Source organism: Dermacentor silvarum, chromosome 5 (assembly GCF_013339745.2).
Source record: "Dermacentor silvarum isolate Dsil-2018 chromosome 5, BIME_Dsil_1.4, whole genome shotgun sequence".
NCBI lineage: Eukaryota > Metazoa > Arthropoda > Arachnida > Ixodida > Ixodidae > Dermacentor > Dermacentor silvarum.
This window is the reverse complement of record NC_051158.1, coordinates 49,105,908-49,177,996: the sequence shown is the minus strand read 5'-3', so window position 1 is coordinate 49,177,996 and position 72,089 is coordinate 49,105,908. Positions and strand designations below refer to the sequence as shown.

At 45.5% G+C, this 72,089-nt stretch overlaps 1 protein-coding gene across 1 annotated transcript; it reads right to left on the bottom strand.

The window, feature by feature from the left end:
* Window positions 1–26,881: 26,881 nt before the first annotated feature.
* LOC119452395 (alpha-L-fucosidase) lies at window positions 26,882–63,806 on the bottom strand. The gene is made up of 9 exons (XM_037714579.2): window positions 63,772–63,806; window positions 61,004–61,199; window positions 59,166–59,383; window positions 56,675–56,781; window positions 54,406–54,536; window positions 50,879–51,012; window positions 47,936–48,033; window positions 35,342–35,645; window positions 26,882–27,309 (listed from the first exon to the last, which is right to left on the bottom strand). Exons 2-9 carry the CDS (start codon window positions 61,139–61,141, stop codon window positions 26,928–26,930), a joined length of 1,512 nt encoding a protein of 503 aa, XP_037570507.1. The 5' UTR covers window positions 61,142–61,199; window positions 63,772–63,806; the 3' UTR covers window positions 26,882–26,927.
* Between the last annotated feature and the right edge of the window lie 8,283 nt (window positions 63,807–72,089).

Genomic DNA, 72,089 nt, shown 5'->3' with positions numbered 1-72,089 from the left:
AGAAGAAAAAGTTCCACAAACATGGAAAATTTGGAAATCGAACCCACGACCTCTCGGTCCGCGACGATTGATCGCCGAGCGTTTAACCCATTGCGCCACAAACGCATTTGCAGAGAGCTACACAGACGCGCCTTATATATCTAACACTCCTCCGTGTACCCGCGCTCTTGCTCGGGGCGCTGCCGCCGCCTACGAGCAGAAAAGAGAAGTACTGCATTATGACACTAACGCGCACCGACAGTGAACGCTTCGGTCGTCTCAGCACTACTATAGTGCCTAGAATATACTTACTAGTGTGCCGACCGCGGGCTTTCCGGTGGCACGGAGAATGATGCCTTCCGCTGGCGGCCACCAGACGGCGATAGCCGTACGGACCGTGCTATGCCGAGTGGCGTCTCTAGCCAACGCGCGCGTGTGCGACAGACGCCAATGGGCTGTCCCAGCCCGTTTCGCTCTGCGGAACGTTGGTTGATGTGCAAAGTGTAATCGAAAGAATATGATTTCGTTGCACTTACAAACGATCGTACGCACAGTTATCATTATAACGCTACACGATACCGGGTGTTTCTGCGAAAAGTACCAATAAATAAATACGTGGTTTCCGAAGAAGTGTAACTTTTTTCCACAGTAAACTATATATGCGACACATGTCCACAAATGCTAAATTCACACCAAGTTGTATCTAATTACCATAAATTAAATTAATTACCATAAATGACGGTAATTAAGCCGGGCACATTTTCATGTGCGAAACAGCGTCGACTAATTTTGAACGAGCGCTCAATGTAGCAATTATTAAAGTGTTTCTCACAAGCGACAGCCACCAGAGCTATAGCCTTCGATCTGCCCTCTTATATTCTCCCACTCGGCAAAACGTTCTGGGTAAGCAGGCGCGCTGAATAATGAGACTTGCTCGTTGTTTGAGCGGTATCCAGTTGTACAATATGGGACAAAACAGGTGCTGTCTTTACGCCTCGTTTTCTGCGACGACATCTCGGTTCCGTCCGTGAACAGACACAAGTGCGAACCACGCGCACAGAAAAGAAGCCCATCAATGACATGCGGAGGCACCACATGCTACTTGCTCGAAAGCTACAACGCGCCGCAACCGGTTGACTGCGCTTACGAACGCGCATCCGAAGTGCATCCGAAGCGCAAGCAACGCGTGATGCGCCGCTCGGTTAGCACGGTCCCAAACAGTGTCGCCGTCTGGTGGCCTCCGGCGGAAGGCATCACCAGTGGTGCCAGCGTCTCCCATTGGAAACGCCCGGCGGTCGGCACACTAGTAAGTATATTCTAGGCACTATAGCACTACGACGCCTCGATGCCAGCATTCGAAGGGACGCTGGCATCAAGAAGCACTACCAACGCCACCTAGGTGGCGTTCACCGTACTCAGCACAGCGGAGCGTGGCCTCCGCAATTAGCTCTGAAAATGTTTCTGAAGTTGATCGCGGAGGCTGCAATTACGACGCGCTGTACGCGCTGATTTGACTCGGTGACGATTCAGTTACGTGCTTTGTCTTGCGCGTTGTATTAGTGTGTCAGTTACGTGCTTCGTCTTTCGCGTTGTGCTAGCGTGTGCAGCGTAGTGCAGCTTCCATATGCACGACGGTTGCTCATGGTCATCGACGTTGGTAGTCGTGATGGAGGAGACGTGCCACCAGGCGTCAGCGTGGGTGCATCAACGCCTAAGGGCGCTTTAGCCACAAAACACCAATAGACATTATATATCAATGTGCAATAAACATTACACTACTTCTGTGAAGACACGTTTCACTTTCGTGTTCTATACCGATTCCTATATAAGAGGGATCAACCACATTTTTTTTTTTCTTTTCGCTCAGGAGCTATCATAAGAGCGACTGTTGGCCATGAAACCATTGCGCTTCTGTTTTTTTTTTTTTTTTTGGAGCTTACCCTCAATAAGGGCACATTGCAAATATAGAGAGTTTTAGTATTGCGTTAGCGTGTTACGCACGTTAAGTCGTTGCGGAACGCTGTTCGATAGATTTTTTAGTATAGCGTAAGACAACGATGCGCCGCTAAGCGCAGAACTTTGCCGCGCCATCTAGCTACAAGTAGTCAAAACAGAAAACTGAGCAGCTCGACAACCAAACAAGCCGTGTGCATCCACTCCAAGCCTTGAAAAGAGCCTGCATGTCAAGCGCTCGGGCCGAGGCTGCCGCCATGTTTGCAACGCTAAAAACTTAGCGTGCGTTTAGCGTCTCCGCTATATTCGAAAAATCGCGGACGCACGCTACGCGCAAAACTGATATAGCGTTCTGAGCATGCGTAGTCTGACCCCGCCATTTTTTTGCGTTTAGCGTGGTGCCATTTCCGCAATACTAAAACTGTCTAATATCGCAAACGTACACTTGTTTTGCCAGTCAGAGGTGATCACAACTTGCCAACGTGATAAGCGGCATTTGACTGGAGTGAAAGAGTCAATAATGTTTTCTTGATAGACTTCGCAGTTTCTATGGCAGATAAAGGGGGTCCTTTTTTGCCGGCATTCTCGCAATAAAAACACTTACAACATGGATTCCACGCCTTCCTGAGAAATGTCGTAATTGTCCATCTCCTAGGTATTCCCCATCGACGCATTCTTCTTTCTGGGGTTCTACGTGCAAAAACCAGTTCCGATTATGAGGCACGCCGTAGTGGAGGGCTCCGGATTAATTTTGACCACCTGGGGTTCTTTAACGTGCACTACAACTGCAAGCGCAAGGCGTTTTTGCATTTCGCCTCCATCGAAATGCGGCCGCCGCGGCCGAGATTCGACCCTGCGATCTCGTGCTCAGCAGCGCAACGCCGCAGGACTCACAGAAACTATACCATGATTTCCCCCTGGTGTCAACTTAAACAGTGCGTTCTGTGACTACGCACACAATTCACGGCTTATTTAACATATGGTGATCTTTTCTTTTGTCATGTCTTCTAGCTCTTTCTTGTGCTTTTGGTCAGCGTGTGGGATATAGCGCGACAACGTGAATGGAATTTGAATATTCAGCGCAAGAAAACTTTAAATCTCACTCTTAGTACTAAGCCATTACAGTCACCCATGGTCCCATCTATGCTTTTGCGAAAGCTTATCGCTTGTTTTGTGCTTTATTAATGCTCGTCACAGCAAGAATTTAAGCTTACCTCAATTTTAGGTGCCTAGCCGAGTGTAATTGTCGTGCAAATCGATAACAAACGCTAGATATGCTCAGTAGTAGTAAAGAACTTTATTTCGGAAAACCGTCAGTTTCTCTACGAGGAAATGGCTGTCAGGCCTTGCCTGGCCGCCACCTCCTCACCACGTTTGATGGCCCGGAGCTGGGCGTCCAGGTTGTAGTCGTTAGGGCTCTATCCCAGGGTTCACTCAACGGTGGCTCTTCTAGGAGGTCTGGTGGGGGAGGGTCCTTGCTGCATCCTCAGATGATGTGGTCCCGCGTGGTGGTCTGTGTCCTGCAGAGGGTGCATGTTGATGTGAATAGGGCTGGGTAGATGTGTCTATAGATGTGCGGAGAAGGAAAATAGTGGGTTTGAAGTCTTCGCCAAGGTATTTGTTGTGTGTTGTTTAGGTTCGGCTGCGGGGGTTGTTTGCTTTGCCTTGTTAGTTTGTAGTGCTGCGTGATGTCGTGAAAGGTGAGGAGCGGCTCAGTATTCTACGTGGGGTATGTTCGGAGCATGTGGTGAAAATTCTGACGCGCCTGTTGATGCAGTGGTTACATTCGTCAAAGTAACTTGAAAATTGCGTAGGGCCGGCGCAGCTCAACGTTTTACGCCTTCTCAGGTGAATGCATGTTTGGAATGAGATAGACGGCTGCTGCATTCCTGATAGCATCTAGCCATCGCTGCGCAAGTTATTTTGATTGGCTTGTTTATTTTCCTACCCTGCTGGCGTGGTACTATTAATAAATTATGGCTTCGGAAATTTAACGTTATACAAGCTCGCATTCCGCGGTGTTTTCGCACGTAGTCTCAGACTTGCTGTTGTGGCGATTTGTTTCTCTTCAATTTTGAGTTCTCTTCACGTGGGGCCAACTCTACTTTATTAACTTTGACCTCCGCAACAACTTCTGTAACCCTTGTCGAGAGACAGTCTTTCGAGCCAAAGTGGCGGCCGTCAAAATTAATAATCCTGCAGAGTCGGGAAACTATTTTTCATACACAGACGTGCGTCTATATATATATATATAACGTGTGCGAGTAGAATAGGGTTCATAACACCCAGTTCTGAATCAGCAAAAGTACTTGCAGCAGTTTCTTGGGCCGTTGTTGCAGACAGCCATTAAAACAATCTTGACCCTAAATATGAATTGAGTCCCCCCCCCGTGAATGCAGTGTACTCAGAGAGGTACATCTTCCTTATTTCTTTACTGTAGGCTAGCTTGTAGGCTTTACTGTAGGCTGAGTATTGCTTTACTCAGGCTAGCCTTTAGCACTCTGAGACTTTGATACTTTCTCACTCTCAGTAACGCTGCGCCTTCATAACAGTGAGGCATGTTTAAGTACTACAAACAAAGACCCCGAATTGAAGGCGACGTAGCCATGAGCCCATGGCCGGCCACTCCTGGATTCCGCATTTCCTGTGGGTGGAAGTAAGTTCCCTACTTAAAAATGTCTGCAAAGCACACATCACTTTCTATATGATTGGTAGGCATTTTCATTCTTACCACCAATATTAACGAAGCCAAATGCGCCACTATGTCATCTTCACCCCATAGAAAGCATAGGTCCAGTGAATATTATCAATGACCTTAGATCTCGTCGCATGCAATTGTCACTTTGTGCCTCCGTGTCATGCCATATTAAAAGCTAAACAGCACGTCAAAATGCTCTGAAGAAGTGCTCCACATGTACTTTACATACTTTGATTGGTACCTTATTGGGAGCTCGCTAATTGGAGGTATTGAGAGTAGGCTACACGGCATATAGCTTTCCAATTAAATGTCATCAAACTTTAACCTGGATCTGACGCATTTTTCATGTAGCCGAGTGAATAAAATCTGATTACTTCTAAGCTCTGCAATCTTTCCTCTAGCAATCGGGTACCATTGTCACGCGGGAGAAATCTACTTGGCGGTAACTCCTAATTGCTGCTTAACGTGCATACAATTAGACTGAAATATACCTTGTAAAGCGCATCGTCATATTTTGCAGACTACTTTACTAAGCTATTTCATCAGGTGGAGCAGCCTTATCAGGTTCATTCAATTATTTTTTCACGTCAAAGAGAAAAATACAAATGTGAACAGACCACTTGCACTTTCATTAAAATAAACACGTGCGCTCGCATACACAATGAGTTCAGCGGGTTCTTTCTATATACTCCTCATTTTAATTTTGTAGACGTTCTCGTTGCATCTAAAATAAGTCCGCTGTGAGAGCGCACTTGCTTTTAATTTCCCTGCGAGATTCCGTGCTGAGTCAGTCATCAGGAATATTCCCCATAAGCAATCAACTTACTGGGACCATAGGTTGGATTTTCTTGCAGTGAAGACGTTAAAAAAATGAATACAGTGTGGAAAATACTGCAAGCCTATTAAGGAGCTAGTTGATTCCCACAAACACTTCTAATAACCGATATGGAGCTACAAAAAAGATCAACGTTTAACTTGGATTTGTCGTTTAACAACGAAGACAATCTGTAACATGACGAGTGCTTGCTGTAATTTGCTCTAGGAGTAGAAATAGCCCATCGTTCGTAGTTTCTTCTGTAAATATTGCATGTACTTTTCCGGAGACCAGCGCAGTAAGTTATATTACCATGATATTTTAATACCATCATATACAAAGTCGGAAACTAGTATTTCTTGCATTCAGTTACGGAAGAATCATTTGTGTAAATTTTACAGCTTAAAATTAGCGAGTTCAAGCTACGACTTTCTCAATTGCGGTAAAAGGCGCATGGTATATTGTGATCAAGACACAGTGGAGAGTAATTGCTTCATCGGTCATGACCGGAACCATAGTACAGTAGGTGTTCTCTCGTTTCTTCAACTTCACACTGCATCTATATCGTTGAAATTCGTTTTCTTGCGTGTCCCTGTGTCACATGTCGTTAGAAAATTATCCAAACCCCTTTGAGAAGATGCTAATGCTACTTGGCTTGTCCATTGTTCTTATACCAGCGAGAGGGTTTGTACGGTTGCCACCTCACACAGCGCAGCACTTCGCTGCACATCTGCTGATGCGCTGGTGGACCGCTTGCTTAGTGCAATGCTTAGTGCGGTCCACCCTGCACCATTTCCTCGTTCATCACAAAAGAAGTTTGTTTGTGTATATGCGTCCAGGTCATTAGGTAATAGAGCGCATCCACTTGCATATTGCGCGTTCTTTTCAACACAGGAACGTTCACTGTGCCCTTTTATCTCCACAGTCGCGTTGCTTACGCGGTCAGTCACCTTTAACAAATATCTCGTCTGCAGTTTTGCCTCTTTTGCAACCTACAAGAATGTCCCGTCAAAGTGTCCGAATCCTCGATGCGCCACCTATGTGACAAGAAATGGAGAATAAAGAACGTGCGTAACGTTTTTATTATTCGTCCACAAAGTCATCCCACTTTGCGAACTCGATCAAAGCGTCTTTTATTGCGTCATTCCTAACCGTCAGCTGGCTATGAAGTCGCGCAAAGGGTATTCCATGACGCTGAGCATCAGCCATCTTATCTTTATTCTAGCTCCCTGTTCTTGCTTTTTGTTCGACATGCTCGCGTAAGCCGATATTGACGTCACGTTCAGGTGACGTGCGTCTGGTCAATGAAGGAAACTATAACTGAATACAAACAAGGCGAATCTTTCGCTAAAGAGCACTCGAGCGCCGCTCGTTGACCCGATCAATGACACACGCCGAGTGTGTCGACCGGTGAGCGCTTCAGGTTGCGAGCCGGGTGACGGTGTCACAACGCTACAGATCCAGGTATTCGTTCTCGTAAAGAATGATCTGCTGTTCACGCATCGCGAACACATCCAGACGGTGCAGATTTCACGAGCTGTGCGGATATACTGACCATGCCCATTCTCCGGCAGAAGAAAATTTCATGAGCCATTCCACTCTGTGAAGGTGGATGACCAGCGAAGCTGTTTACTGCACGACACAGAGGTGACACAGAATTTTGAACAACGCTACGAACATATTTATTGTCCTTATTGGTGGTCATCAGTGACGATAGGTACGCACACACATTTGCGTATCACCTTTGTTATTGAATCTGTCCGTCGCGTAAGACAATGAATGGTTCATACCACCTTAAGCAATGGCTCATACCCCCGTAAACGCGGCATCCTCATTGCGACGACAGAAGAAAAGTTAAATTCTACGCGGGAATGTTGAGGGTTACGGAGCCAGCTGTGGAAGAAGACGACGACGGCGAACGCGTGGGCAGTGGAACGAGCAGATTCGCGCGGTTGCGCCGAGAGGCGCACACTACGTCACGCACCTCGTCATACATTCACAGAGACACATCGTTTTAGACGTAGGTGGCCGTTAAACCGAGCTCCGACGCGAGTGGTGATATACGTTTTTGGCTCTTTCGCTCTCACTTTTTAGGGGAGAGTTTTACGCGCGAAAGCCTTAAAATCCCAGATCCTTGACATAGACAGCTTCGCTATAAAACCAGAAGTAAAGGTCGTTATCCACACTGTTGGCCCGAATGACATTTGCCGAAGTGCCGTTCGCAGGGCACGGTGATGACGTTTGAATAATATTGAAAACATTATCTAGCTTAGTCATAAGGATACCTTTACACCTCATTACCGTACTATATTCCTCATGGCGCGCGAGATGGCATGAGTGTGTAAATGGGATTGCAGCATAAAATTATTTTCTCGAAAAATTAACTACGAGATATAGAGATAATTGGGTGTCGTGTTTAAAAGCTTAGTTGTACAGATTAGAAAAGAAAATACAGTCGAGCCCGTTATATGGAATCTGAAGGGGATCACAAAAATAGTTCGATATATAGGCAATTCTATTTATTTAATATATTGGGCCCGGAGGCAAACGGCGGCTTGCCGATTGGCACGTCCGAGGGCCGCTAAGTTATGGCACGCAACTCGGGAAAAAAAGCAAGCACACTTTATTTACCTGCCAGAAAATTGCTGCACCACTTTCAGGCTTCATTGCAAAGTCGAAGTTGATTCTTTTCTTTACACTTGCAGCGGCCATCGCTAACGAAAATGAACTCACGAATAGGCAGTCAGCCCACACGACGATGCCACGCTACCTTGCGCGTGAATCAAAAATCAAATGTCTTGGTGTTGCTTTTCAAGAGAATATCTTGTGATGAGAACACATCCATTATTTATCCAGTAAAGTAGCTCGCTGCTATAGGCTTATAAAATAAATTCGATATGGGAAAGGCAACAGTAGGAAAAGGCGACAGCAATCGCAACAACATGCTCTTAAAAGGCCCTTTCTGCATTTTGCAGCTGCTGATTTCTGCAATCAACACCTATGGAAACGTCACCATCCGCATCAACGCATCCACGAAAATGCAGCCAGAACAAGATAACTACCGACAAACTTCTCCCGACTGCCAGCCTGGGGACCATGGCTGGATGACAGAATACCATCAGCTAGAATATCTACACCACGCTCACTCGGGAACGTCAGCTGACATCCTGAAGGAGCTTCATAAAAGCAACCCGACCAGCGTCTGATCTTCAGTAGGAAGGGCAATCGACGACAACATGCGCTTAAACAGTCCTTTCTGCATTTTGCAGGTAAGAGCAGACATTCCCTGCTATCGTAGTGATGATCAGTTTCTATTGCTGCTGTCTTTCCCACAAAGAGTGCGTAATTTGTTGATATCTGTGCAAAGTGTTTCTTGCTAGACGATTGTTACTAGCTATGGCGACATTGAAGAAAATCCTGGGCTACGAATGAACTGACTACATTTTACTGAAACTGCCGGATGGCCAAAGTACTATTCTTAGTAAACTGGATGACATAGAAAAAAGGAAAACAAAGATGGAAACTCTAATGAGTGATATTGGGACTAGGCTTGAATCCTTATTATTTAGGGTGGAAAGCTTGAACATGCGGATCAACATGCTGCACAGTTTCAAAACCAAGTTCAAGTGCAGTCCGCAAACGTAGAAGCATTGGCCAAAAAAATAGACCAACTGGAGAACCACAGCAGAAGGATGAATTTGTCTTTTATAGCCTTGAGGATAGTAACCCGCGTGAAAGCTGGGAAGCATCAGAAAATGCGATCAGGAATTTTTGCCGGGACAAACTGCAAGTCACCACAGGACCAATTCCAGAGAGAACAAATGATAGGGAGTCATTCCTTAAACCGCAACCGTCCCATTATCGCCAATTTCTTATCATATAAACACACCGAGAAAGTTTTAAGCAATGGCAAGAAACTGAAAAAGACTAACTACGGCATATCCCGAGACTTTTCGCCACGTGTGAGGGAAATGCGACGCAACCTGTGGTCCTTTGCAAAACCAAGGAAGAATAATGGACAGGATGAAGTTTCACTTGTGCATGATAAGCTGATCATAAATGGTGAAGCCTATACTTGGGGTAACGAAGCCCAGACTGTAGCTAAAATAAACAAAAAGTGACCACAGGCTAAGAATCCAAAAAACAGAGTGACAGAGTGCTCAGTTCTTTTACTAAACTGTCAAAGCATAAAAAATAAAATTGATGGCTTTAACGGGTTACTGGGAGCACTAGATCCCGATATTGTTTTTGCGCCCGAGTCATTGCTAGATGCGTCAATTAAGAATGGCGAAATCTTCCCTTCAAACTATGAAGTTTATAGAAACGACAAGAGTCGTCGTGGCGGATGAGTGTTTTTAATAGTTAAGGAATCCTTGCACAGTACGTAAATTGACATTGCCGCCGATGAAACAGAATCGGTATGGTTTGGGTACGGGTACGGTATGGTTTGGGCAAGGGTACCTCCATCTGAATTTCCACTTCAGATGGAGGTACCCTTGCTCTGGGTTCATTCTATCGTCCACCTGGAGCCAGTGGTGAAATAGTCAGCTCGTTAGACTCAATTGTGGCCACTCTTCCCGATGGCCGCATCATCCTTGCAGGAGACTTTAACCTATCAAATATACAATGGGATGAACAGATACCACGAGTATAGGAGCTTCCTCGTTAGTTTATGATGTAACCGTCAAATACGGCCTCGAGCAATACGTTTCTTTGCCTACAAGCGGAAACGACATCCTAGATTTGATATTTACTAATGACCCCAGCATTCTGCAAAAAGTGTGTTTCCTTCCTGGCATTAGCGACCACAACTTGGTCACTGCTACCTTCAAGCTTCCGCATATAATTCCTACAAGCGAAGACATCAGAAAATTATATATGTATAATAGAGCGAATTATAATGAAATTAAACATGGGCTAGAGGAAGCTCTGATGAATGTATTGTTAAATCTCAGGACGACGAAGTCGGTACCCTCTGGACCATTCTAAAAAACTTGCTATCCGCACTGGCTGAAAGATACATTCCCTCTAAGTAGGCGCAAGACAAGCGCAAAGTCGATAAGCTCTGGGTAAGCAGTGCTGTAAAAAAGCTAAAAAAAAGCGCTCTCGCTTATACCAGAAATATAAAAGAAAATCCTACTGTTTCAGCCGTACATCCATACGTCCAGGAACGGGACGTGCGGTATAAAGGGCTATTGCAATGGCGAAGGAGGATTACTTCTCTGGACTAGCAGAGGATATAACAAAAAGTCCAAAATCCTTCTGGAGCTACCTTAAAAGAACGCGTAAAGAAAAAAAAACCGGTACCCCCAGTATCTTGCATGAAGGAGTAGTATTAATAGACAATACGGGAAAAGCTAGCTGCTTCAGTGACAACTTTTAATCAGTTTTCTTGAAACCAAAGTGCCATTTTACATTACCTACTCTTAAAGACAACATGCAATGTTTAATGCCTCCTGTAACAAACACAATTGAGGGTATCAGAGCATGTTTACGTTCATTAGATGATTCCGAACCAGCTGGCCCAGATCAGATATCCCCGAAAGTACTAAAGGTATGCTCTGTCTCTATACCTCTACATAATATATCGAAAATCGCTTGAAACTGCAATTGCTCCCGAAGAATGGAAGACGAGTTTGGTTGTACCCATTCGCAAAAATGGCCCGAAGTCTATGGTAGATAATTATAAGCCGATTTCCTTATGCTGTATAGCTTGCAAGATACTTGAACATATTGTGTACAGTAATATGATAAAACATTTAGAAACTAATATTTTTTCTTCCAGAATCAACACAGGGTTTCGTGCTGGTGTTTCATGTAACGCCCAATTAATTGAGCTATTTCTTGACCTTGCCATGGCGGATGGCAATAGATTGCGGACTGATGCAATAGTCTTAGACTTTAGAAAAGCATTCGATTCTCTTTCGCAATAACTATTAAAGCACAAACTGTCTGCTCTCAGCATTGCTCAAAATATTTTAAATGGATTGGAGATTACCTCAACAACAGAAAACAATGCGTCATCCTGGGGGGAAAACAATCTAGATTTGTGGAAGTGACTTCGGGTGTGCCTTTCAAGGCTCGGTATTGGGGCCATCATTATTCTTAATTTTCGTCAATGTCATCGCGTCTAATATTTCTTCCAGTGTCAGATTACACGCGGATGACTGCGTAATATGCAGGGCAGTCCGTACAGATAGTGACATGCAATCACGTCAACAAGATCTTTATTACGTCACCTTATGGTGTATCACATGGGAACTAGATCTAAACGCAGATAAAAGCTGCCACGTAATATTTAGCAAAGGGAAGCGCATACTGAACACAAGGTACATAGTTGATAATAAGGTACTTTGAAACGTAACCGAGGTCAAATATCTAGGGGTGCTTCTTTCGGAAGCTCTTTGATTTCATCAGCATATCAGTAACACTAATAACACCGTAAAAAAAAGCACCCAGCATGCTCAGCCTTGTTATTCGGAATCTCCGTGGTGCTCTTCAAATACTGAAAATGGCGGCGTACCAATCACTAGTAAGACCACTCTTACAATACGCGTCCAGCTTGTGGGACGCCCTTCAAAAATGCCTCACTGATAAAATTGAAGGTATACAGAATCGTGCGGTGAGGTTTATATTAAAACAATATTCCCGGGGAGCTAGTGTCCCACAGATGAACGCCAGCATTGGAATCAAACCTCTTGACAGAAGCCGGAAGGAAAACCGGCTGAAACGAATGCATGCAATTTATAATAACTCAACTCGTATGGACAAATTTAAATATATAAAACCTCCCTACTACATCTCAAGCAGGAGGGATCACAGCTGTAAAATTAGAGAAATTAAATTTCGTGCAAATCACAAGAGACACTATTTCTACGCAAAGACAATATCTGAATGGAACACTTTACCAGAGGAGGTGGTCACAGCTGACGGTGTCCACTTCGCTCAGCTGGTCAATAACTTGTAATTAATAGAGCTATTCTTGCACTGTGCTGCTTTATGGTTTGTATAACAGTTTCTGAAATTACGAATGCCTCGTTTTATAATCCTCATATCTTCAACTGTTTGTCTGTTTTGATTATTTGTTTGTTTTTATTATCTGTACCCACTCTCCTGCTGTAATGCTTCTGCAGGATATGTTGTAAATAAATAATAGAAATTATGAAAAACCCGTCGGAGTAAAGCTGATATTCTATTGCTCGCTTGCTTACTCTTATTTTTATTGTTGGATACAAATATTGGGAATGACTGCAGAAACTGTCTTAATGAAACCTTCCATGCTCCAAAAAAAAAGAACCGTACGTGCCATTAAAGATATGTCACTTCGAGAAAGCACGAAAAGTTAGTTCTTAAACATATCCTGCTGAACATTCCGCAAACATACTGTAAAGAAAACATACCTATAAATAATACGCATATAAATAAACTGCTCAAAAATGATAAACAAATTTTTAGCAAGAGTACCTAAATATCAGCACATCCTCTGATTTTCGGCATAAACACTAAGAGTTTGATACGACACGAATAAATCATGGCTTTCAAAACGTTTCGGTTATTTTACCTCGTACCTTAAACGCTCATCCAGAAATCAATTTTCTAGTCGATTTTCTAACGGTAACCTTCCTTTAAATAGTTTAAACATTTTGCTATTAAGCGAGATGAAAACCACTGTCGTAACCTTTGTCTTGTTTACTTCTTCAGTGACCTTGTTATGATTTTTATCTAGAATGAATGCTTCGCTACTACCAATGACAAATTTCTTAAAATATTGTTTTGCAAGGTACACAACTATTTGCATTGCTGGAATGTTTTTGCCTTCGTACATGTTATTTTTTATTCGATGCTACTTAGGGAGTATGTAAACATTACATGTAACATTTTGTAAATCTTATGCTGCAACCTCATGTGCTTGAAATACCGAGGGGAGGCTGTGCCTTTGTGACCTGTTGCAAAACACATTTAGCGCAATATTCCCCGGTATGTGTGTACACCGTAAACCTAAATAAAAAAACATTTGTTGCTGTTGGATGTAAATGTCAGTTGTATTATGACAATTCCATTAAAAATGAAAGCACACATTTAGAGCCGAACGTGTTTCACAATTTTATCGTTTATGAGTTTCTTAGTAACTGCTTTCATAAATGCGAATCAAGGTGTGCTCACTAGTCCATTCAACCAAGCACGACCGAGCGTGATCCTTCCAATTCATTGATTCAGCTACAAAAACAAAATTACAGAGGAAAGCTGCCGGAATTTCGCTTTTTGCTAAAGTTTAGTGATGTCGTGCTTTTGGCCTCATCTGTGTTCGTGTAAGCGAGCTATCGGGGCACATCAGGCTGACGCATTTTCCTCATCTAGTAGTCCTCTTGTGAACACACAGGAAAATTGCGAAATATTTATTTATTGCGAAACAAAACTGCGAGTTCTTTGTTGTCCATTCTGCAGCGACGCCGGTTAAGTAACCTGCATCTAGCAGTTGTAGCGTCGGCCACTGCTTCGTTGCAACCATAGGCCAAGTGCTTCAGTGATGAAAATGTGCCCAAAAGAAACGAGATTGGAAAGGCGTTGAACTTACAAGTGAGATCTACAATAAATGTGGCAGGGGCGGTATAGAAAAGATGGCAGAATGTCACGGCTGTCACCCATTCGACGGGGTATACAAGCCGGTTGGTCGTTCCGTACTCGAGCGAACACAGTGAAAGAGTCAGAGCCGGGAGTAAAAAGAAAATTTTATCGACTGACAACATTACACAAATTAATAAAATAAAATAATAAAAAACATAACAAAACAAAACACCTCAACTTAATACGAGCTCATTAATGACAACAACGAAATATGACGAGCAATTAACAGTGGACATAAAAAAGGAACAGGGTGCGGATCAAATATACGAGAGTACACTTAGTAGTAGTTCACTAAAAGAAAGTTCAGAAGAAAACAAAGTTCAAATAAAAACAATCGATCACAAACGCGTGGCCGGGCAGCATCAGCAAGTCCATAACCCGTGAAGTCGGAGCGCAAAGCCTTCCCGAAGAATGCCGGCGAGCCATTGTTGTTGAGGTGGATGCAATTGCTGGCCTGGGTTTCCCAAGAGTCTAGATCTGACGACTTCCCTCAAGCAGCTTGGGCTAGCTTGAGGCGAAATACCGTGAGCTTCGTTGCAGACGTTGGTTTGTCGTCTCGTACGTCAGCGAGTAACTCGGCGTTCCGACGTAGCTAAGCGGCCCAGGCGATACTGGACGGCAGTAACCCCCCGACTGCTTCACAGCAGATTACAGGTTCAGCTTCTAGAGTGATTCGCAGGGCCCAAAACCTGCGAATAAAGAGCCTCTCCTTTCCCTCGTTCCTTAGATCGGGGAATGGCAGGTATGGGTGACAGTTCTCCTAATTATCTCATCATCATCATCATCATCAGCCTATATTTATGTCCACTGCAGGACGAAGGCTTCTCCCTGGGATCTCCCCATTACCGCTGTCTTGCGCTAGCTGATTCCAACTCGCGCCTACGAATTTCCTAACTTCATCCCTCCAGCTAGTTTTCTGCCGTCCTCGACGGCGCTTCCCTTCTCTTGGTATGCATTCTGTATCTCTAATGGTCCACCAGTTGTCCATCCTACGCATTACATGACCTGCCCAGCTCCACCTTTTCCGCTTAATGTCAACTAGAATATCGGCTATCCCTGTTTCTTCTCTGATCCACACCGCTCTCTTCGTGTCTCTGAACGTTAGTCCTAAGATTTTTCGTTCCATCGCTCTTTGTGCGGTCCTTATTTTGTTCTCGAGCTTCTTTGTAACCTCCAAGTTTTTGCCCCATATGTTAGCACCGGGAGAATGCAATGATTGTACACTTTTCTTCTTATCGGCAGTGGTAATCTCCCAGTCAGGATTTGGTAATGTCTACCATATGCACTCCAGCCCAATTTTATTCTTCTATAAACTTCTTTCTCATGACCAGGGTCCCCTGTGAGTAATTGACCTAGATAAACGTACTCCTTTACAGACACTAGAGGCTGACTGGCGATCGTGAATTTTTGTTCCCTTGCCAGGCTATTGAGCATTATCTTTGTGCTCTGCATATTTATCTTCAGCCCCACTCTTACACTTTCTCGGTTAAGGTCCTCAATAATTTGCTGTAATTTGTCCCCATTGTTGCTGCATAGGACAATGTTATCTGCAAACCGAAGGTTTCTGAGATATTCGCCATTGATTCTCACTCCTAAGCCTTCCTATAGTCTAAGAATACTACAGCCCAAGTTACCCACATGATCCGGCGAATAACAACCAAGACAAAAGGCATGGGGGAGGCGGACACGCTTCGGCTTGTCCAAGCCTTCGTCGTGTTTCAAATAACTTACGCTATTCCATACGCACTACTGAACGCAACGGAATTCACAAAAATCAACACAATGATCAGAAAGGCATATAAGCAGGCGATGGGCCTGCCTGTCAGTACGTCCACAGAACGCCTACTACAACTAGGCGTGCACAACACGGCCGAGGAGCTGATCGAGGCACATTTATCCAGCCAGCGAACAAGGTTGGCTGTTACGGAAGCGGGGAGGTCCATCCTCTTACGCCTGGGGCTATCTGCTCCTCTCAGCCATCCGCCGCCTCAGACTGTTAGCTTACCCCATGCCATCCGGAGCAACATCACCGTACCTCCTCTACCTCGCAACATGCACCCAGTGCACCACGCACAGCGAAGGGAGGCCCGGGCTCGGGTCATACACAAGCGATACGGGACTTCGCCCTCTACAGCCTACACGGATGCGGGGTCTTACCCCAGACGCGCAGCCACAACAGCCACCGTAATCGTCAACAATAAACATCGGAGCAGCATTTCGCTCACCCGATACAATCCCCTCCAAGCCGAGGAAGCAGCCATAGCCCTCGCGCTCTCCCAAACACAGGTTGATGTCATAGTTACCGACTCCCAACAGGCGTGCTGCAACTTCGCTAGCGGCAGAATTCATGCCACTACGCTCAAGATAATAAATCAAAAGCCGCCAACCAGATCAGTCATAATCATCTGGGCGCCAGCTCATCACGGCATTCCTGGCAACGAGGTCGCCAACCACGTGGCTCGAGATTTGATCCACCGAGCCGACGCCGAGGAATCTGAACCCGAGCGTACGCACCATCTAGTCTCATACCAAGACATCACACAACACTGCAAGCTAACCCGCAGAACATATGCACCCCCACACAAGTCACTACCTAGAGAGCAGGAGCGATTCCTCCGAGCTCTACAGGTTAACACATTCCCCACCCAACCAGAAACCACCTCATAGCCCCTACACAATTCTCTCCGGAATGCCGCTTCTGCGCAGAGCCCGGGTCCCTCAGGCACATATTAGGGGGCTGCAGAGAGGCACCACTCAATTCTCCGAACCCTTACCACACCAACGAGCTTTGCGAGAGAGCCTTGGCCAGCTCCGACCTCGAAGGTCAGCAATGGCTGATTGCGAGGGCCCAGGACGCGGCCCGAGCTCAAGGCATTCTGGAATGAGGACGCCTCTCCAAAGCTACATTTAGACATTAAAGATGTTTATTCTCTCTCTCTCTCTCTCTCTCTCTCTCTCTCTCCTAGTCTAAGAGCTTTAATACTTCTTCTAAGCATGCAGTGAATAGCATTGCGGAGATTGTGTCTCCTTGCCTCACCCCTTTCTTGATAGGTATTTTTCTACTTTTCTTGTAGAGAACCAAGGTTGCTGTGCAATCCTTGTAGATATTCGCCAATATATTCATGTATGCATCCTGTACTTCTTGGTTACGTAATGCCTGTATGACTGCTGGTATCTCTACTGAATCACATGCTTTTTCATAATCTATGAAAGCCATATAGAGAGGTTGATTGTACTCCGCAGATTTCTCTATTACCTGGTTGATGACAAGGATATGATCCATCCTAGAATGTCCCTTCCTGAAGCCAGTTTGTTCTCTTGGTTGGCTGAAGTGAAGTGTTGCCCTGATTCTATTTGAAATTACCTTGGTGAATATTTTCTACAATACTCAGAGCAAGCTAATGGGTTTTTAATTCTTCAATTCTTTAACCGTCTCCCTTCTTATGGATGAGTATAATGTAGACGTTCTTCCAGCTTTCTGGTACACTTGAAGTCGTGAGGAATTGCGTATAAAGAGCCGCAAGCTTTTGAAGTATATCTCCTCCATCCTTGATTAAATCGACTGGTATTTCATTTTCTCCAGCAGCTTTTCCCCTGGTCATGTCATTCAAGGCCCTTCTTACTTTATCGCTAGTTATAAAAGGGGCCTATGAATCCTGTTCATCACTACTCCGTATGAAAGCTGCTTGGCTGCTCTGCCCACTATACAGGTCAGTATAGAATTCTTCCGCTGCTTTTACTATGTCATCGAAATTGCTCATGATATTACCCTGCTTATCTTTCGGTGTATACATTTTAGCTTGTCCTATGCCTAGTTTTCTTCTCACTGATTTCATGCTGCGTCCATATTATACTGCTTCCTCAATCTTTTCCACGTTATAATTTCGGATATCCCTTACTTTCTTCTTGTTCATCAGTTTCGACAGTTCAGCGAATTCTATCTGAGCTCTCGAGTTTGACACTTTCATGTTTTGCTGTTTCTTCATCAGGTCCTTTGTTCCTTGAGAGAGCTTACCTACTGGTTGCCTTAGTGCCTTACCTCCCACTGCAATTTCTGCTCCTGAGATCAGCCTAGCTTACGGTTTCATTCATTACCTTTATGCTGTCTTCATCTTCGTGTTCTAAAGCTGCATATTTGTTTGCGAGCACCAGCCTGAAATGGTCTGCTTTTAACCTTACTGCGTCTAGGTTAGCCTGTTTCTTCACGACTAGCTTTATTCTTTCTCTCTTCAAATCGAGTAGAAATTCTAGACCTCACTAACCTATGGTCACTGCACTTTACCCTACCTAACACTTCTACATCCTGCACTATGCTTGCATCGGCAGAGAGTATGAAATCTATTTCATTCCTTGTTTCTCCATTAGGGCTTTTCCAGGTCCACTTCCTGTTGCTGCGCTTCCTGAAGGCGCTTCCCGAAGAAGCCTATTCCTTTCCGCGAATTCTACTAACAGCTCTCCTCTTGCATTCCTAGAATCAATACCATAGTTTCCAATTGCTTGCTCGCGAGCATGCGTTTTCCCCACTTTTGTATTGAAGTCGCCTATGACTACAGTATACGGAGTTTGCACCTTTCTCATTGCTACTTCAACATCTTCATAAAACTGTTCTATTTCTTCATCATCGTGACTGGAGGTTGGGGCGTAGGCTTGAACAACTTTCATTCTATACCTCCTATTCAGCTTTATTACGACGACTGCTATACTCTCATTAATGCCTACAATTCATCAATGTTGCCCGCTTTGTCGTTATGGTCTAGAAATCCTACTTCGAATTCTCTCCTATCTGGACGACCTCTGTAGCAGAGAATGTGGCCGTTAGTCAGCACTGTATAAGCCTCAGCAGTTCTCACCTCATTAAGGTCAATAATTACAAAATCAATTATGGGGTTTTACGTGTCAAAACCACGATCTGATGATGATGCACGCCGTAGTGGGGGACTCCGGAAATTTGGACCACCTGGGGTTCTTTAATGTGCACCTAAATTAAGTACACGGGAGTTTTCGCATTTCGCCCATATAATATCCCAGGCAATACCTGATAATTCTTCAAGTAGTCCGGCTAAGCTAGCCGACACGACAGAGGGTGCGCGTGTTTAAAGTTGCCAGGTTCAGTTTCCAAGGGCACCTGTCCGGACCCAGAGATTCTTAGCACCCTCTGCCGCGTAGCAGGTCTGACCGCCGCCTTGGTCAGGTGCTCCGCAGCCACTGGGGACTGAAGGCCATGGGTAAATTGTTGGAGTCATTATGGAGGTAGTAGGCGAATACTGCACCAGGGAGGCCAATTCCTGTTCTGGTGAGGGAGTGACTTTGTTGAAGCTTAGTGGGCCTTCCTAATTTGGTTGCACCTTGACTAGCATAGCCCCACTAGCTCTCCGCGATTTTTTTATGCCGGTGTCAGGCGCCAATCCATGCCTGAAAATGAAGTGGACTGGAGGAGGATTCGGACTTACTACCTTCAGCGTACTATACTAAAAAACAAACAAAAAAAACGAACATAACATTACACGTCTAGGTATACAACACCATCATCCTCCAACTTAACTGCAGGAGGACCCTAAATAAATGGTCATTGCAATATCATATGCGGCACAAACGCCATTAAACTGCCTGTTCGTATTCTACATCCGTTATTAACGAACAAATTAATGCGCAAATTACGCGTTCAAGACTACAAGAAGATTCGCGCTTATTTGTAGGTACTTCCACGCACTAAATGAAACTCAAGTGCTGCCATCTTCTGAATACACGTGCCAGACACGCACTGCCTTAGACATTCCCCTACATATACGTCGAAGAAAAAATAAATCTGTAGAGTATACCATTACTAAACGCGAACCGCGCAGCCCGTTTCTAAGTAGCGGTACTCTCTACATGTGTGCGGGAAGGACCATCCGGCAATTTCTAAAATCAGCTGAAGTAGACTGCAGCAAAACCAGTATCTAACCTGATACAGCGTTATTTTCAGAATCTTTGGTCTTTGGTTCATCACCGAAGTACACAGTGATGCCGGCTTCTGACTCTGATACGGGTGGCCGGAATCACCCACCCTTGGCAGTAGCTGAGGAATAATGTGCAGACGGGTAGGAGTACTGTGGCAAAGCAAACCCGTAACACGAGGCACACTGTAGTAGTTCTTTGTACACAGTAGCGGAACTGATTGCGGAAGCGATATAAATAAATGTCGGTGCGAAAGACTCGAACACCCCAGCTTACGCGCATTGGCAAGATGCAGTATAGGAAGTTTCGATATTGAAGCTGCACTATTAAGGCGAAAGCCTTAGGTGTCTATGTTGGCAGTGTCCTTACCGTGCCATTGGCGAAACTGCGCCGGGACGAAAAATGGCCGATGCCGCAAAGAGTGGAATCACGTCAATAAATGCTCGGATTTACGTCACATTTCTCAGGGAGATTGCTGTAAAGAAAGTAAATTAGAGGATTTCAAAAATTACACCATCTTCCCGTAGGGGAACCCTGAGTAGTATGCGAAGCAGGCATGGGGTCGACTCAAGGTAGTTTTATCAGCTGTATAAACTTGGACATGCAGCAGCACCAGCAACGCGCAGAACTGTTGTCGACGCCGTTGGCGTTTTGCCCGCGTTCGCACCGAACGCGCGCGGCGTTGGTGACTGTGGCCGGTGCCTCTGGGGCGCCTACCGTCGCGACTCTAACCTAAGCTGCTTCGCATTATCGCCCACGGAGCCGCAGGTGTTGCCATTGGTTGCGGAATCCGGAAAGGAGAGGAGCGTCGGAGAGGAGAGGAGATGAGACAAGGAGAGGAGAGGAGGCGGAAGAGAATGCGCATGCGCAGTAGGGGTGTGGACGCCGCACGGCGGATGGATGGATGGATGGATGGATGGATGGATGGATGGATGGATGGATGGATGGATGGATGGATGGATGGATGGATGGATGGATGGATGGATGGATGGATGGATGGATGGATGGATGGATGAAGGGAGGGAGGGAGTGACATAGCCCCGATCATAAGATGCTTCGAATCTAATAGCAAATGTTTTTTTTTTTTTTTACATTTCGGTCTGGGTGGGAATCGAGCATAGGCCTCCGGGGGGCGAGACGAGCCCGCAGCCCTGAAGCCTTGGCTGCTCTACGGTTCTGGCTTATTTAGGGTGTGCCTAGTGCCTAGAGCGTGGCAGATCGCACACGCCACGTAGTCACAGAGACGCACTCGTGCCAGTGCGCGCGCTTTCGTCGTCGTCTTCTGCGACAGCTGGCTCCGACACCGCTAATCATGCCAGCGTTCCCATATTGCCCTACGCGCTCGTGGCACTGCTCGCGCGTTCGTCGTCTTCTTCCACCGTGGGCTCTGATGCCGCTCATCATGCCAGCGTTCCCGTACTGCCACTCCCACTGCGAAGGCGTGGACGCCACTGACCCACTACTAGGTGCGGCGATTTCGGCGAGTTCTGTCGTGCGCTCCGATGGACATTTGCCACAATTCTTCCTAAACGCATCTTATTGTGACAAAAAGTCTGCAATCAGGCTTTCGCCTTAAAATTATACGAAGGTGTAACACTTACTCTTGTCACACTGTTCTCGAATGAAATCTGAGCACACCTAAGCACTTCTTGCGAGTTTTGCATTTATGTCCGATTGAACGCCGCTGAGCGGTCCTTCGAATTTCGCGCGGCGAGTAATGCTCCATAGCGGTACGTGCTGCCCGAGCCAGTAAAGCAGCAGCAGCGTACGGTGCCAACGCCACATGCACCGACGTCATGCACGACGAGAGACCGAGGAAGCAGCAGCGGCCACCGAGGCCGGCAGGCGCGCCCAACAGCTAAGCCTAGCGGGGGTAAGAGTAAGGTAGCGGGCGTACGGGCCACGTGCCGGCATTCGAGAGCGAGAGAGCGACACCCGCACGCGACCGCCTCGCCGACAACACGTCTGGCGCTGTGGCGTCGTCGTCACCGTATCTGCTCCGTCGAGGCGCGCTCATGACGCCGCTTTGCAGCCAATCGGAATTTAGGTGCCGCTTCGCTGCTACAGAAGCCGGCTTTCTCGCTCAATGGCCATTTGATGCATTCGAAGAACAACACGTGAATCCACAGATTTCTCTATTACCTGGTTGATGACAAGGATATCATCCATCGTAGAATGTCCCATCCTGAAGCCAGCCTGTTCTCTTGGTTGACTGAAGTGAAGTTCGGTCAAAAATAGATCTTCAGTGATCTCTGCGTTGCAGGTGTGTGTGAGTTTTAAAGAGTAAGGTACGAATAAATTGACGCCGAGGTCGACGCGAGAGAGTTCATCGCTTTGCGCATGCAGCAGAACTTAGGTAACAGACAACGTAACAAGAAAATGCTAGGAAGAAATTAATTGCTCGTTTTCTTGGAATGTAGAAACAATAAAAATGAGAAAGGAAAGTGTGCAAGAAGGCAACTTGCCGTAGGTGGCAACGGTACCTGTAATTTCGCGTTGGCTTCATGTGCTTTTAGCAAACGAATAACCGAGGCCGCCTGTTTAGGAGAGAGGCCATTATTTCGGAAAATTAAGGGCAAACACAGCAAATGTAAGTAAATGACGTTAGATCCATAACACAAAGGAAAAAATTGACACCTGCGGGGAGAACAATTTGTAGTTGTAGGGCATATTCAGTAATTCACAGGTATATTACTCTCGTGTTCTAGTGAAGCATATATAGGAACGCCGAAATTTGAACACGCCGTACGCATTCACCCACCGTTGGCTGAGAAAACCCTGTATCAGTCACCTCGTCAAGAAAAAAAAAGCACCCAGCCCATTGCTCAAACTTCACGTCACCCGAAACCGCCTTAATTTATCACCGCTGCGCCTTACTTGAAGCTCAATGAACCCATCGTGTACTGAGAACTAATCAACGGAAGCGATGGAATGAAGACACCTGTCGTAAGCGCGTGCGTCACCGCTTGATGTCTAAGGCGATGTGTTCTAATTATTGCAACGAACTTTAATTTTATGTAGAAGAGAACAGAGTTACGTTGGCTAATATACAGGTGAACATCATTTCACGTCAACAAGTAAATACGCATGGAAAACCTGATAGAGTTTGATTGGACCCTAACCCACTGACGGCTTTGCGAAGCGAAGCTCGTGTCAAAGCACGACCTCGGTATACAAGGCGCAAGACCTACTCTGAAAGAGCGCGCTTTGATTGCGAGCTACAGAGGTTATTAGAATAAGGCTGCCCAGTGCGAAGCTCAGGTTCTCCGTGGAGATAAGAAACCGAAATAAAAACGAGAACAAACACATTGAGACTTTTGCCTATAGCAGGTAGTGTTACCGCTACGTGCAGTCGGGTACGCGACGGAACCCATTCTCCTGTGACGTCACATGGCAACAGACTGCTCTACAGAAATTTCATCTGGGAGATCGTTGCACGGTCCTAAATACTACGAAGTTCTCTGTTTTTACTATGAAAAGTGTTGCATTATCAGCAGGGTAAGGATAAATTTTATTGAGCCATCACCAGTGTTACGACGCCTCGAAAAATAAAGAAAATCAAACGATCTTCTGTCTCGTTTGCGAAGATAAAACAAAAAGCAATTATTTTGTGTAAATGCAACGCACGTCGGAAATTGGAAACTAGTTTTACGAAATCATGTCGATAATCCTGTGCTTTTCTGCAACCAGCGTTTAGATTTAACTTTCTTTGTCCCTGTCTCAAATTAGCAAGTGCGATGAACTTTCAAAAAGACACTTAAGAACCTGTCCGAAAAAAATATAATAATAAAACCGGTAATGTCTCGATCTTGAGCGCATCTTCAGGTTATTGTCTTTAGCTGAACATGACTTGCGTAATAGCGTTCGGTTCTCGAGTGGCCAGAGGCCAGTTCAAGTAACTGTGGTGATTTCTTTCTTCATCGCTTGAGCTTGTTTCAATTTCCGCTTTGATTCTTTTGTTTTGGTGCCCCGATTGATTTTGTGTTAAAAGCAGGTATCGCGAGTTGCGCGTAGACTATGCTTTAAAAGAAACACTCAATAGTAATAATAAGCTGACTCATGACCTCCGTCCTTCCTTTCTCTTGACCGGGCAGAACTGCGTCTTCAGTTCGATGACCACTGTGCCGCTATCCCCACGAACGCTTAATGAAGCAAGTGGACGAAAAGGGTAATGAACTGTTGATGAAAACGTCGGTTTAACCGGTGAGGTGACAAGGTGCAAACGCCGAGGTCAATGTAAGACAGGTCATTGCTTCTCTGAATGAACTTAAGTAACCGCGTAACTCTGTGCGCCTTGAATTCAGTTCGGTCAAAAATAGATCTTTAGTGATCTCTGCCTTGCAGGTGTGTGTGAATTTTAAAGAGTAAGGTACGAATAAATTGACGCCGAGGTCGACGCGAGAGAGTTCATCGCTTTGCGTATGCAGCAGAACTTAGGTAACAGTGTAGTTTTAGGTGTCTTGCAAATCCACCCAACTTTGGTGGAAAATAAATCATAGATAATTTGCGTGTTCGAGGTGCCTGCGAGGTGGAGAATAAAATACGAATGTTAAGCCTTTCCAGCAGGAAACGAATAAGCACGTTAGCCTTCAAGCCACGGTATTACAGCATTCTTAATGTTTTTTCAATTTTTATTCCTTGGTCAAATTTGTTTATTGGTGATTGTGTATTTGTGAAATCTCATAAACTGTCATCTTTCTTGCGTAAAGGTGACTGGACAGGTTTGGCTAGTTCAGGCTATATACATATTACTCTTCCAGAACAATTTGGCATTGCTCTAGCAGAATAATGGTAATTAATATTGTAAAAATGTAGACGGAGGTTATCACTAATTTTGTTCCTTTTTATTAGTGTTGCACCTCAAACAGGATGCCCATGTCATCGGGTGCCGGTACATATGTTTCTATATTCTGTGTATCTCGGGCGTTCTTATAGAACAACTATCCCAGGCTCGAAGGATTTCACGCTTCCTAAATTTCGAAAGCAGCATCCTTCTGATTTTCATAAGCTAAATAACTATAGCCCCTACCAGACACAACTGCGATCCTGGACGTCTTCGGTAGCTGTAACGGCCTACTTTACGTGCTGTCGATTTTCATCCTCGCGATATTAGGCCTTCGTAACTGTGGGACTCGGACACGCCTAATGATCCACAATATTGCAAGATTTATGTACCAATCTACCTGAGCCCTATGTTTCCATTAGGTGTCTTCGTATTAGCAAAAACAACAATGACCGATGTCCGCCATTATAAGCTTGAGAAATAAGCATAGCGCTCTGCCCTTCATTCAGCAAATTTTCGTTCTCTCTTCAACTCTTCCATACCATGACTTGCGTGAATGACGGAAATATATTAGAGCAAGCTTTAGCTCGGAGTCTTCTAAATACTTGGAAACGGAGAAATTGTTTACCTGGCCAAGCACTGCAACAATATTGGCTACGTTTGTTGCATTTAAAAGATGTTATGCTTACTAGAATCACCACTTTTTAACTTTCTGTCTCATATACAACAAACTACATTCCGATCAGTCCCGCGGGGTCTCATAAAAGCAATTCAACCTTTTAAATATATTTCAAAAGGCGAACTTAAAACTTCCCCAGCGTTAAAGCTTCCTCCTAAGGCAAAGACATGGTTGTAGACATGATCTCTTTGCAATACCTATATTCTGTAAAGCATAACAGAGTGAACAGTGTCTCGGCATATTTTTAGCGAATATATGGTGGGTTTTTCTGTATTGAGATAAGGTAGATATGGTCAGGCTATTTGTTGACAGATCAGGTTGCCTAGTAAACTCAGAGCTATATTTAGTTTGCGAAATATAATGACCACTCGTAGTTGCCAAAGGTACCGCGGGAATAATTGTGCATAGATATTTCTTGCATACTCCACTGAAATATAAGTATTTATTTTGACCCAGTGTACGTTCACTAAGTCTGTGGGCTTAAACACGTTAAGGGAAACGCCAACACAGTGGGAAAGGCTGCAACGAGACTCCATCGAGGCGCGTGATGCAAGCGTTTGTATAGTATAAAACCCCAGAGTGAAAGGATAACTACATTTGGCATTTAATAAGTTCAATAGATAATACCATTTACGCGTAAGTTTTCTTATTGCCATGGACAGCTCGTGAGCTCAGGCAGCAAAAACAGGCCGAAAAAAGGGCATGAATACGTATCATGCGATCTCCTTTAGATATCTGATTGGTGGAATCTTGTCAACATCTGCCAAATTCCAGCTCTAACGTTTTTTTAGCCTGTTGCAATTTCACGGTATCCCAAATCTGAGCTCATAAATTCCAACAGCGCACGTAAACAAGAAAGATCACAATTATGACCGCATGTTAAGTAATTTAACAAAAATATGTAAGCGTGCCACCATATCTTACTTAGGAAACAGCGCCATGCACATGGCAATTCCAACGATGGTGAACACAATAAGAAAGTCGTGCGAATGCATGCATTCAGGTGGCCATATTGCAATCGCCACCGCATTACGACAGTTTTGCAGGCAGCAATAACATTCGACATGGTTCGTTGACCGAGTAAGATTTTGTATACTGCGATAACTTACGAATATCGAGGCACACTTTTATGCAAAATACCCAATCCAGCTTTTCCTCACATGCCCCTAAAGTTCACTCAACGGTACGAAACGGTCGGGAAATAACTGGGGCGTTTTGTAACCTGCCATAAAGGTATTTTTTTCTGCACGTGAAATGTTTTTGTGTCTCTGACTAAAATTTTAGGCTACAAGAGGCTAAAAATGTAGAAGTTTCCTTTGAAATGCATCAATATATTCGTGTAATCACGCAGAAAGGTCACATTCACAAACGAAAATTCCATGGGAAAAAATGCAATGTATTATCTAGCTCTTCACGCTGGCGACATGCAAACAAAGGTGAGGCGTTAAGCAGCATCGTCTTAGAAGGCGCCTGGTGGCGGTGAGGGCTCCACGTTTGTTATCCTGAGCACCCAGACACCGACGTGGGTCGCGATGTTAACCGGGGGCGGGGGCAGGTCGATCAGGACCAGGCGACCAATGGGTTTCCAGGTGAGACGAGGGGCATGGCCAATGAGCTGCACGTGTGTGTTCTCGTTGACGGCCAGCGAGCCGAGCCGCAGAAAGCCGCTGGTGGGCCACTGGACTAGGAATGCGTACACCACAGGACCTTTGTCGGGCACTGGCATCGTCGGCGGCGGCCCCGTCTTGGGACGAAAGAAGCTGTCGTGCTGCTCTACCACGGAGGCGGGCGGCTCTGCGGGTGGCAACGGAGCCGGCGGCGGGAAATCCGAGGTCGTGTACCTGGAAGCCCAGCAGTTAGCTGATGTACACAAGATGTTCCACTATCATGTACGCAGTTGTTGTGGGGATGACGGTACCGTTATAAACATAAGCGTAGTGAATAATACAATGTACTTTTTTTCTGCAGCATATGTTTTAGAAGCCAGCGGACGTCGCAGTCAACATAATGCCACCCTAACTTTTACCAGTAGAAGTTCCTTTGTGAACGCTTAGAAGGTCTGTCACAATTGTCGAATTGAAGAGAGTCATGGCACGAAGTATAGCGACAGTTGGTAGGAATATTTTGCCTAGAACCAGTTTGGGGAAAATTCGTGTAGAAAATTATGGATAGACGACAGTGGCGTTCCACTTACGATGTTTCTGAACTGTGGGAAAATGTGACACGATAATGTCTTGCCTCGTGAAGCATGTTGTGTTTTGTTTTGTTGTTCTTACCATGTTAGAGCGTGCTGTTTTCACATTTCGAATGTAATGGGTCGGCATAGGGAACGAAGACCCAGGGCAGAATCAACAAACTCTGTTTTCATGATCACCGCCATTGGAGTCGTAAGCTATGCGCTTTCATCATTACCATCGTCGCCATCGCCAGTGAAGTTGACTATGTCCTTGGGAGATGGCATTCGACAAGTCCACTACCATGCAGGATATGCCAAACATAAGAAAATTGACACGCTGTCGAAGTGCCTGACTTATCAACTACTTCACCTTTCAGTGAAGTAGTTGATAAGTCAGGCACTTCGACAGCGTGTCAATTTTCTCAGTGACAAATTGTGACTCTGCACTGTGTTACGTAGGATGGAACGTTCACACTAAGCAGCACGAGAACTTCTTCGCAGACTGCGTGACAGTGCCCGCAGAAACAGTTCTGTTTCGTGTGCGTGTGTGATTTTCTTTTCTTTCCTTCCTTTTTTTTATTCTTTATCTTTACTTATTTTTCTCTCCCTCTCCTTTCGCATCCCTTTACCCCTCCCCCGGTACAGGGTAGCCAACCGGAGATAACCTCTGGTTAACCTGCCTGTCTTTCCTTTACCTTTTTTCTCTCTCTCTCTCTCTCACCTTTCAGTGGAAGAAAAGCAAGCTGTATGCAAATTACAGATCTCCCAGGAAATTCACGTTAACTGTTGGATGACTACAACAGAGGGGACGCTGTATCCACTATACAGTTTGATTCCCTCTCCTTTCGTTTAGTAATTATAGAGCTGAACACTTGTTCCTCCAACGTGTTATCTTTAAGGTTTGTTTATGTTTTAAGGTTACTTAATTATTGAGACATATTGAAAAAATTTTGCTACCATTGTCGTTAGAATTGAATTTTTTTTTCTTATGAACGAAGTGCTATATACATATTTCTTATTTTCGCTACTCTCTTCTACTGTCCTTAATCCCCCTTCCTGCTGGCTGTGTGGTGTAGCACGTCAGAAATGATACGCACGTTCCTAAAGATCTCCGCCTTCCTATAGAGCGCTTCTCTCTGCGTGCGTCGTTGAAATAGAGGACGGCATCAACAACAAAGATCTCAAGCCAGAGGGCCCTAGTCGAAGTGTTCCGCAAAAGCCATCAGGCAAAGTGTTACAGCAGCGTATTACCTGGAAAAACGGCAAATTGCCCCCCCCCCCCCCCCTCCTATTCGAACTAACATTACCCTACGGAATATTATGAATGTAACATCGTCACCACTTCGACCACTCTGGAGACTCATGCTCTTCAGTCAACGCTTAAAACAGGAGTCATTTATTTAAACGTACGTTGTCTGTAACAGTTCAAAGACGACCAAATCCTCCCATTTTATGTAATCTATATTTGTACAAGCATGCAGTCTGCGTATCAGTGGCTACTCCCCCGAAAGGCCCTATTGAAAAACACTATCAAGTGATGAATGAGCCTGAAAGTTGGTAGTTCTGTGGCCTTATTAATTCTGCCTCTGCAGAATGTACTTCTCTTTGATGCAAGCATATGACACGAATAGCATATGATCATAGCAATCATATGACCTCAGTATCGGTGGCAGCAGTGAACCTTGTTATGGTAGCGATTGAAGAAAACACTGCCATCTGGCTATACAAGCCATGCATTTCTACCGTATGTTAACGACTGCGTCCGAGTCTTGAAAATATCAAAAGTTGATAGTCGTCACGCCCACCTAGATTAATGAAGAACACAAAGAACTGCTGTTTTCTGTTCCGCATGTATATTATATGCTCTAACGTTTCGAAACTGAACAGTCAGCATAAGGGACGGCATCGTGGAGGGCGCGGGATTAGTTTTTACCATCTTGCGCTCTTCCACATGCACTCAAAGTACCCATAACGAGCATTTTACATTGGCCCTCATCAAATATTTATCGACATGCTCCTGGATGATAACTCTACTTTATTGTATACAGAAAACCAAAGCATACCGAGTTTCACCACCCTGCAGATTCTAACCAGCCTTAATTGTATCAGAATGAAACTGCACTGCCTTGCGTTTTGAAATGAGCTGAGAGGGCTTGCTGCTCGGAAATAAAAAGCCAGGTATCGACTTTCGAAATTTTCACATTGAGTTGCCTTAGAAAAGTCGTCCACCTACCAGGTGGTACCTTTCATTCCCTATTGAACAGCTATAAAGAGGAGTCACTAAGCGCTGCAAGTCCTCACGGGCAAGCCTTGCTTACGTGAAAAACATTCGCGCGGTGCTAACTTGATTCCTATGAAAACAAGAAATAAAGTTTTCACGCTAACCACACGCTCTTGCGCCTACCATGAGCGCTAAACTACCAGCCTAATGAAAGAGTTCGAGGTGTTTCTCACCAGATCCCTTGCGCTGAGTGAAACGCGTCTTATTTCGCGGAGCCTAACACTTTCCCAGAAACGCTGTGACTTACAGCGACGACCTCAGGAAGTCGACCGCCAGCTGACTGGGGCCGCTGAACACAACAGGGTTCATGAGCACCACGTACCTCATTTGGAGATACCGAAACTGTTGACTTCGAGGTCAACCAATCTCTGTATCGTAGTTTTCGCGGAACCGTAGCACATTCAGAAGATCCCTGTACACAACGCTAGCGCGGAGGGAGCGTTGACCACTGTGTACAACGATGGCCTTCGTGACGCTGCAGAAAGAAAACATGGCCGGCCACACGACCGCGGAAGATACCCGAGCGTTTTATAATGCGGCATTATATTTCTCGAGACATCGTAACTACCCATCAAGGAAACAATCTGGTCGCTCAAGGCAGCTCACGAAACGCCAGTTTTTGTTGTTGTACGGCTTCTTTTATAGGTAAGCAATTGCAAGTAGACTATTGCGCGTATCGTTCCTTCTTTTTTTCAGTCAATAGCATTTTAAGGAATGTTGTATCGCTTTTCGTTCTACCATCGCAAAGTTATACACAGTTCTTCAATGTTTTCTAGCCTTCTAATGTTGTGCTGCCGTGATAAAATGATTGAGGGCCAAATATAAAGTTCTGGTAGCATTTTATTGCTTTTTTTGTAGAAATTCTGTAGAAATTGGTTCATTTCTTGACTGAGAGAATTTCTGTTTCATGGGTGTTCAAAAAGAATGACCCCGGTTGAATACTTTGCTTAAGGTTTTGTTTCTAATACCTAACACTTATCTTTTTTATCGTTCTTCATTATGAGCACGCCTGCAATATTCAAAACAAGAACAGAAATAAGAACGAATGACGCAATATATATATATATATATATATATATATATATATTTCAGTTTTGTTGTAGTCAGAATAAACCGACTATGGTATATTATACAGAAAAAGTATGCACTCCAGCAAGAATGAGATGCATAGGCTAGAGCATACCTATGAATTATTAGGTTTTGTAACTGGCAGCGTTCCTTTGACGAAACCATGATCAAACATATCTGCATGTTGAGCTACCGTTTTATTCTAACGAGTGGCTATACGCGGATGACTAGTTTTAAGAGTCACATAATGATTACAGCACGTGTGTTGGTGTCTAGGTGTTTTATCACTTTACAAGCTCATAAGATGTTCTCCTGTATTTCGCAGAACCGGCCGCACCCTCTTAGTCGTCACAACGGAAAGTCTATAAACGCTGAAATTATCTCGTAAAACCCTCACAATATCGAACGACACGAAAGTGATAACTCCCTCCATGCGAGTAAAGTTGCCGCTTCTATTTTGTTGAAGTTGCAGTGTACCGTCCGTTGTAGTTTACCTTAATAACCTAACGTGACGGGTGGTTATGTTGATGCTTCTTTTTAATTGCGATGTCATGTAAATAAGCTCCCAAAATGTACTTCAAATAACCTTACGGCCGATGTTGACGGTGACTCAGTCTCGCACAAGTTATTACCAATGCTCATGAGAAGCATTAGTCAGAATATCCTTATACCTTATGTAGTTCGGTGTCCAACGCATCGGCATTCAAATCAAAAGTGCGTTTTTCGGTTATCTCTTCTCATTATTCTAGCGAGGAAACAAGCAGATGTCCAGTAAAGTGGAGAAGAGGTTTTCCATCAACAAATTCATTCTATGGCAAATGATCTTCTTGTAGCGAAACTGGGACACAAGCCAAAAGAAGTAATAAGCAAACGCGCTGACTAACTTTGGTTTATTCGTTATTGTGTCTCAGCTTCCATGTCAACTTGAGTGTTAGCTTGAGGGAATTTGTCCGTCAACGCAAGAATCAGAGGTCCTGAGAGATTGCGGAGTGGTCCTCATCAGGAACCATTTTCCAAATTGCATATCCCGTTCTTTTGTTTGTATTAAATGCGTTAGCAAAAGTGTCCGAGCGTTCTTCCGTCCTTCGCGTTAGACGATCGCTTTTAAGATAGAGCCAGCAGCAATGTTTTCCGCCAGCTGTGGAAGAAGATGACGACGAACGCGCAAGCAGTGGCACCAGCGCCAGGGGCAGTATGGGAACGCTGGCGTGATCAGCGACATCGTAGACGGCTCTGGAAAACGACGAACGCGCGAGCAGTGGCACGAGCGCCTCTATGTGACCCCGTGACGTGTGCAGTCGGGCACGTTCTAGGCACACCTTTAGTAAGCCAGAACTGTGGAGCAGCCGTGGTTTCGGATCATAACGCCATCAGCGCACCTGGCGCCCCCACCTGCAGTAGTTTGCTTGCCTCATCAGTTCACACTGTGCCGCCTTCCACAGCAGTTCGCGTCGCCGCAGCGCTGTCGCAGTTACCTTGTAATGGCACCCAGACGACCACAGCCGCTGAGCAGTGCTAGGCTTGCCAACACCACATCGTTACTCCGAAATGCTTACGCAGCATTCAGATAATTCCCTAAGGAGATTCTACGTATTTTTTTAAATTTTCCAATTAGCCTAATGCCTACATTATCAGAGCAAATTCATTAAGCTGTAAGCGGACTGCTGGCTCTGCCCCCTTTCAAAGCCAGCCACGTACACAGCGTTTTAGGGGCGAAGCACCTTAGGGCCGAGCCCTGTCCCTCCCTCGTCGTCCGTAGCTCTGGTTTGCATGGAGTCCGGTAGGGGCGCTGCGGTCGTTCCCGACGCGCGCTCTCTTTCTCTCTTCAGCCATGGATGATAACGGTCGCTTCTGATAACGGTGCGCCCGCTATGGATGAAAAGGCGAGAGTGGCGGCTCAACTGCAATCGGAGTCGAGGGCTCGCAAAGCTGCGGAAGCACGGCGACGCAGACAACAAGCGGACCCAGAGTCTAGGGCGCGGGAAGCTGCAGCAAAACGGCAACACCGGCAAGCGGACCCGGAGCTGAGGGCTCGCGAAGCTGCAGCAGCACGGCAACGCCGGCATGCGGACCCGGAGCTGAGGGCTCGCAAAGCTGCAGCAGTACGGGTAAGCCGGCAAGCGGACCCGGAGCTGAGGGCTCGCGAAGCTCGCCCTTGATCCGAGCATCGGCGCCACCAACCTCAGGTAGAGAACGCTTCCGGCGTCTTGCCGCCGCTTCCCGCGCTCTCGCCGCCTCTGGGTCCGCTTGCCGGCGTCGCCGTGCTGTTGTACTGATCACAAGGCAATGTACGGGGGATTCACGGTTACCCGAATGATTCCCCGGTGCTTCGCCCACTCATCATCATTCACTTCGTGGATATGCGATGATTTTACATGCGAAGCATTTCTTGCCGGCGGCTCTGTCTGTTGTCCCGCGTCCCACACCCGCACAGCGCATGCGCGTCCCCTCCCCCTCTCTCTCCTCTCCTACGCTCCCCCCTTTCTCTTCTCTAGTAATCCGGAGCGGCGCGCTCGACAGGTGGTGCGTCAGCTGCATACTCCGCTGGGGGGCGCCACGGTAGTTCCGCGGTATGAAAATGACGGAGCGTGCGCGCATCATTCTCTCTCCTGTGCAGCGCCGCAATGAGCGCTAGGTCCGCTGCCACGAAACCATCTCCCGCTCAAGCTTACCATCTCCCCGCTGCTTCGCATCCACACATGGTTCCCTTTAGCGGGAGATGGAGTAATTTTTTGTGGTGGACTTTACTTGCAATTCTTAGATCTACCGCTTACAGTGGTGCACTGCAAGAACTGCTTCTGCGCATTGTTACTGGAGCCGAAGCTTTACTACCTTGCTGAATGCAGGCTACCTTACACAACCATCAATGCTGTTCGAGTTATTTCTGTGACTGACGTTGCAATATTTCGCGAAGATATAACTAAACGGCAAGAGTATTGATCTCTGTGCAAGCTTTTATTTCTGGCGTGGAATGCATTTATTGGAAGTTGAATGCAAGGAGAACGCGCGCATTGATACCCTAGCGTTTTATTTTAGTGATATGTTCTTCGTATTAACATATTAGAATAATCGGCACCTAACTAAAAATTTGCTTGCAGGCCATTTTAAATCCTCAGGAAGCAACTCAACCAGTACTGTGAACATTTCTTCGTGTTCCATCTCTAAAATGGCTTCAAAACGGATAGTTTCTAACATCAAATGTATATACTCTTTGCAGTTTTACCGCGATAGCGTTAAGGGCCCCGTGTCGCACAAAAGCGGGCGTCCGTGTCGGCGTGGGCGCGACGGCATCGGTGGCGGAGAAAATAATCCCGAACCATTCCGACCGCACAGGCCCTCCGCGTGGTGCAAGACGTTAGTGAACAAAATTGAATTGCTCAAAGCAAAATCCGACCGTAAAGTACGACTTAACCCCAACCTATAGACATGATAGCGTCGGATTGTAATTTGAATGTACGAGAAAACATAATCCTGTTACGAGGAACCTCAAACACTAACTCATTTTCGAGCATTTCTACTATACCAACAGCGGCGCGCAGACGCGACGGTGTAGAAAAAAGAAAGCTGCAGTTGCCGGGAAGCCTGACAAGCATTGAGGGATTTTTGAATGCTATTGCGTTCCACTCTTAAAGGCGAAGCTTAAGCGTCCTCCCATTTTTTTTTTTGTAGGTAGCACGTCGTTTCGATGTTGGATTATATGTATACGATTTGTAATTGCGTTATTATGCGTACTTGTTTTCTACTGCAATCCTTGATATTCTTCAAGTGAGTGTAAAGTTACCAAGTGTTTAGGCTATTTGTTTCCGCGTACAAGCTAGTAGCCACTTTTTTACGGTTCTGCTCCTTCTGGTTATACATAAGCATGTATATAAGGTTCGAATAATGCCTAGCAATGGATAGTATCGATCAGGATATTTCACCTAATGTGTAGGACTTTTTTGATAATTGATAAACTGAAATTTGAATATTTTACTGTTTGATTGACTGTTTGATCAGCTGATTCATTGATTGGTTGATGGATTGATCGATCGATCGCTCGATCAATCGATTAGTTGATAGTGCCTGACCTGGGGGGTATTCTGTAAGTCTACGCTTCATGCACATGTCCATATCGGCTACTGGTAAAGTTCTGATTGAGTGGGCTGGGGTACACGTCCCAAGGAGACAGACACTCGAGCCAATCAGCACTTTAGCAGCAGACGAAATGAACATGTCCACTAGGTGGACACACAGAATAACCCTCATGTTTCCATCTGTGTGATTGAGTCTAACTCGGCCAGAATCATAGTGAATCACAATCAACTCGTCCAACTCTCTTTCTACGGATCTAAGGCACGTGCCGACCTACCACACGTCGGCGGAGACGGAGTCGTTCTGCGCAGCCCAAGGCTTGCTCGCGTAGACCGCTTCGCCGTGCAGCGCGAGCCACGCGCCCAAGGCGGTGAGCCGCTCCTCAAAGACCATCGGGATGCGCCCGTCGTGCGTGGGGCCCAGCGTGATGAGCAAGTTGCCGCCGCAGCTGATGGTTTCCACAAGTGTGGTCACGAGTTCGTGGTCGGTGACGTAGTCCTTGAGCTGCGCGTTGCGCCTGTAGCCCCACGACGGTTTGTCCAGGGTCATCACGTTCTCGAACTTGTACTTCTGTAGCGTCTCTGCGAAAAGCATCGAGCACGTGGAATACCTTAAGTGTTAAATGGTTATAGCGGTGGCAACGAATGGGTCGCAAAGCATGGGATGAAAGAAAGTTTAAACCCTTTCGCCAGGGACATGAACCAGAAAACAGCATTGCACAGTGACTAGTAGACTGGGGTAAAAAGACAAGGGAAATATACTATTTCGCACTTTATTGAGCACACATCAAGCGGGACACATTTATTACCATCAACAACGAAATTGTGAGGCTTGAACTACCAAGCTTTGCATGATTTAGTGCTTTTTTGGATTTGCACTTATGACGGCACTTTGGATGTGTTCTAGTGGAGTGACACCCCTTTGGCACATGAAGATCAGCGCACGCGAATATTTTGAACATATGGTTTGTACAGGAGGAAGAGGAGGAGGAAAAGCTTTTATTGAAAAAAAAGAAGAAAAATACAAGCGCGTTTTTTGCTGCTTGTGCTGGGAAGCGCCCTCAGTCCTTGGCTCCTGCGGCTCTTGCTGTCTCCCGAGCCCGCCGCACCAGTTATTGCTGGTCACGAGAGTGCGAGCTAGTCAGCACGGCCTAAGACCTTATTGTGGAAGGGGGAGGGGGGGGGGGGGGGGGGCTGCAGAGTTATTTGTGGCATTGTGTTTATTTGGTTCCCCTATATGAAAAATGCTGTAAGCACTTCAAGAATCCCCTGCTGCTTCAGCGGATACAGCGTCTTCTAAACTATTAAGAGATTAGGACGACTTCAGCTCGTCAATGGGATCCTAATTAATCTTTCTTTGGACAAGCTCAGTTCGTCAATGGAACTTAGCCTGTTTTCAAAGCGATTTGGAGAAAATGAGCGCGTCCAGTGTCAGCACTTGCAATCCGTGTTTCTGTCACTCTTTTTTTTTTTTTTTTGATACACTGATTTCAGCCCTTTTCAGCGCCTTGAAGGCTGCGATGATTTAATTTTCGTGTTCTATAACACAGATGGCAACCACTTAGTCCGTGCTGGAAGTGCGCGTTTGTTGCGATCTTTGTTTCCTGCTGCATGGATGGCAGCAGTTTGTCAGCGCTGAAAGACCGCGTTTTTGAAATGGCTGGCTTTTTGCGCCTTTTGGCAGATTCAGAGCAATCTGGTGCGAGGCCTGCGACAAATCTCTATGCACCGTTGCGTGATTGACGAAGTTTCATTAGAAATTTGCTGCACAACTTTGCGTTTTTCTTCCCAATCCTCTTTTATAGAAAGCAATCTGTGTCGGAACCGCATCCAAAATTAGAACGCATGATACGATACTATGAAGCTGCACAAAAGCACATGAAAACATCAGAAGTTACAGAAATACGCTATTAAGTAAAAATTGACATGTTTACAAATCGCGACTTTTATCTTGTCAAATATAACGAAAATGGTCCTGGATAATGACCATGCGGCAAAATACTTCCAAACTGTACCAGAACAATAACGTACTGTACATCTCGTAAACAACCGCACACAAATAACTAATCGGCTGAAGAACGGAAACAAGGCAGGCAAACTTAGGCTTAGAGAATTTTTGTTAATTTTTGAGGAACATTTAATGGGTGAACCTTCTGTAGCTACAGAGCCTGTATCGGCGACTTCAGCTAATATCAGCCCTATCACACAAATTTATTTACTTCTTTTTGGTTTTCGGGAATCGTATGAATGATCTTAATATGGGAGCATTTTTTTACATTAAACTATGCTCACATAAAAAAAAACTTTTTCATCGTGCTCTCTGACTGACATTCACAAATTAGAAGCAAGAGGAAGCTGCGGCGCTTACAATACGTTTGTGCCCCTATGAAAATAACTTCTAATAAAAGCGAGAGGTCTTGAGAACAACAAACGCGTATTTGTAATTTAGGTGGTATATATTTTTCTCGCAGTGAAAGGGGGCTGCAGCACTGCTAAAAGAAATACCTCAAATATTGACATTCGCGAAGTTCAATGCGTTTGATTTCCGATCAGACTACATGCGTTGTGTGTGCTCTGTATACGAGTGGGTTTACCGACAAGGTTTACCGCCTAAGCAAATGGTAGAAATAAGTACGAGAATTGCCTAAGTCTTGTTCGAATGCTAGAGATCAAATGTTGGCTAATACAAAACCAGTATTGCAGTGAAATTACTGCCATCCGTAACATCAATTTCATGCCTTGGTTACCAAGGTCATTTGACATACTTTGGCACCAAAATGGAGTAATGCGTGTGCCATACCTGCTAAGACGTGATACCGACACAGCAGAGGACCTATTAAAATAACACCCTCCTACTAGCCCAAAAAAGGCACATTAGCTCTTTCTCCTTCTCTCTCGTGCTGTTTCGAAGAACGGCCACATAACAACATCCCTGAATATATCCTCGTCGATTTAAACGTATTTAGAGTGATATTGACCATACTTATCAATGTTTCGAAACATCCTTCAAGTAAACCTATCCTTCAAGTAACCTTGTATATGGAACAAATTATGTCGGTGCAGCTTTAAAGGGGAAGTTAATATTGGTTGGCAGGCCATCACTTTTTATACAAGATTAGAAGCACTTTCACCAGTATACACCACCAGTCAATATAACTGCATACACTCGCATGAAAAAAAAAACCAGCTTGCTTTTTATATCGTGCGAGTGAACATAATTAGTTACACTTGTTTAGATATATCACACCACCCCACTGTCAGATTTAAATTTAGATTTATTACAGCAATGTTCATTTGAGCAAATATAAATAAGTAACAGGATAGTGTGTCACAAAGTTGAAAACTTATCAAGGAGACACCACATCATCATTGTCAGGGACGATAGTGTGTTCCAAATATGTCCCAATAGCCCGGGGTATCGGAATTTGTCAATGTGTCTGCACTAGCTTTACTCATCAATGTTTGCACAACAAAAAACAAAACATAGACGTTTCACCAGCCATGAAGCAGGAATCGTCAGTACTGACGTGTACTGACGATGCCACTTGCATAGTTACCAAATTGTGTACTTTTTGTTTTGTACCCGTTGTTGAGCAAAGCCTGTTCGATGACGTTGACAAACAGGAGGCATCGTAGTGCACCGCGGAACATGTATTCTGCCACGTTGATGAAACATGTTCAACACCACGCAACTTTTTTATTCAGTTACCCGAAAGGCCCGGTGGGGGCATTACATAGGGGGAAGTGATATAAAAATGCGTTGCAACGTATTGAATATAACTATATAACGGCGAAAGAACAGAAAGAAAAGCAAAGATGAAAGCGCGATACAAGACAATAAAGCTGGTGAACACTGTAATTAGCATAAAACTGTCGGAAAACCCACAAGGATGCAAACATCGCAGTATATATTCATCTGCACAGTACAGATAATGTAAAACAACAGGGTGAGAATTATAGCAGCCGAGAGGCCCAAACAGGTCCTGCAGTTTGTAGGTACTCGGCCCTACTGTCTGAAGGAAAGAGGGGATCTGGGTTTCAAAACTACACAGGAAAAAAACTGGGAACATGACACAACTGTACTGAATCTGAAAATATATCACAAGTAGGTCTGAAAGTATTAGAAGTAGGACTGGGTATCAATTGGGTATCAGGAGAAGGCAAAAGTCACATAAGACATTTAATGACCACAACACGTGCTTTTCGGCAATACATGCGCAAGAAACGTAGTAGGCCAATGATTCGAAAGCACAAGGAATTTCTCTCTTTAAGATACCACTGTCTGGTGCCCGTTTCTGTCTACGCGCACTAACGATGCACAGTGCTTATTCAACACTATACACTGTGATGCTAGTCTGCGCAAAAACCTCGCGATATAACTTACGATCAGTATTTGCAAGCTGCTGCGCTGAACAAGTTTTCAACGCCTTTCACCATAAGAAAAACAGATAGGCGGGCACAAGCATGCTTTTTTTTATCAATTTCACTTGGTTTCGTTAATATGGCATTCGCCAGTTTCCGTTACATATTAGCATCTGGCTATTAATAAATAATCGAGTTCTCAGACCCTCGCATGCCCTGTCTGTTCACTAATTTGTCTTCGCCATTTTTCGCTGCCTAAATCAGCTTTGAAGGTTTAAAAAGCTTAGGTCAACTAGGCCTTTCATCTTTCAAAGCATCCGACAAACAATGAATGGTGTGGGTGCCAAGAGTGTATTCCACTTTAAAAGGTAGCTTTACAGGGCGACCAACTCCAGCTTTGCTATTAAGGTATGTCCGAAATGGAGAAATTTTCTCTGCAGACAATCGCTGAACCAATTTCAGAAAAGGAAAAGTCGGATTTAAGAGACAAACTGAATTTTAGCTGTGGTTTCAGTAAAATCTTGATTTACGGAACAAGATCTCTCACAAAACCTAATATAAACGTAGTATGTAAAATGAAACAAGTAGAAAGTTTACAAATTGCAATGAATAGTAAGATAGATATAATTTTGAAAATTGCATTTTCATGGGGCATCCGAAGCAGAGAAGTATGGCATATCAATTGACAGCTAAGGTGAAATGAAGCAATCTTTGCGAAGTTTTCTTAGACAGCAACTCCAGAAGGACAGCTTTCTCTTCAGTAAAATTTAACTAGGCCACGATACTACCTTTGACAAATATCATCAATTGCATTCGCAATCAGATTGGAGTAACCCTTCCCAGCCAATATGTCACGTCAGTGCAAACAATCATATTGCAATACAGGTTTCGATTTACACGGACCTCTCTGCCCCCCCACGCATTCCAGTGTTCAGCGTTCTTCACACCGATGACAACGATGTAGCTTTGAAGAAAGCTACCGGTCGTCACAAAGAATGCGCTATAGTCGTTCGCCGGCCCACGTAGATAAATATGGACGCCTTCTCCAGAAGAAATAGAAATTTAAGCCCACATGTGACGTCAGTCGAAACGGGGTAAGCATGCACCTTTAGCGAATATGCAACCTGCACTGCATGCTATATTGAGCAGGGGGAGAAATATGAACGGATGCACTCTTAGAAGAGAAGGCCTCTTCGTGACGCAACGTCTGCATTGTCACGGCAACAGCAATGCAAAAAAAAAGCGATTCCATTCGGTAGAAGAAGGGTCTCTCAAGAAATCGCAGAGTCTAGACACCTCAATAAAAGCTTGACATACGACTCTCGCGAAGGGCGTTTGGCGTTCTCGAAGAGATGAGGTCACGTTTTGAGCCCCGTGGGTAAACACACTCGGTGCCCTCTCGAGAGAGGGCGCGCACGCGGTTTCAAGCACTCGAAGAGGTCGAGACAGTCCACTCCGTGTACATGCCGGGCGCATTTCCTGTGTTAGCTCTTGATCGGCGTCGGTGTGCTCGACAGGAAATGTGCTTTTTCTTTTTTTTTCTCGCTCACTACGTCTGCCGTCTAATCTGTCGCAGGCTATCGTCATCGGGAGCTCATCCTTGCGTTCACGTTGGGGTAAAAAAAATACTTCTGCAAGTTGAATAGGTGCCTGCAACGTGCACGGCACGCACCGGTGCCGACTGGGTTGGCGTGGGCAGTTTTTACAGCGTAAGCTGTTACGGGCTCATTCTAATAGCCGTTCCGGTTCGCGATGGTGTCCGCAGCTCGCCGTTTCAGCTCGCCTTCGACGCCGGGCCGACGTTTCAGATCGTTCTCGTCAAAACGAGGCGAAGAGACTTTGCCGCGAAGACCCTGTTGTGCGTGCTGCCGAAATTGGAGCTACTCTTGAGCCGCTCCACCAGCTTACGCTGTGACTGTGCTGCGTGTGCCGCGCAGGCCTGTGACTTCTTGGTCAGCGTTTGTGCGAATGTGTTTGATTGTTAGTCTGTGTGCGCGTAATGTTTGAGTAAGGGTGCGTGTGTGTGTCTTCGTGAGCGCGTACGTATCTCCGTTCGTGCATTCATGTGTGTGTGCGTGCGCGCGCGTGTGTGTGTTTGTGTGTGTGCGTGCGCGTGTGCGTGTATGTGTGCGCGCGCGTGTTAACTGGACTGGGTGCGTGTTTGTCAACGTGAATACCCGCATAAAAAGTCGAATTCGTGATAAATGAGGACAACGCATTTTTTCATTCTCGCCCCAAAAGGTAGCAGCTACATCCATATCATGGCGAGTGCGAAGATAATCACATTACCATAAATGTCAAGCTGCTGCTAGTCGGTAACGTGAAACGGATTACTGCTAAACAGTAAACAGGTATCCGCGTTGCGCAGGCTTTCATATTCGGGCAATCAAAATCATCTATCGCTTCACCAAATTCATTCCTCGAAATTTAGACATGCTTCTGCTATGCCCAGGTTCAAAGTCACTCCCCAAATAAGCCCCTCTGTTGTTGCTGTCATGCACCCTGATATGTTTGGATGGGCTCCTTACGAGAGTACATAGAAGCCTGTGCCATAAGTGTATAGAGTAGTTGTTGGAGCAACGTTGCCAGCTCTAGCTATTCATCGCCAAGTGGACAATTTTCGATACCTTGTGCTTGTTCGTTATAAGGACAAACTGGGCAAATATCACTCTAATTGAACACTTCCTTTACCACACTGCTCTAACGCAATGAGTCCTGCCAGTTTGAAAAACTCGCCCTAAGCGCCATGCATGGATGAAAGAGAAAGAACCAGGAGGGAGGGTTACGTGACAATCTCCAAGCATAGCCAGAAAAACTACAAAACGGATGAGTCTCTGGAAAAGCACTCAAACACGTTATGGAAGGCGGTCAATTCGAATCTCCGCGTGTATGCACTTGGTTCATCACGTTCTCTGCTGCGCCGATTGTAAGTTTTAATGCGCTGGTTAATCCTGTCGATGGACTAGTGTAAGAATGGACGATACAACGGTAGACAATGTTGCTAGGTCTCGTGGCCCAGAACTGAAGCCCTCAACTTCTGAGAGCAGAAAGCGCGCTGTACGGGCTAAAGAAAGCGACGGCAATGCCGACGGTCAGAGGCACACATACCTTTAAAGAACAAAAGAACGAAGCCACGTACGACCGGAATTAACGAGTGATGTGCCCATTTGGTTATTGAAAGCGGGGAAAGAACGGTGACAGAGGAGGTTTCCTTCGGAAGTTTGACCACGTGATGAAATAAAAATTTGGTTTCAGCTACTTCACTTTTTTTTCAGCTGTCCTTTTTTACGTGTCTGTTTTTGGTCCGTGTTTTTCGAGCGCTGCCCTGCCTATATTATTGGCTGCATGACGTCAGTCTTCTCCCTAAGTTTTCACACGCGAGCGTAGATGCTTGTTCTAGGTGGTGTTGAAATGCCCCATTTGTAAAATCGGCGAAATTATGTTTGTCGCCGCGAGGGAAGCGGTTGCCGGAGAAGGAAGGCGCCTGGAGGCGGAGAAGAGAATGGTGGCGATGCTCGCTCTACATGTTCGCGCCGTCTCTTAATTAAATTATGGGGTTTTACGTGCCAAAACCAGTTCTGATTATGAGGCACGCCGTAGTGGGGGACTCCGGAAATTCGGACCACCTGGGGTTCTTTAACGTGCACCTAAATCTAAGTACATGGGTGTTTTCGCATTTCGCCCCCATCGAAATGCGGCCGCCGTGGCCGGGATTCGATCCCGCGACCTCGTGCTCAGCAGCCCAACACCATAGCCACTGAGCAACCACGGCGGGTTGCGCCGTCTTTTCTTTGCGTATATAGCAATATTCGGTTTACTTGTGGCCTCACGAGATGTCGCACCGTCGAGATCAATGTAACGTCCGCAAACGCGTTCGCGCCCTTTCCGTTTGTGCTTCGACGCCGTGGTGCTCGCTCTACGTGTTGGCGGCGTCCATACGCTTGCGCGCAGCCCGCGTTCACTAAGTGAAACGTCGGTCTAACTTTTTTTTTACATATTTTGCTTCTGTCTTTTCATCATTGCGCCATATTAGAAAACAGACACAACCTCTGACAAACATCGCGCAGATATTCGGGCGATTGCAGTAACCTATGAACAACGAAACCAACTGTAAAAGGCGCCAGCTCCAAGCGCGATGACAAAAGAAGATTTCGGCGTACACAGTTAGATAAAAGAAAAATGACAACTACCTTCAATCAATACGCCCGCTTTTTTTTTTTTTTTGCTATTTCAAAGTCTTCTTATTAAGGCAAAAGGGGACCATAAGGTATCCTTGTAGCAATACGTAGGGGTTGGTCGGACAATTAGCCGCACACTGAAGAAGCGCAGCTTCGTAACCGGTTTGATTCAGTAAGTGTGCTCTTAACTGAAAAAAAAAACTTTTCTACTACTTGTATACTTTCTGGATAACCCACCGCGGTTGCTTAGTGGCTAGGGCTGCTAAGCACGAAATTGTGGGATCAAATACCGGCCACGACGGCTGCATTTCGATGGGGCGAAATGCGAAAACAACCGTGTACCTTGATTTAGGTGCCCGTCACCGCACCCCTGGTGGTCCGATTATTCCGGGGTCCCTCGCTACGACGTGCGTCATAATAAGAATGTGATTGTGGCACGTAATGCCCCATAATTTAAATATTTTAAGACTTTCTGGATAACTTCGTGCATCGCCAAAAAATATGGTAGCATTGCCAGTAGCACTGGGTCTTCTATAAAAACTGATGCTTCGTAGTGTAGTGATGCTTCTATGCGCCTTGACCGGTACTTGTACGCATACAAAATGCGAAACTAAAAAACGATAGTTCCGTACTCGCGTTCCCAAACGAAGTCAGCTTTCATAACCGGATTGATTGCAGACGGTGTGTGAAATGTCAGGCGTATTTTGTCGCAACTTCCTTACCCTTCCTTCCTTATCTGTCATCCATACTGAAAAAAAAACTTATTATACGCAGCCGACCATGAAGTTCTGAATCTTCAAGTGAGGTTACATACGCGCGAGACAATTAAAGCTGGCGGCGGACGCCATCTGTGTGCACAGCGCGGCGACAAATAGTGGAGAGTATCTTGCTGGAACGAGAGATGGCGCAATGAATCCTGCGTTGATAAATGCATTGAATCAGCAGCCAGACAATGAAGTCCTTGCGCTCTATAAAAACGATCCCGTGGTTTGGCTTGACCTTTGTACTGTTTGCTCTCGTTGTCACCTGATAATTTATTGAATGATTTACAGTAACGAAAAAAAAATGAAGACGCACGTTTAAGTGATATCTCGCATCGTCGCTAAGCAACGAGTGGTAGAAGCCGTTTGTACAAATCTCAAAAACAACATCACCCTTCCTGCAATGCTTGTGATAGTGTTTGAGTAATTCTGGATACCCTTTATTTTATACTCCATAGTGCGCAGCAGAAAACCAAAAAATCAAACACCTTGAGACAGGCTGCCCGCGAGAATTTCCGCGTCGAGGAAGCGTCCATCTGTTTTCACCGCCACCACTCACGCATGAATATATTGGCAAATATCTACAAGGATTGCACAACAACTTTGGTTCTCCACAAGAAAAGTAGAAAGATACCTATCAAGAAAGGTTCAGGCAAGGAGACACAATCTCTACAATGCTATTCACTGCATGCTTAGAAGTATTCAAGCTTTTACACTGGGAAGGCTTAGGGGTGAGGATCAACGGACAATATCTCAGCAACCTTCGGTTTGCAGATGACATTGTTCTATTCAGCAAGAATGGGGAGGAATTACAGCAAATGATTGAGGACCTTAACAGAGAAAGTGTAAGAGTGGGGCTGAAGATTAGCATGCAGAAGACAAAGATAATGTTAAATAGCCTGTCACGGGAACAAGAATTCAGAATCGCCAGTCAGCCTCTAGAGTCTGTAAAGGAGTACGTTTATCTAGGTCAATTACTCACAAAGGACCCTGATCACGAGAAAAAAATTACAGAAGAATAAAATTGCGTTGGAGTGCATACGGCAGGCCTTGCCAAATCCTGACTGGGAGCTTACCACTCTCCCTGAAAAAGGTGTACAATCATTGCATTCTGCCGCTGCGAACATATGGGGCAGAAAACTTGGAGGTTAACAAAGAATCTCGAGAACAAGTTAACGACCGCACAAAGAGCGATGAAAGCAAAAATGTTAGGCCTAACATTGAGAGACAGGAAGAGAGCGGTGTGCATGAGAGAACAAACGGGGTATAGCCGATATTCTAGTTGACATTAAGCGGAAAAAATGGAGCTGGGCAGGCCATGTAATGCGTAGGATGGATAACCGGTGGACCATTAGAGTTACAGAATGGATACCAAGAGAAGGGAAGCGCAGTCGAGGACGGCTGAAAACCAGATGGGATGATGAAGTTAGGAAATTTGCAGGCGCAAGTTGGAATCAGCTAGCGCAAGACAGGGGCAATTGGAGATCACAGGGAAAGGCCTTCGTCCTGCAGTGAACATAAATATAGGCTGATGATGATGACGATTCACGCGTACAGATCATGAGAAATGGAGAGTCAGGATTCTCGCCATTATCGCGTGTTAGGCGCGGCCCACTAATATGTATATTCTTAAGGCTAATCGTGGCACAGTTATCTATCGTAATCATTTTTATCATCAACGGTGGTGGCTTAGCGGCGGCGGCGGAGATGTCGCGGTTTCGATTCCAAGACATGGCAGCTCGGCTCCCATAAGGAATAGAATGCAAAAACGAAGAAAAAAAAACGCAATTGTATCATGCTTTCGCTACATGACAACGCATCCTGAATAGCGAAAATCATACTGTAGGACCGCACTACGGCGTCCCTCATGATCCACTGAGCCCCCTCGAGTTGTTAAATCCCATGATTCAACCCCCGTAAGTTTATCCTCTACGAAAATATATCGCCCTCACAGGCTGACAGTTGGTGACAACCAGGGTACCACTGGAGCCAGTTCCGGCAATTTCTTCGTTGGCTGCGGATAGCAATTAGCGAGCTAAAACTGAGTCTCCCGGCATTGTTCATTTGGTCGTCCCGTTTTTGTTCACGCGCAAAAACTTATCGTCATGACACTCTTGCGCTTTCAACGCTGGAATTCCATCGATTACTGTACGGCAGTCTTGCGTGAGCCAACGGACAGGAATAATAATATTGGTCACTTACAAACAGTGACAGTGTACCGCCGAGCTCATTTCCTGCACCGCACTACGATGCTCAACTTGCCACAGTTCCTTCTGCGTTAGTGAATGTGTGCACCGAGCTTGTTGTGCTTTTGACTCCCTCCACCACCATTCGTTCACGCTGCACATGGTGAGATTCGAGGGTCCGCAAACCGAATCTGCGGAAAACAAATGGGCCAGGAGGAAAGGCCACCTAGCGGAGAGCTACCAAACCGAACGCGTTCTGCCATGACCTCCGAGGTTCGGAGGAGCGCGCTGGCACTTGACAATCTTAGAGGCCATGCTTTTGAATGTACTGCTTTGCAATCGATGGCGCTACAAACTGCGATGCCTACGATGCCAAGCGCCTGGGGCTTTATGGATGCCGCGCTGGTATTCAGGTTGTTTTTAAGGCAGGCTCTTTGCTTCGTTCAGGTGCTCTCCGGAGTTTTTCAGACAGCACTGGAGCTGCCTCATTTTTCCTGGTGAACCGGGTGCATCTTCTAAGGGCACGCGTGAGTCTTTGTCTGAATTATCGAGAACAGTGTTCACGTGTTCAGTGTTCAGTGCTCATTATCTACCTTGGAGGCGTAGATATTGAGCACTGAACACTGAACACGTGAACACTGTTCTCGATAATTCAGACAAGGAAATTAAAATAATCATGTTCTCATGCGTTGAATGACATGACATTACGCATGCAAAAAGAGCCAGTTGGTTTCGTACCTGGAAGAGTTAGTGTACTGCGCAAAATGGAAGGCCGGAAAGAGAGATAGGACAAAGTGCAGAGTATCACCTTTTTTTGCACCTAACGCCAGGAAGCTCTTATAGAAGCATTCATCTGTTGCGCTACCTTACCTGTAGCGTGGGCTGGTCCCGAAGCTAGACTAAGTAAATCAGTAGTGATTTAGCGGCAAATTCCAGAAAATGGATTAGCATTCCATCGCTTCGTCTATCACGTGACCAGCTTCCCGAACATCAAGCACGCATACACTTTTTCCACTTTGACACTCGTAACACTCAGGCATTACTAGCGTAGCCAAGCTGATCAATACACCAACGAATCTATGGCCTCGATCGGACAACAGATGACTACGACGTACGAGAGGAAGTCATGCGGATATGGATAGGTAATCACGGAATAAGGGGACCACACAATGCTAATACGTTAGAGTCACTCGGTGAGCACATGGAGCCCTGTTAGCTTTTCTTATCACAACAAAACTTCCTCCATCACCCGCATACTGTTCCATTTGTGAAGCATACAATCTAGTGGCGTATATAAAGCACCCCCCTCCCTCCCCTATCCCACAAGAAAAACAACAGGAAAAAAAACTGATCCATCTTTACCAAAGGCTTGCAGGCATACTTACTCGGGTTGTGACCGTCTTTGCAGTTCCTGAAGTCGCCATGTTTGCACCAAAGTCCTTTGCCCCAGCGGTCGTTGGTGACTACTGTCTCTCGAACGGAGCTGCGATGGACAGTCACGCGTGGAGAGTTTTGCTTACTCGGTGACGCAGGTTTGATAACCGCATTTTTCATTTCACATATCACATCCACCAGTTTGCTGGCCATATTTGCGCAAGTAGTTTGCGCTCCTTTATAACGTGCATAAAGCAAAATTCGCACCATGAGCAAGTGAAAGGTTAATTTAGAGCGACTGGTTAGGGTAGCATAATAGCATGTCAGATAGTGTTTCGAACCTCTCTACACCACAAGGGCCATACGGCGCTTTTTTTTTTTTTTCGCTTGGAGGGGCGCACAAAGCTGCCAGCTATAGCATACAAGAAAGCCATCAGTTTGATTTCCAATACTAGAGTGCGAAAGAAACTGCGTCGTTTCCTGTGCCTTCTGCATTACTGTAGCCTAACCTAGAAATTCAGCTGTGATAGCTTTCAAATTTTGGTTCATTTTATGGGGAAGTAATAGTTCTGGTGCAATTTTCAACTTTAAATAGGTTGGAAATGGACAATTGCTGCTACTGTGAAAACGGTTTACCGAAGCGAACTAAATTGTGACATTGAAGAAAGGTAAAATCTACCGGCTGTTGCTAAGCAATTTCCATGTAGGCTCTATCTAATGCTTCTTAAGACCCTGTGTAGCGTCTCAAGTAGAACAATGGGTGACATCCACTAAGAAATTTCTGCGCCAAGGCTATGTAATTATCTTGTTTGTGTTAGTTTTCCTAAACTTTTAAAAAGACATACTTTCTATATTTCAGCGAGGCATAACATGCATCAATCTTATACATCAATGTTCTAAATTATGCAGTTCACAATATCGTTATATATTTTTGTTTTCAAAAAACTGTTAGAATTCTAACTTTACTCACATGGGACATTTTTTTTTAAGTACACTGAGGACGTATGTTACGAGTAACATACGTGGAAGCCAGTTTATCTTAAGTAAACAATTCTGATGCAAAGCAGATGCCTGCTGAGCAAAGTTTGCGGGTTGGAATCCTGTCCGCGGCGGCTGCATTTCTACAGAGGTAGAATGAAAAGCACTGGTGTCTCGTGTTTTGTGCGCCCGTTATAAATGACCACAGATAGGTAAAGTTAATCAAGAGCCCTCCAACCGGAGATCCTATAGGTAAAGCGCTCTGCTCCTGCGCGATGGTAACCATCACAATTTAACCCTAATTTGGAAATATATGCGCGGATATCCAGGAATACTATTTCATTGATTTTTTTCGGTTCTGTGCAGCTGTAGAGACAAATGTTTCTCATCGTCAACGCTGCCAGTTTCATGTCCGCTACATAACAAAGGCTCTCCCAGCGATCTCCAAATATCCATGTCTTGTGTCGGCTGTTTCCGGGCTATTGCAAGAAATTGTCTCATTACATTACTGTGTTCCTCTTTCGTTGGCACCCATTCTGTAAGTCATTGTGACTACAGGCACTACATGCTTGGAGTGGCACCGTAATCGCACATATGTATATATATGGAACATCATTTCTGCCGCAGGCATCACGAGTACGTGATCCTATTGGGTGAAGGAAACTGGTCAATAAACCCATATATGCTACCTGAAGGCATCAATGTTGCCGGATTTTAGCCCTCGTTATGTAATGAACGAGAAGAAAGGGAATCGAGGGGCCCGTGGGGCATGCTATTCGTGACGCCTGAAGGCAGAAAGGATGTTCCACATCCGCCCCCTAGGTTTGTGAGTGGTGGCACTGGCTAACACTCCCAAAGTTAGTTCTAGTTGTAAAACATAAATACCCCAGAAAGTAGATGGGAAAACGGCGCGGCGGTAGCTCAATAGTAAGAGAATCGCACGCGTAATGCGAAGACGTGGGATCGTTCCCAACCTGCGGCCAGTTGTTTTTTCATCCATTTTCATTTCTATAATTTATTATTTTTAATTTATTTAGTAAGTACAAGTAATTTCTCCTGTGTTGTCCTTGGTGTCGTTGTTTGTTGGCTTCTTATGAAATCATTAAATATATATATACACATGTCTTGCTCTCTAATCCACACCTATGTCGTCTGATGTTCACGTTACCACTTTTAAATGTCGTTCCATCGATCGTTCTGCATTATTTAAGCTGAATCCTGTTAGCGAGAAATCCCCAACATTAAAGAATACGATAAATCTAAAAAAAACTAAATGCAAATGATAAAACGCTCGTCCTCTGCTTTTTTGTAAGGCGGAAGCCTTTAGTCGCTCATTGTCAAGGTCATCTACCATTAGGAGAAACTGTCACAGCTTTCCGGCCACCTAATTGGTCTCCTCTGTGTCGTGACGTCCCTGTCGCTAGGCGCAGGTGTGCGCCTCCTCACTGGCTCGCGTGCGTGACGTCACTGTCGTCAAGTGCGGGTGTCGCGGTGGTTCAGCGCCGCGCGGTTCTGTCATTTCTTCGTCGGTGTTACAGTTGCTATAGCAACGGCGCCTGCTTGCCTATCCGTTTTGTCGTCTGCTCCACTCATGCGCTGACGCCTGTAGCGCGCATAGCTGGCATAGCACCGCCATGGAAGACGCGTCTCCTCCTGATCCTCAAACGGCACTGCAACAGTTTCCACTAACTTCCACTAGCAAGCAATCCGCCTCAACCACCGCGTGATTGAAACGGAAGTGATGGGAGAATACCTAATCAGTTAAAACTGTTTCAGTGTCATTCTCCATTTCCTCTTCCATAGCTTGAGGTGAACAGGATTTCGTTAGCGAGTGCCTCAAGTTGCTTTACCTCCTCTGATAGTTCTGCACCAGCGATTTGTCAATCCTACTTCCCAGCAGGGATCTTGACGTACTGGCCATTCCACAGTACAAGGTATCGCTATTGTTCTCTCTATCTCTCCCTTTCCCATGTCACCTGTTCGTGTAGAGCCAAGCCAGGAACTTTGGGCTTTCCCAGTACACGTCCGGCGCTTCCCAATCACCGTCTGCCCAGATGACTTCCGGCTCGTACTTCCTCACAAGATCATACAGTTCCGGCAGGATCTTGAACTGCGACAGACACGTTGATCTCATATGAAGAGAAACTGGCTCACGGGTTGTTTTTTTTTTTTTTTTTTTTGCTTTGTAGGTACAAACAATCAATCGTCGTCATCATTACCTTATTTTTAGGTCACTGCGGGACAAAGCTCTGACCCAGGTTTTCGAGTAAGCCATGTCTTGCACAAATAGACAGCATCCCAGGCTGTAAATATGCTAATTTCATTGCACCCACTAGCTCTCTGTGGCCTCGACTGCATCTCCCTTCTATTGGAACCCATTCTATAACTTTATCAGACCATCCCTTATGTGCCCTTCGAATTACATGGCCTGCGCTACTTCCTTCATCTAAATCAAAACTAGAATATCGGCTACCCGCGTTTACTCTTTATTCCACACCGATGTCATCTTGGTGGTAGCGTGACCACTTTTATTGACCCTTTTCGCGGCACTCCCGTGGGCGCTGCCATGTTTTATCACGTGGTGACGCGTCCATTGCTTGCCTCAGCCGCCTCCGTTGCCTCCGCGTTTACAATGCAAGCGCATGACGCCGGCGCGGCGCAGCAAACCGCTGTTTCGACGCGTATCGTAGACGGTGACTGCGTGCACGACACGAAGCTTTGGCCACAGCTTTAGAGGACATGTAAGTACTTTCAGAGCTCATTACGCCTTGTCCAAACGGCGTGAACAGCGTATACGGTGCTTGTACTAAAAGCGGGGCTAGAAATGTATTCCAAGCTGTCCAAACTTCCCGCTTATGAATTAAATCGGGATCAGTGTGCTCTGCGTTCTTTATTTGGCAAACATTTTGAACCTGCGCCTTGTCATATTTCTGACTCAGTAAAGTTCCTCGGTGCGGCCACTATCTGATTGTTTATTTTCAGCGTAATCACTCGCGGGTGTGCTCTACTGCGATAAATTTGTTCTTGCTGTGCACAAAGCTTGGAATTTAAATGTTCGGTACTTTGCGGTAGCTCGTAGCAAAGACATATTATCGCTAGTTCCTCGCTTGCTCTGTGGACCGTCACGAAACATTCAGCTTCCAACATTCGTGTCTTGTCGGTGTATTCGCCGTCACTCATGCTTCGGCACATTGAGGCAAGTGTGCGCCTATTCACTCACACGTTGGGTGGGCGTAGGTTTTCGTGCGAGTAAGGGTGGATGTGTGTAGATAGCATGCGGTAAACGTACTATGCCAGTAAGTGGCACTACTTCATTTTGTAACAAGCGGTACTCACTCCCAAGTGCCGACGTTCCGGAGTTGAAGTCCTTTCTTTGGAGGTTAGCTATATAGCGCAGGTGGATGAATTATATTTTTTTATCCTTGAGGAAAGCCGTGCATCGCGAAGGGCGGCAACACAGGCATACCTTATGTAGCAGCGGCGACACAGGTTGATTCCATTAATTAATATGTGAATCACTATTTTTGCAGCGAACTATACCGCACACGTCTTCCCTTTATCGTTACACATTTTGCAGTATGAATTGGGCACAGTGCATTAGCGCACACCCAGTTGCATTTTCGACAGCTGATCGCACAGTAGCAGGGTAGAAGCAGTAATGGTTTCTTCGTATTCGTGCGCATTCGCTGAGGCAACGTATGGCGCGCGGTCGAAAGCGCCATCTCGTTCCCGTAGAGCAAACTGCTCCGCGAAAAGGGTCAATATAATATCGTTCCATCGATCCTTCCGCCGTCTTGAGCTGAATCATATCAGCGAATAAGCCCAAACATTAGTTTACGATTAAGAAAAAAAAGAAAAAAGAAAGAACTAAATGCAAACGATAACACGCTCGTCCTCAGCGGTATTTTTTGTGTGTGCAGTGATACCTGTCATGAGCTCACTCCTTAAGTCACTAAAACGTCCGCCGGCGGAATCACGGCAGAGTTTATTAAGTGTTGTGTGCGCAACGCGAACGCGCAGCACTGCAGACTGTCCGTTCAAGAGGGAAAAGAGCCTTCTTTTCTTCTATTTCTTCCTGTTTCGCCGAATTCGCGGACTCCGAGCTGTGCCCGAAATCACGGAACCGCGTGCACGTTCGGTTTCTGGAAGTGGCCCAGCGACGACGCTTCGAGGCGTCGGATGATGCTTACCGGGCCTGGGGCACGACAGCGGGGATGGAAACGGTGGTTCAAAAAACGCGCGATTGCCAGACTCGCCCCAACAGCCGGTAGAGACAGGACCACTGTTTTAGGGGCTAGAAAACTTAATATTTCCTTTGTATTAACCTTGGATTTTAATGCGGAAGCATCATATGCCCCATTACGCGAAAATCCGGTGCTGTCGTCGGCGGCGTGACCGAGCGATGGTACCAAAAATGGCCGACGGCGCAGAGTAAAAACACGTCAAAAATGATCGGATTGACGTAAAATTTCTCAGGAAGTTCCTGTAAACAAAGTAAACCCGGGCTTCCGGGATGCGACACTATCATGATTCGCCGAACGCCACGGCGGCTTCATGGTTGTGGCTTACTGAAGGGGTGCCTAGTGCGTGTCATTTGGCACGTCACGTCGCAGCCAATGAGGTGCAGTCTCCCAATCGAAAAAAATCAATTGAAAACATTTCAACAAAGGCACTATAACGCTTTCGCATCCCCACACCTAAGCAATTTTAAGTGTCTCTGCCGAACTTTTTTTTTACCTTTTCAGTTCAAGTGCAAAGTTGGGGACATGCGGCGTTGGTACCGCAGGCTGCAGCTGCTTGCTGGCTCGGGCAGCACGTCAACTATGGTACATTACCAGCCGCGCAAAGCTCGAAGGACCGCTGAACGGCGCGCAGTTGGACATTCATGCTTTCGCATTCACAACTCATAAGAAGTGCTTAGATGACCTCGAATTTTTCTTTACCAGAACAACCGGTGAGACCCAAAGGATATTCGACGGCTGTATGACGCCGCGCAGAAGCATGTCATCAACTTGCTCCGCAATGATGCCGCGCTCAGGGGCTGACACATGATGTTGGCGCGGACGTAAAGGGACTTGTCGCGCAGGGTTGGTGTTGTGAGTTGCGGTTGGTAATAGGGCCTAAAGAAGGCTGGAAGAAAACGAACCTGGCGCGAAAGCGTTCAAGTAACGATTTTAGCTGTGCACATTGTTGCTACGTGATCCTAGTGTATGGCTTGATGAGTTTCGACATGGGGGACTTGTCTTCATCAGGCCATAAAAAGTGTTGTCGAAGAATCAGCGCCAATACCGAACACTTCCCTTGTCCGCACGATTGTCATCAATTCAGAACTCCCTTTTCCCGTCGTCACTCTGGCTTGTCTGGATCTGGCTCAAGGATATCTGGCAAAATTTATTATCTTCGACGGAAAAGCGTGAGCCCTAAAAATACAGCAGTCGTTTTGGTATGGCGTTCTGAGACACACAAAAAAAAAACGCACTACACTCTCCAAGAGGCCACGCACCTGGATGAACTCATTAGTCTTGAAGTTGTTTTCTCTGTCATCAAGAAAAAGAGGGTTGAACCACTCGTACAGCGAGTAGTAGACGCCCAGGCGGATGTTCGTGGTCGTCTTCAGCACTTTGGCGAACTCGCCTGCAAGCACAGTCAAGTCTTTAGTTGAGTTCAGTTCTTAACCACATGCACACTAATTGACAGGACATTACATAATGAATAAGATTACGGAAAATTAGGCATGATCAATATTGGTGGAATAGTTTGAAGATAACGAACTATCATAAATCAGCAGAAAATTGGTCAACTAGCCGTCAAACGCTACGAATAACCGAATGAATGGCGATTTGAGATGCCTGATTTGAGATGCCTGTTCGTACTGACACCAACACAGGGAGAAAAACAAAACGGGGGTCACAATGACGGTGTCATACCCACAACGAGCCTTGCTACCAAATTCCACGTGAACAGGAACAAAACAAGGACCGGCTGTGCAATAGTAATGTGTTGTCAGTGCGTGTCAGCTAACTACCAAGCTGTCGTGCACCAATGCGTCTAACGGCGACAGGCGATTTGTGACACCTCACTATCCTGACACAAACACGGTGACCAAAACAAAACGGTGGACACAATAACGGTGCCACGCTCACAACAAACCTTGCAACAAATCGCACGTGAACATGAACAAAACAAGGGCCGGCAAGGCAAGCGAAAAGTGTTGTCAGGGCTTGTCAGCTAATTACCAAACTGTCGTCGTACCAATGCGTCTAACGACGTCGTGACTGCTGAAGCATATCAATCCTGAGATCAACTAACACAAAGAAATTTTGCCTGATAAATGGTTCCTCTCTATGCGTGTACATACATTCATGAACTGCATATCATCATTTTAACATGCCTCGGCTTGTTCCGGAATTCAATATTTCTGAAAGCCATCACTGATATCACGTAGTCTACAGCTAGCTTTAACTTGGGCTTCATTATATCAGGCTGTCTCATATGTACTTATAGTTCAGCGTGGGCAATTGTGTGGGCCATTGCTACAATTGGGTGGATGTCTCATTTTACATTTAGTGCACCATATCTGCGACATCTACCGAAGGTGTCGCGACATTTTCTCAAAACCAGGCATGAATCCCCGAGACATCTGCTACAGAACAAGGGGCCACGTTGAAGATTTCGGAGGCATTGTGCAAGCTAGCTCTACGAATTGTTACAGTGATTGTACCTATTATTGTGTCCATTTATGAACAGTGCGTCATTGTCACGTCAGAACGTTTATGTACTGTGCGGTATATAAACGTTCTATTCTTAACGGGGCGAATTTGTTACCATTCAACCGAAAGCGTCCCCGTAAGCATTCTCTGAGGAAACAATAATCGCAACCCATGCTAGGATTGCGGGAATCTGAATGACAAAGAAACGGATGAGCGAAACTAATAGTTTAGCTGGTTGAGAGTGGGCTAAATCTTTCTCGTCTTCTTGTTCAGGAGAGTTCCGATTTAAAATTGCCTGGTAATTAGGCCTGTAATGTAAGCCGGTGCCCCTTGTATGCTTCGGCGAATGCCACTGCATGGCCAAGTCGGAGTTACATAATAATAATATATACCGGACAGAAACCTTCCACTGTGGCCATTCAGTCAGCTTGGGATCATGGGTAGTACGTAGCTTTCTCTGATATTTTCTCGCATTTGCCAGGAAACCTAATGCAGCTACTTGTGCTGTTCTTATTTGCTCGAAAGTGTTCCACGGAACTTTCAAAGGCTGACCTTAAACGAGATCAGTGTTCTATGCTACTGAATATTACATTTTGCAGTGCAATTGCTATCACAAAAATAAATCGCTGCTAAAGATATGTATAGATAATACTGGGGCAGTACCACAACAGCAAAGGCAATTATTGCACAATTTCAAACAATTTCTCTTCGTGTTATAAAACCAATGATTCGTAGATATTAGAGGCTAAATGAGAATACATGTTCCCATAAAACAAATGCCCATTCGAAATGAGATTCACTATTGTGGGTAAAAAAACAATAAGTAAAGTTAGCTGCACATCGAAGTATTTTCTGTTACCTCCTATAAGTTTTCTTACTACTCTGAAGCAGCAGAACTCCGCAATCTACCAAAACCAGTTCTTCAAAACTTTGTTAACATAAAAAAAACTGCTATAGGCATGTAGTAAGGCATGAATGCGCATTGTAGTCACCTTGGCCTTCGGTTTCAGGCACTTCCGTCTGAGGCAAAAATCAGCACTTTCCAACGCAAACTCCTATTACCTAAAAGATCCCGCTTCGGCCCGATGTCGACGGAGTTCCAGTTCCACGAACGCTTCGAAGGCCAGAGAGTGTAGCCCTCGAAGTGCTTTGCCGTGAACACGGCGTACCTGTGCAGGAGAAAAAAAGTGCGGACTAGTCAGATCAGGCTTCACTTCATCTTACCTCTAAATGCGCTCTAATTAGTGCTTCTGATCGTCTAAATACCGAAGTACAACTGCAAAAGCGTCCATTTGTACATCTTCGGGAATTAGCAGTTGAAGCTGCTTCCCTGGGTTATACAGGTGTACATCCTGTGTTGTCTGTCATCTATCCTTTGTAGAAGTCACGCTTCTAATCTAGGATGAAGCTTTCTACTCACGCACAAGTTTGCACATCGCGGTAAAATCCGCAAGAACTTTCTTAACAAAACGTCGCTTTATGCATTGAAGCACAAAAGTAACTGGAACACCAATGCATTTCTTCGCAATGTTTGGGAATTCATATCTCGAAACTGTTGTCATCCTGAGAACTCGTTCCAAGTGGATCCGCCTTGCGAACTCCATGCCTACAATTTGTCAATTGCAATTGCGCCATCATGTAATTAGTTAAAAACCTCATTGGTGAATTTTTGTTGATTAGTCGATTATGCATTTCAATTTTTGTGCAAGTAATGTCCGCCTCTTCGAGTAGACCAGCTCACTAACTAGAATTGGGCTATCTGCCACAGCCAACCTTAAATAAATTTTGAAAGTGTTCGCACTTACCTTTTTTTAAACCAATTATGAGACCGAAACGAACACTTACTTTCTGCAATCGGTGAATTTTAATTGCAACAAACCACATAACATTTGGTTCAGCGGCAGGCGAAGAGAAAATATTTATTTGCATGTCTCTAGATAAGCAGGAATGATGTAAACCTTTCACTTAAGGGAACAGGGTTGGCCCTATACATCACATGTATATTAGCCTATGTATGTGACCTTTTTTCTCTGGATCTGCTAGGCTTAAAGGATTAGTGTTGGTATCATTGTATTCAGCTATCTGTTTTCCGGTTACTGAAGTAGAATTACTGTTATATATAGTTCATTTCTTTTTTTCTTTTGTTTTTAGTGTACCCTCCCAGTTTTCAAGCCAAAATGAAAAGAAATTGCCTACATTAATTGCCATAATTCTAGTTCAGTAGACTCCCCCTCACGTTGTCTTGACAGAGGGAAAACATAATGCTTATATATTTCGTGCTTCCAGAGAAAAAGGGTCAAACATAGCAAAAATTGAGATTTTCAGATAATTGGCCTTGAAGCCATACCGGCAGCGTCTAAATAACTGGCTAAAAGGGAACAGAAAGGCAGCTTTTTGCTGTGCCATGCAGATGAGCAATTACCATTCCACTAAACCTAGAGAAAGCCTGCGTTTTCCTTTCCGATTTTTTTTTTCAACACAGGAGAGGTACAGATCACGTATATGTGTAAAAGGGGGCGTGGTCGGACACCACGTAGGTTTTGGAAAAGGTGGTTTTCAGGGAAAATAAATCGCGCACACGTAAATTGCATAGTGAGCATTGTTCAGGAAAGACTGGGGATTCCAAATCTCTAACAAACATTTTTTTGCGAAATTCTGCCCTACCCTTTTCTCTTAAACTAAAATACCTGTACTCATATGGACACCCACCAAGAGTGAAACTTGATGTGTTTTTTTTTTTCTTTGGCAAAAAAGCCACGGTTTCGCCCGGAAGGCGAAACATCACTTGCGATAGCGCATTAGTACACAGCTATACGAAGTAAGGATAGTAGTTTTATCAGCCGCATGCACTTGGAAATATTCGCTTACTAAATTAACAAGCATGGTTTCAGCGTGACTAGGCAAACATCAACACAGCACACTCGATGACCGGGGACACTCGCTGTCAAAACGCTGGTGTGAGGGAGCGCGGCTGCAGCAGCGAGCGAAATGACCTGTCTCTCTGCAACGCAAACTGAGCGACGAGAACACCGCACGCACAAAGGTATGAGCCGCCTGCAGATCGCTTTCAAAATAAGGCGTGCGCGACCCGTTTAACCGCGCAAAGTACGCAGTTGGTGCCGGGGTAGAACGTATCCCCCCTCCCTATTTCCCTCTCTCCCACGCTGCTTCCCCGCTTCCCTCCCTGCGCGCGCGAGATTGAGCCGAGATCGTCGGTGCCCCATACATGCGGCCGCGAAATGCGCAGTTTCTGTCAGAGAACAACGCCGCCCGGCCTCCCTCTCTCCCATCCCCCTACGGCCTTTCGCGCGACGAAAGACGGCGCGTTTCCTGTCAGCTTGCCTCTCTTGCGCGCGCCAGATTGATCCTCGATCGCTGGTTCCGTTTGCGCGCTTTCAAAACTCGCACATACAGCATACAGCGCGCAGTGATTGTGTTATCGCCCTTCGACTTTACACGGAACACCACGGCGACCACGACGGCGACGGCATAACTGCGCTTGGTGTGTCCATCCAATTGCCATCGCAATAAAACAGCACTAAGATGTAATCACCTCACGCCGGACTTGAGTAAGAGGTCCACCCATCTCTCTGCGTTGTAAAGCTCGCAGGTGAAGCCCGAGGCAAACTCCTGGTAGGTGACGTTGGGCCGGTAGTTGGCGCGCATGAAGTCCGAGAAGAGGCTGTTCTGGCGACCTTTCCAGTGGTACCAGAGCCACTCGGACCCGAAGCTCGGCACCGAGAACACACCCCAGTAGAGGAGCACACCGACCTGGTGATGAGCATGCGCAGTTGAGGCAACAGTAGGGCGCGCACAGTTAAAAAGAGATATAGCAGGGAACACCGAATTTTCTCTAAAGCAGAGTTACTCGTTATGTGTGTATTTCATCCTGAAATGCTTGTGTGTAATAATTAGCGCTCCCGTTGAACAATAAGTCTCGTTGAACACTTTTGTGTGATGAATGTATGGTTGGGCGCAATACGACATATTGAAACTAATTGCCTGAAAGTACGCGCCATTAACATCGTAAGATGCGTTGAAGGCGCATGTTTTCGCATTGTCATGGATATGCAGCTTTCCTTGCCCCGAATATTGACAAGAGCGGCATGGGATTGAATGTATTGGTTGGTTTTTCTTGTTTACGTAACTATACTTTGCATGGCAAGGTACTCTTACGCCATTAATGAGGCGAAGTTTTGTATATCCTACAACATGACACCTGGCCATCATAGTCACATACTGTTGTTCCCTGCTATTTAAACTCGCGCGGATGAAAGCTCAACTACCATATTAACTTTATTTAGGCAGAATTACCGTATTGCCATTATTTAAATGCAAGGGTGCTGGATACAAGGTATTCTATGAAAATGAACATGCTTGTAAATTTTATTGTTCTCAACGTTAATACAAACTTCCTTACGCGTGCATTCACGATGTGGAGGTAAACTAATAAAGGGAACATTGACATGTGCTGTGCCATCAAATTAATCAACAACATTAGGTTGGGGAAGAACGATATGGGCTCTGCGTCGATTTCTTTTAGATCCCTGTTACAACATTCAAGTGGATACCGTATTCGTATTTCAATGCTGCAAATTAAATGAGAAAGGAGTCGGTAGGTTCGGCGAGTACATTGAAATAAATTGTGAAATCTAAGAATAGATAAAATTCTTTGAAATGCGCAGCTTTGTGAAGGTTAGTTACACGCACAGGCATATACAAAGATTGTGTGAAAGTGGACACAAAGAAGGCTGCATTGCTTTCTTGGTATGACGCCACACACGTAAAGCAGATCGAGATTGCTGTGGTTGCTGACCACGTTGGCGGAACAGAGAGAGTGTGAGAGAGAGAACAGCGTCCTGGGCCCTCGCAATCGGCCATTGCTGATCCTCGAGGTGGGAGCTGGCCAAGGCTCGCTCCCAAAGCTCGTTGGTTTGATAAAGGTTAGGAGGATGTATTGGCAGAACAGCGAATTTGCTTAGAATATCTGCAGCTCTCCATTAACGAATATAACCGAAACATTATATTATCACGTTTTAGGAATCAACAAAAAAGTCAAGAAATTTGCACTCCCGATATTTTCGCACAGTGTATCGAACGAATAGATACATTTTGCTGTTTAGTCTGTGGACAACCCACGTACTTGAAACCGTGCACTTGGCACCGAACAATGTTTATACACCTTGTAAAATTCTTTGTGTAACAGCTTACTTGGGAGTTTATGAATTGCTATACACGAAAGAAAAGACGATTTAACAACTTTTCTTGGTGGAGTATGTCGACTTTGTGAATTAAGAAATGTCAAGTGTTAGGCGTTTCAGTGGGACCTTATAGACGATCTACGAATTTTACAAATTCATTTTCATGACGGATCGTGGTGGTAAGACGCACCTTGGCCTGGTCATACCATTGAGGTAGAGGCCTACTGTCTAGGTGGTCCCAGCGGGCATAGTACTCGCTGGCCGAGCCTGTAGAAGCCATGGTCAGCAGCGCCAGCAGCACGTTTCGGCACACGTCGCGGGCCGCCATTTTGTCCGTCTTCCAACGGCGATCCCTCACCGCATGCAAGATGCGTCCGGGACCGTGGCTGTTTAATCCAGCAGGAACAGCAAAAGCGTTGACAGCGAAAGGTTAGTGACAATTTATTATACGGTCGAATACTACGACACACGTTTTCAGCCCGATTCTTCGAGAATATATTACGTGTGAAACAAAATAAGTAAGGCTTTTCCACACTATTAGGTTGCGTTGCACCAGATGACCGATCTCCCACTAGGAAGGAAGGAAGGAAAATAAGAGGCGAAAGGCAGAGAGGTTAACCAGGTTAAGTGTCTGGTTGGCTACTCTGCACGGGGGGATGGGGTAAGGGCAGAAAAGATTAGAAAACAAGAGAAGATTAAAAAGAAGAAAACAAAAACAAAAAACAACAAAAAAACAACACATCTGTCCGCACAATTCTATAGTTTTTCATGAAGTCCTGTTTCTTTCAAAAAGCGTACTAGCGCTTTTAAAGCAGTTCGTTCCGACGTCGGCTGGGACCAGGGACCAAGAATTCTGGCTTCCGTAAGGGGACGGCTGTCTATCTTGTCGAGCGTGGTTCTGAGGACTTTCCTTTGTGCACTAAAACGACGACACTAGCGATCTCCCACTAGCGGCATCATTCAGACAAGGGTAGGCTTGTGAGCATAAATGATGTAGTAAGGAAGAGATGGTGGAAAGGACAGTCGCTCATGATCCTGCGTTCCTGCTTTAATTTCACTTCCGGGGTGATTTCGATCACCTTGTGCGGGTCAGACAAGATGTGTGGGATTAACCCTTTCAGAATTTTGTGTTTTCCATATTTATGAGGGCTGCGCAGTGACAGCGCTTTAGTCATTTAGGAATAGCCAAAAGGAAAACAAAAACATTTACGTTGCATACTAGACGGGAAGTATTGAATAAAGAAGGGCTCTAAGCGACACTAACTGGCAAGTGAGTTTTATTATTGGCCACCCAAGAACAAGTCCATGTGCAGGACCAAAGGCAGCTTTTGTGTTGTGGCTTGTATCGTCCCACGAGGAGAAAAAAAGGAAAAGTAGTTCGGGTAACATATACGCTTTGGGCTCTTATAACAGGGAACGAAAACTCATGTGGCAACCGTGTGCGGCGAACAAGCCTTCTTTTCTCAAATGAATGCCTCCTATTCTTTACATGCAGTCCTCTTGTTTTGGTGCTTTAGGCAGCTGTCTGTGTTTTTTTTTTTTTTCGTATAACGTTTTTTTTTTCAGTCACTACGGGCGTGCACTAAACGTCAACCAAACCTAACTGCGATAATTGTATACGTTAAATACGTGCAATATTGTTCGCGTTGTTTGTAAACAAGAGCGCGACACCAGCACCCGTATGTGCTATTGCCAGTGCCCATCCGCTAACAAGAATGCTACACTGGCAAATGCTCTAATGCTGGTTTGCTTATTTGTTTCTTCTAGTTACCCATATTTGGTCACCGGGTAACATTTACTTTCGTCAGTCATTCTAATCTAGGCACCACGCTTTTACGTAATATTTACGGTAAATTGCGCGTCGCACTTTGGACTAGAAGCTTAAGGCGTGAGGCAGGACATGCTCTACTTCCGGTCCAGTTGCGTTAAAGAATGCCAAAAGCCGCCGGTCACGCTAACTGCGCCGTCACGCTAGACTTTAGAACGTCCACTTTATAGACCAGAGCGCCTGTGCCCCCGTTACGACGGGCTATATCCACGCCTTAAGTAAAGGTACACTAAAACGCGAGTGGTAGCTTACGTTCAACACTCTCATAATAGCATATGGGGCCGTGTCAAGGCGGCAGTACAGCTTACGTATCTGCGTCATTTTCCTAACCCAAAATTGTTTTGATTGCAGCGACCCCTCGCGAGCGAGTTACTCATTGCGGGAGGTAACGCCAATATGGCCGGAGGAGCCACGTCATTGATTATCGTGTTGCCTCTACTCGATGTGGCAGTAGCCATGGTAGATGAGAACACTCATTTTTGTTATTAGGCATGCCACCTCCTCCGACAGCGTAACAGCGTTGCATTCACCGGCAGTACACATTGACCTCCCCTGCGGACAAGACCCGAATGGCTACTAATTTCTCTACTAATGTAATTATAGTGGTTCTTTGGAAGATGAAACCTCGCAGGCGAAATACTGGAGAGCAGCTGAATAATACGTCTGTGTCCCCAGGAAAATTTTTCACAAGAGAACTTGTCTTTATTACCGTCACAAGACGACGTGGCCTGCTTAGACAGGGACTGGTCTCTTGGGCAAAAAGAAGACGCTGCCACTAGTTGATCTAATTGTGGGATAGCTTAGGAATATTGCTGCCTGTGAAGCCGATGAAGACACAATGTGGTTGTGCAAGCAGAGTTCATTGTCTCGTTCCTGTGTTTTGAACAAATCTTTGGTTGACGTCATAGATACTTAGCGTGTGCCATGTGATAATTATCTGACCAGCCTTGGGGAACCGCACTACCGTTCCAGTGCACCCACAGGACTCGTGCACAAGTACACGACGCACAAGACCAGTATATTCGTACGTCTTTGGCGATAGTGACGAACAGCGCTGCCTATTTTGTGTAAAATCTGGACAATCGTCTCGACCAGCCTAACACTTATCAAAAGGCGAGTAGTCCACTCACCGCTTTGCCGCGACGTTTCTTCGACGGGCCTTGGTCTACACCCTGGTACAAACTAGCTTCTTTTTCCTCGTCTCCTCCGACGATCTATATTTCTATTCTCCGTGGCCGAATAATTAATCAGATCGCAGAATTGATTATCGTTTCATTTTTTCTCCGCAAATAAAGACATTGATGCCATTCTCAAAGAATTGGCACGCATTCTTTCTTTAAATGTGATTGGTTATGTTAGCGCGATTAGCAATATTTTCTATCATGGGTGTGTAATCACTGATGATATATTTTGTATGTTATTATAATTATTATGATAATGAGTGGGATGATCAGTATGATTTAAAAGAACGCGACAGACTTGTGATTCATCTACAGTATTTATTAAAGAGCCTGCCGTGCTAATTTTGAGACGTCTATACACATGTACCAGTAAGCACAGTGGCATATACTCAGTTAATAATGTTGACTACTAGGCGAGACATGCTGTCAGCGGCATGTTATCTTTTTGCGCTCATACGCAGTGGCCCATGTTGCTGCTCGCTAAAACAGCAGCCAGCACACACCTTGTCCTTGTGTTCCAACATTGAGTCATGTCCAGTACGTGGGACTGGCCAAGCATGTATGTTCAGTTCCTACTTGCGCGTTCTATTCTTTGTCATTGCCTTATTTTTGTGTTTGTGGCCTGTCATCTTGCTATTTGTAGATGTAGATGTAGAGCCTTGGTGTTAGTGGCACATACCCACTCTGGGGGATTGGCCAAGAACCGGGCAGTTCTTGCTGTTTCTTTCTTCTTTACTTCCGTTATTCTTACCTTCAACTTCCTTTTCTCTCCCAGCCTTTCTAAAGAGTAGGCAGGTCTTGTGCCCCTATCGGTAGCACTTGCCAGCGTGCTTCTTCCCTATTTCCCTCTCTGTGCACTGTATGTGTGGATGGATGGATGTTTCGATATTAAACAGCAATAGCAGTAGTATACTTATATTGTGACTCAAATAAAATTGACATAGCAAAGCGTTAGTAACGAAAAGTAAATTTAGAAAGCATGCCTAGTGGCCCAAGCTAGTAGACCACTTGGGTCACTGCATATGTGAAAAAAGGGTAGATATGGAGGCACAAACATACAAACGGGCAAGCGCGTAGAGTTTACATGGAATGTTATTCGCATTGCAATGACGTCGTTTAAATTCATAGCTGAATGTTTCCCTTCATGCTCTTCTTGGGGTGGGCGGGGGGGTCGAGGGGGGAGGAAGAGAATGGGGAGGGTCGTCAGGATTGTTTTCTTTTTTTTTCCCCAACATAGAAATTGAGAGTGTATGGCAAGGATTTGAAGTTTTACCTTTTACGCCATGGACATGCGGTGATCATCGTGAAAACTACGTGGGGCACGCCGTGTGGTGACGAAGTGTGAAGAAAAAAAGGAAGAGCACGACCATCGGTTTCGTCACCAACTGCTTTTAATTACGCTTTTTATTGCTTCCAGAACGGCTTTTCATCGAATGTAAATAATAAGGCAAAAGAAGTCCCTCAGGGTGCTGTGCTATCTCAAACATTATTTAGTATTTTGGTGAGCTCTACCTATCCTAAGAGGACGTCTATACACGTGTATACTTACGTGTATGCGCATGACATAGAATTCTTCTCATCAGCAAAGGACATTCCCACACATTACGAAAACCTTCAAAGCTATTTATCTATTCTAGAAGTTTGGCTAAATGCCATTCGTTTGGTTCATAACGTGGACAAGTGATCACTGCTTGTATTTCGTCTGAAGGACCCAGTACATATATCTCTGTCGTGCCAGCTCGCTACCATTCCACAAGTAGATGCTGTCAAGTATCTTACCGTTGTTTATGATAGCTCTACTTCAACTCGTAAGCAGATAGATTATATTGCCGCAAATGGCGTTCGAGTGGTGGGATTATTACGTAGACTGCCCTACACTCGATTAGGGATTGGCAGGGCCACCTTGGTATCAATCTACCGTATGTATGTACGCCCTGTCCTGCAATTCGGGTGTGTGTTATACTCTGCGGTGTGTGCCTATAAACTTCACCCTCTTGTTCTTCTGTATAAGCGGGCATTAGGACTATGTTTAGGGCTACATAAATTTGTAGCAAATATTATTTTGTATCTAGAAGCAAGAATTCCTTCTCTTGTACCTCGTTTGTAACTCGTTTCGTGTACTTGTTGTACAAGCATCTTTAAGGGAGTGCGAATCACCAATAAGACGTAGAAAAGAGTGTTCAATTCTCATCCAAATATTCTTTGGATGCACATTGAGCTCGATTCCTTACACTTGAAATGAATTTTGTACTGACTTTTCTGGATTCGTTGAACGTTCTAATCAGAGAGGGAAAGCCCATTTGCGACAGGGAAATTCTCTTCACACACAATTTCACGGTAGTTTTCCAAGTGGGGCAAAACACCTACCTTGCCGAATGTTATAGGGCCCTGAACCACTTTTTATCGAAGTGAAGAAAGACATTTGAACTGAAAATGGGCTACTTCAGAAATACTTTGCCGCGAAAAGTGCTTTAATGCTTTGAGCATAAGCGGAGTTATTGGCAGTCAAACACGGCCTTCGCTGTGCTCCCTTTCCTTCTTCAATGCCTGGCACTACGAAGGCTACAGCGAGGTCGGGCGTGGCCACACAACGCTCCGCCTTCAAAATGTCGCCTTGGCGCGCAGTTTCTTTTTGGATATTCACGTAGACGCCACAACTTCCGATTTTGGTGCCTACGACGCGCTAAACGTAAGCCTAACGCGGCTGTCCTCGGCGAGCCGCAGTGTACTGAGTCACTGGACACGTGGCGCCACTCCGCGGCGGCCGCGGTGTAGCCGACCACAGCAACCAATAAGAGCCGCGTAATATAATGTGCTTTATTACGAAATACAGTGCACAGAAAAGAGTGAGGATCATGGCTCCTTTTTAAATGAGAGCATTTGAGAAAAAAGTGACTTCGCGCTCCGCTTGCGAGCTCCACGCACTGCGTACGACAGCAAAACTTGGTTGATATATTCGCAGCAGCGTATGCTACCCACGGACTATGTTATTTCACCAAGCCCAAAGTGTGGTTCAGGGACCCTTGAAGTGCTACTGTACAGGATTATTTAATGAAATCACAAACAAATGTGGTAATAGCGACTGCTGCCACGCAAAACGAAAAAATTTTCTTGCTGGTATAAAATTTAAGCCCTATTCTCGATTGGCATTTTCCTTGCGGCTTCCAGGTGTTGCATCAATCATTCTTGCAGATTTTTGAGCGGCAGTAGTGACCCTTCGTAAATTAAGCCGATGAATAGATTATGCAGTCATTCTAACGTGTTCTTTGTCATTGTGTACTTCGCTCAAAGCACCTAAATAATCACACCTATTGCGAGTGTTTAAGTCACTAGTACCTCAACACCTAACTAATATCCATTTAGTCTGCGCAATTGGACATACAGGCCTAGCTCTACATGAAACAGCAGGTTCATTTGCGAAGGTGTCGATAATAGGCCCAGCCATTCCAATCCCCCCTACATCAGCCTTGATCATTGCTGCAAGATTTAGGAGGCAAAGGATGCTCTGAGAATTCTCTACACCATCTATAACAAGTTCCCTGGATTTTAAACGCTTATTGTACCCCTGGAAAAGTAATTTATGTCATTCGAGAAAAAGTGAAGTAACTATTAGGTGGCTTCCCGGTCGCATACTTTCTTTAATTTTTTATTTAAACAGGGCTGGTCTGGCACACTCACCGATTTGTCATATGTGTAGAGAAGGTGAGACAATAAAACATTTTTTATTTCTTGTCTCTAATTCATTAGCATAAGAAAACGAACCCTAAAAACTACACTACGTCTTAATTATTGGATTAAATTTAATTCTTCAATATGTGCTATTTTTGGGTGCATCTACACTTGGGCATAGCGACGGGAAAATTAGCGCTGCCATCTAAGATTTTTTTAGGATCAATGAGATTTCGACTCTGAGTACGAAATTTTAAACCTCCTTTTCTTTCACACAAACTCACTTTCAATTGTTTGATTTTTTATGGTTATATGGTAGAATATTTTTATTCCAACTTACCCATCATAAAACCTTGACCTCATTTGCACTTTACGTAGACCTACTCAATTCTTCGCCAATACCCCAGAGTTGGTACGTGCCAGTATATCAAGCATCTACATCTAATCACGAGAACCAGGGTAAACCTGCGGCACCCGATGTACTACGAGAACTACGGGAATCCTCTAGAGTTCGTGGTGACTGAAAAGGGCGAGAAGGTGCTGGTACCCAACTTCGTAAGTGCGCTCGATGCCATGACCTCCAGGAAGTGCCATGAGAATTTGGTGAGAGGGAAAACGGTATGCCTTATATTGCCAAAATAAGTCAGGACATTTACATTTTCGACTGGAAATATACTTTTATAGTGGCAAATCGAAATCGCGATAGGCTGCATGGCAGTATACACTGTCATCGCTGGTGGCAAATTTTGGGTTACGAGAAAGTAACTAGATGGCGAGAGTGTTCAAATATTTTTACAGAATACATGTTGACTCAGAAAGGTGGAAAATAACTAGGAAGCTTGCCAGCAAGTTTGGCCGCTATTAATAGTAAGCAACGTGGCTGCAAAGAACGTTAAACGCAAAGTCACAGAGGCTGAAAAAATCTCCTGGGTGACGCCAATGGAAAAGAAACCGGTGACAACTAACAACGCAACAGATAAAAACAAATTCAAGAAGAAAATTTTGCAAGAAATCAAAGGGAATCTATTTTTCGAAGCTAGATCAGGACGACTTAGAACGCGCAGTTATAAAGCGAGGTACACCAAGGAAGTCGAAGCACGTGCAGGGCTGCGGTAAGTACTAGAGAAACGATAAAACATGCTTTATGAAAAGGTGAAGATCATGGATCTACCCAGTTGCCGGTTCAGGCTCCGATGGCCTCCTTGAAGCCCTTAAGTTCAGAGATTGCGAGTGCAAGCAAAACATATCCGCAATTAGTAAAATGTGGTTGCAGGTTTCATGGTAGAAAAGTAGAAAACAATGGACAAGTACGAAAACGAAGTTCGCAAAATTACTCAAACAGTTTGATAATGGGTACTCATTGTCTGTTAAAAATAAGGCGGTTAAGGAATTCGGCAAAATAACAGAAGTAGAGCTTGGTGACTCAAGCCACCGCCCCTTTTCGAAGGGAGCGCTCATAGCATACTTCCATCCATCCACCCATGCGGAGCGGATGCCGTATGACGGCCGTTTCATCCTCTCCACTCCAGTCGCACTGCACAAGTGCTGCCCTCTCCGTGGCATGCATCCTCTCTCGAAAAGTCAGGCGCCTCCTCCCCTCCCACCTGCGTCGGCCTCCGCTCTATTCCAATCGCCTCCTTTGCCGTACACAAGCGGACAGACATGTTTTCGTACGCGTGAGCGCACTAGTGTTAACGCATTAAAAATATTTAAGGCACGAACTTTATAAACTTGTTACTCTGCACGAAAAGCATATATCGAATACTGACAAAACAAACCGAAGGAAAGGCACTAATACTGAAGTGTTTGTTATAAGACTTGATCGCCTTGCGCAGAGAGCGCTGCTCTGGTCGAGGAATGGACGACCGTGTCTGAGCTGTAGATGAAGATTCCGGCCAGGCCGTCCGTCCAGGAGCTCAAGCTTTCCTCGCCACACGAGCAGAGATCATTCCCTATGGCGGCGCTCTCCTTCGACAGCCATGGGAGCGGCTCAAACATCCCCTTTTTTGTGCGCACGATGGTTTCGGCGGGAATTTAGGGCGCAGGCTCCTTTCCCAAGCGTATAACCCCTAAAGCCAGCATACACTTCTGCCCATTTGAACCAGTGGGTGCCCGGCGGCGGTGGGAATCGAGCCCACCACCTCCCGCAGCCGAGGCGGGCGCTCTACAACTAGGCCACGGCTGCGGCCTCCAAGATCCCGCCCTCCTGAACGCCGCTCAGTCTCGTAGGCCGTACAAGGGTGGTGGTGAACCTACGCAAAAAAAGCGCCACGCGGTGAAACGTGGAGGACAGACAAAAGTTGTCGCAGTTTCACCTGAAAGGCGAAGCATCAATTGCGATAGCAAATTTGTAGAGAGCTATACGGAGTAATGATATTAGCTTTATCAGCTGTATAAATTTGGACATGCAGCAGCACCGGCAACGCGCAGAACTGTTGTCGACGCCGTCGGCGTTTTTCCCGCGTTCGCTCAAAATGCCTGCGGCGTTGGTGACTGTTGCCGGAGCATCTGATATAAATAGGCATTTGGTGCCGCAGCTAAACGTCGTCTCCCTTCCCTCCCCCCCCCCCCCCCTCCCCCACGGCCTCTCGCGCGTCGAAAGAAGGCGCGTTTGCTCTACATATATGATGATTGTAAAGGAGGAAAGAGACGCCTACCTCTGCAGCCCTTAAGGAAGCACGGCGCAGAACGCGCGTTTGTTCTCCGCCGTGCGTTCACTCGCCGTGAAAGAGCGCGTCCCTCGCGCCCTTTCACTCGCACATACAGCGTTCGGCGGCGCGCGGCGACGATTTCATCTCGATTGACGTCATACGGAACCTCACGGCGACGGCGACGGCAACGGCGACGGCGACGCCGACGGCAGAAATCTGCTTTTGAGTGTCCATATCATTGCTATCGCAATAATACGACAACAGTCGAAGGATGATGCAGCAGGCGCTCATCGTGGCGTCATGCCGACGCAGTAATTAAACGCTGGCGGTGGTTTAGTGCACAGGAGGCCTTCGAAAAATGCTAATAAAATCGGAAACTATGACTTCAGCGTGCACGTGTTTCAGAAGAACAGATACAATTATCAAGCATATTTATTGTCAACTTTCATTTCGCTCACAGATAAAGCATAGAAATAATATTTATAACCTCATTTTACAACGCGAGCACATTCACTGCAAGTGTGCCTTTCACTTAATGCCTTGCCGCGCTGTTCTTTCGTCTTACGAAACCCGCAGTGTCGCTTAGATCGGATAGGGTTGTGTTCCACTTAGTAACGAAGCTTTCAGTAGATTCTTTTATTAGGATTCGTACTCTTTGGATATTGCAGGCGTTTGGAGCGTATCTATCCATGCTCTTACGCCTCTGCAGTGGCCAAATTTACCTACCAGCTTTGGGCACTAGGTATCTGCTCGTGGTCGTGATGTTGTTGCATCGTCGTCATTCCAGCTTCATCACCTGACTCTGCTCGTGTCGTCGTGCTCACGCCTTCTAGGCCGGCCAAGTAGGTGAAGTTGTGTAATGGCATAAGGAACTATGCACGTGCTCGTGGTCGTAGTGCCATGTGGTCGTTGCATCTTCGTTATTCCAGCTTTGTCGTCTTACTCTCGTCATGCCCTCGTGGTCACGCAGTCGTTGTCATACAGTCGTCATACTTTCGTTGTGATACCGTCGTTGTGACGCCATGAAAATCGCTCCACCGTCTTCACTGTAGCTTTGCCATACGACTTTCTTCACGCCATCGTCGTCAGTCTTCAGTATACGCTCGTCATAACAGCATCGTCTCCATGCACTCGTCATCCCACTGTCCTTATATTTTATCACGCCATCGTGGTCATTCTGTCTTCTCCATGCAGTCGTCACACCGCCATTGTGATGCTGTAGTGGTTCTTCAATCGCCGCGATTCTACCTTCTTGTTCCGACTTTTGTCACGACATAATCGTCACGCAGTACAGCTCAGACCTATGTCGTCGTGTCATTATTAACACGCTGCCAATTTGCCAGAGTAATAATTTCAGAAAGTTCAACCAATTCCCGTCATATGACGTCGTCACACAGCCTTGTCGTTCCATCAATGTCTATTAATCCTCCGTCACTCTATCGCAATCATTATGTCGTGATCATCCCGCCGTAGTATAGCCGTCGTCGTTACTTGATCGCGATCAGACAGTCGCTTTCATGCACCCATTCTCATACAGACGTGATCGTGACATCGTTGTCATTCGAGCTTCATCATACAGTCGTCATACTACTGTCGTCCTCAAGCCATTGTCGCGATGGCGACGATGGCGTGATAATGGCGATAGATGACGGCGATAGATGATGGCGACAGATGATGACGACACCCGTCGTCAGCGCAGTTTTCTCATACCGTCATCGTCACGCTATCATCGCTATACTATCGTAATCATTTCAGACTCGTCCTTTATTGTCATCACGCCGTTGTCGCCATAACGTCTTTGTCCGTTCCATCGACATAATTCCTTCTTCGCCATTGCATCGTCGTCACTGCTTGGTGGTCACACAGTCGTCGTCTAGCCGTCGTGCTGATGGGCGATCTTGGCAAGCGAGTGCCACGGCAAAGTGGGCCGATACCGGAGACTGTGTA

Coding starts and splice junctions, on each gene's coding strand:
- LOC119452395 (XM_037714579.2), bottom strand. CDS start 61,141: ATGGCGGCCCGCGACGTGTGCCGAAACGTGCTGCTGGCGCTGCTGACC. Junction 51,013..54,405: donor AGACTAATGAGTTCATCCAG/GTGCGTGGCCTC, acceptor TGTCTGTCGCAG/TTCAAGATCCTGCCGGAACT. Junction 48,034..50,878: donor GCTTGGCTCTACACGAACAG/GTGACATGGGAA, acceptor TGTCCATCGCAG/CTCCGTTCGAGAGACAGTAG.